This window comes from Myotis nattereri (assembly GCF_964212035.1).
Source record: "Myotis nattereri genome assembly, chromosome: 5".
Lineage (NCBI taxonomy): Eukaryota > Metazoa > Chordata > Mammalia > Chiroptera > Vespertilionidae > Myotis > Myotis nattereri.
In genome coordinates this window covers 44,270,066-44,342,154 of record NC_138080.1, presented here as the reverse complement: position 1 = coordinate 44,342,154, position 72,089 = coordinate 44,270,066, and the positions used below count along the sequence as shown (strand labels likewise).

The following is a 72,089-nucleotide window of genomic DNA, read 5'->3' as shown; positions in this document are numbered from 1 at the left end:
ACCTCTGGGTGATGTGTTTTTAGTGTAGGTTCATCAATTGTAGCAAATGTAACAGCACTGTGGTGAGGAATGTTAATAATGGGGAGTTTATGTATGTGTGAGAGCCAGGGAGTATATAGGAAATACATATTTATATATGTATTTATTATACACACACACACTTTTGACTAGTGTGTGTGTGTGTGTGTGTGTGTGTGTGTGCATAATAAACACATACATATATATGTAATACAGACTATATCCCCATCTCTTATAAAAGCATAATAGGTTTCAAAATTTTTATTTACGTCATTCCTCACCTGTAAAGTGAAGCTAATAATAGCAAGTACCTTAAAGGATTGCAGGAACGATTGAATGAGTTAAGTTTGGAGGACAGTGCCTGGCTGGCACGCGAAAAGTGCCACATAAGTGTTAGCTACTGTAATTAATAAATGATAGTTATACTTTGTGCTGTTGGAAAAGTAAGCTCAACACCAAATTGGTAATAGGACTGATGTAAATTTGTAATTACTATGGAAAGTTATATCACTGCACAAATAAAATGCAAAACCAAAATTATGCCTTTTACCGCTATAATTGGGTAGTAGCTGCCACATCAGTGCTTGTATATTGAAACGCCCACTGGAAGGTTGTGCAAGTTAGTTTAAACTAAGCAGTAAAATAATGTTTTGGAATCATTTTATACAAAAATAGTACAATATTTTTCAAATAAAGTTCTAGATTTCACTGCAAAAAAAAAATAATAATAAGAGCAAGCTAATAGAAATTAAATCCAAACAACACATCATGTGGTGATATGTCACAATTTCTCAGTCGTTTTCTGGTGAGACTTCTTCATTTAATTTCAAAATTCTGAACAGATGACGTGCTCTTATCTTTGAGAAGGTGGAAGAAAAGAGAGGTGTGACCAACTTCCTTTGATAAAACATGGTGACACCTCCACAAAGAAAGGCAGAAACTTGACCCTTTAACCCTTTTTTATAACTTACACAGGACAACATCTAATTATAACTTATCCTATTTTCTTGAGGCATTTACTTACAATCTTCTATTTTCAAAAAAGTCTTAATAAGTAATTACATGCAGGGGAAAAAAATTCTCAGATTATCTCAAACTTCTATTTCCTTACCTTATAAATTGGACATACTTTCTTAATGGAATATAACCTCAAGGCCTTGTACACCAAGCCAAGAAACAACGGTGAGAGTCTTCCAAATCCATCTTTCCCAAATGAAACAAATATTGTCATGTGGTAAATATTCAAGAGTCTTGGTGTACAAGGCAGATTTATTCAAAGAGCTCCTGGATTAGTGAGCCAAATGTCTCCCAAATCCACCCACACTCATACCTTTAGTATTTCACAATTTCTACCAAATGGTCATTCTCTCCTCCTACCAAACTTAAGCTTCTTTGGGAAGTCTTACAGAATGGTTTTATTTCTCACATTCAACATTTCTATGTCTAAGATATACTTCATCTTCCAATCATGTTCATGTGCAGCAAAAACAAAAGTTTAATAGTCTCTGAATTCCCATAAAATAGATTCTTGACTGATTATGTGATAAATGCTTTAAGAGTTGTCTTTTTTATGTTCATTTTCACTAGCTCTTTTACCCAAGAAAACACTGGATTTGCAAACCTCATCAGACCACAAGATCTATTTTATATCTGAGTGGAATGAATAGGTTTGGTCACAGCCCACACACAGAATCACATTAACCCTAGGAAGAGAGGCTGACAGATAAGGGTACCCAGTTGAAAGACATACCAGTAATGAAACTGAGTGTGATCACAACTCTACCATTATCCCACTTATAAAAATTTTAAAAATTAACACATAATTTAATTCAAATATAGAACTAAGCAATATGATCTCTCAACCATCATGAAATAATAAGGAACCAACTTTGAAGTCCAAAAACTGAAATTATTCTTATCTTTTTCAATACAAAAGATATTTGTCTTTCATTCGTTCTGTACACTTACTCAGAGATTATTCTGTCCCTGGTAGTACTCTGGGCCCTTGGGATTGAAATAAAAAATAAAGGAAAAGAATTTCTTTCTTGGTTGGGGATGAGAGGTGGAGAGACAATTAACAATAAATCTAAAAATTAAATTATGTAGTATGTTCAAAGATGAAACTCTTATTCAGAATACCACAAGAGGAATGAGTTGGGGGTGTAGGGAAGTGTCTATTTGTAATTTGAGATAAGATGATCAAGGCAAACTTTGTTGGAAGATAATAATTGATTAACGACAAAATGGAAGAAAGGAAGCAAGCCATGAGGACACATGGAGGAAAGGTATTTCAGAAAGAGATAATGGCCAGTGCAGGGAATCTAAGGAAGCAAAGTGCTTGGCATCGTCAGGAGATGCAGAGGCCAGCATGCTGGAGCAGGTGAGTGAGAGAGGTCCTGTGGGAGAGAGGACACTTAGGAAGCTGTTGCAGTGGTAGTCCAGGGGAGACGTGACAGTAGCCTGGCAGCCCTGGAAAAGGTGAAACCTGGCCAGATTTTGAAAGTAGAGTCAGTAGAATTTCTTAGCAAAAATTAATTCAATATTCATCATCCATAGGTCATCACTGAGAAAGGAAAAAGAGAAAGAGAATGTGCCATCTCCTGGATCTCTACTAGTGAGCCAGGAGCTGTGCTAAGTTCTGTCCTCAATACCGCAGCAGCGAGCTGCGAGCTGATAGTAAAATGATGGCGCCCTCAACATGGACTCGGAATTCATAAGGAATTTCCAAGTCTCCTCTTTAATATTCTGCTGCCTCAACTTCTTTTTTTTTCAATAATGAAAATATAAAGGGTGCCAAATGTATGAATGCTAAAGAGCAAAAAGTAGCACTGTAGTGTTGCCAGCTTTTGAACTTGCTTCTAAAATCTTGGTTGCCAGAGAATCCTAAAAGGAGCGAAAACAAAACAAAACAAAAACACCTGTACAGTTAGAAACCTTTGACAGAGAAAACATTAAGCAAAGAGACTCAGAAGTGGACATGAACCCGGTGGCGGGGAGGGGGAAGGGGGGGGGGGAATCTTCAAAATAGAAAATTCCTGGGAAAAGCAAACATGCCAAATACAATCCTTATTTGTAGCACAGAAGGGGAAGCAGTGAAGTGTTATTTAGACTTGGAAGTCAGAATTACACAGAAAGTCCTCCAATCTCATTTTCACATAACCTTGGTTACCCCAGTCCCCGGATCATCTGTCTTCCTCTGCTGAACACAGGAAACTGGCCGGACAGGAATGGTTAGTACTCAGCTCTCTCTAGGGTAGCAGCTGGTTTAAAACAAATGTTACAGGTAATGCTTGTGTCCCATGTTGCATAGCCAGTTAGGACTGAACCCAGATTCTGATACAGAAGAGTGTAAGTAGGTTTTTGGCCACTTCTCTGAAAAATGTTGGTTTCTGTGTAAGAGCCAGGTCACTGCCCTGCAAGGGTTACAAAATCGATCTGTTGTCCCTTAATATTTTTTTCTCAGTTGTGCATAGGTCAGAAATTTAGTTCCAAACAACTTTCCTCACTATTCCCAAAGTGTTTTCCTTTGTTCACCATGCCACCTAACACATGCCCACACCTTGCCAATAAGCCTTGATTCAACCTCCAAATGGATTCCCTCTTGTTACTGCCTACTTCGAATTCACTTGCCATGACTTGCCATCTCCTTCACACCTTCCCTGATCATTCTGGCTCATGTAGCCTTTTTCCTAAACGGCCTATTTCTACATTGCTGATACCGAGGACTAATCATACCACTTGTGAGGCTGTTAAAGTGTCATAACTGTAGCTGGGATGATGGTGATGTGCACAATTTATTTTTTTTAAATATATTTTATTGATTTTTTTACAGAGAGGAAGGGAGAGGAATAGAGAGTTAGAAGCATCGATGAGAGAGAAACATCGATCAGCTGCCTCCTTCACACCCTCTACTGGGGATGTGCCCGCAACAAAGGTACATGCCCTTGACCAGAATCGAACCTGGGACCCTCCAGTCCACAGGCAGACACTCTATCCACTGAGCCAAACCGGTTAGGGCCACAATTTAGATGTAAAAAGACGCATTGATAATTTTCTGCAACTGAACACTGCACTGCTCATGATTTTCCATTTCTTCTCAATAGCAAAACAAGACTTTTTTTAATCTTGCAAATTTAGAAACCTGTCAATTCCAGATTTAAAAATTCAGTTTTTTCTTTAACTCTTAGTAGTCAGTTCCAGATTATTTTTCTTCCCCTTCCCTCCTCTTCTTTCTGGGTAACATCAAGTTTGGGGAGGGGCTCAGATAGTACCACAGATATAAGGCAGAAGAGGGGAGGTGAGGAGAGGGCCTCCTTAGCTCTGGGGTCCCCATCTGCTCCCACAGGTTCCCACAGCGACGTGATGGGGCAGCCGATTCTGCTCTTGGCCTTTTTCATCACTGCATGGGGAGCTGACACTCACAGTCCTTTGCTTTTAGCTGACATACTTGGGTCCTCCTTGTTAAAATGGCAGAGACTTGCTCAGTTCTCTGGCTCTCTCACCCTGGGCCCTCCTTGGGAGCATCAGAAACTTTTGAAAACTCTTACAAAGCCTGAAGAAGGCCATCTCAGGCTCCTTTCTCCCCTTGTCCCGCCTTACCTCGCTTGCTAATCCACACTCCAACTCCACGCTCAGCTCCTCTGAGAGGATGCAGTGACCTTAGACCATGTTCTGAGAGAAAAGACACAAATCCTCTATGCTCTGGGCTCCCCTAAATGTCTGCTGTTCTCTCATTTCCCCACAGGACATAGAATGTGGCCTAAGAAGAGGATAGAAGGACACATTTCTCATTAAGCTCTAAATTTTTTCCCCTTTCTCGTCACCAAGCTCCAGTCCTAGCCCCCACTTCTTTAAAAATATGGTATTTTCTGTTAATGTGGGAAGAATAAAAATGTCTTACTTTGTCCTATGTTCTTTTCCATTCTCTAGTTTATTGATTAAAACGTACCCTCTGAATCAGACTTTAATCTTGCCGATCAATGCTAAGACTTTCAAGTTCAAAGTTAAGCGTGATTCTCTTATATTATTCTTTGTATATGAAGAAACAAACCTACACTGAAGACAGTGCCATTAACCAATCTGAATGATAAGGAATGGGGCAGTCATGAAAGGCATTGAAAATCACATGATTTAAAATAAAAATTATATTCCACTAATATGTCATTTTTTTGCTCACTAAATATAAGCTCTCCATTGTCATCTACTTATACATCTTACATATTCCCAAAGCTAGGCATTTCATAGGATTCTTAACTTGTTAAGTGAATAAATAGAGCCAAATCAAGAAAAGTAGATATTCAGAAATGTATAAAAATGCCTTCATGCATTGGGAAAAGGAAGATTAATGCTAATAGTTATAATAACAATCAATGACTTTTCTGGCTATGTAACAGATGCTGTTGTAGTGCTTTACATGTATTTACAAATTTAATCCTTGAAATCTTCTGCATGGTGGGTACACTGCTGACGCGCACAGAGGTAAAACCATTTTCCTAGTGTCAAATATCTGAATTTCACCTCGGGCAATCTGATTCCATTGTTTGAATGCTTAGCAATTCTGCCAGTGCTGCCTCTCAGTAGGATCCTTTTTATAGATATGCCAATTAAAACATGCAAATTCATGCCAAACCATTCAATGTATCTCATTTCTGCCTTCAACCACTTTGAACTTGAAATTATATTTGAGATTTTGCCTGAAAAGCTTCCTCTAAAAATATTAGACGTTCAGATAGGCTTTTTCTTATTTTTGCATATGGTTTTCTCCTTTTCCTAATTACACTGAAATTTCAGTGTGTGTGTGTGTGTGTGTGTGTGTGTGTGTGTGTGTTTAATGAATACTCCTATTCTCATTTTTTAGATTCTGACTTAGAGAATTCATCTTTCTACCTTCATGTCAATTATTATTATTACTATCTGTGCATTTAAAATTCTGTTTAATTTTCTTCTCTCAGAGCATTTTGTAGATTAATTTTCCAGGCCGTCCTACCAACTGAGGCAAAGCTCTTTTCTACTCTACTGATGACCTGTAATCATGTGTCCTTTAAGTCAGGTTAATGTTTTTGTTATCTGCTGCATAGATTTTTCTCTTCTATAGCCTAACATTTCGCCCAAGCTATGCTTTTCACATCTGAAATGACTTAAACATTTTTTTCTACATCTGCTAAAGTCCTACTTTCCATGAATCAAAACCACTGTATGTACAATTTCTTAATAGGAAAGAGTTTGGCAAAGCCTAACAAACAAATCCAGCATCCCTGCCCCCACCATATGCTGTGTATTTGTTCTTATCCTATGTGCTACATTTCCTTAATGCAGTTCAAAGGCTCTCCAGGGACCAGGACCAGGACTGCTCAAACTTAAGCCGATATTATATATCACATGGATGCTCAGTAAACAATAACCAAAGACAATGATGATGATGGCACATTGGTTCCAATTGGCCCTAAATTAATATTATAACTTGGAGATTCCCTCGTATAATTAGATTCCCTCGTATGTTTTTCATAATGCAAAATTTTGAACAGCAACCTAATTCTTACTAGTGCTCCCCAGTTTTCAATTGTTTACAATCTAGTGATTATTTATAAAAAAACTCTCAATAGGATATGTATAGTCATAAGCACCACGCCCTAATTTTTTGCTTTGTCAAACAAAATATGCTTGTTAGTTTTACTGTTAACATCTTGATCATGCTGACTCCACCATTCAGTTCATGGTTGTCTCCATGTGAGTGAAAAATTGAGCCTTGGAGGTACATGCCATTAGTAACAAGAATAGGAACCAAAAGGTCGCAGAAATTAGCTGAGTCGTGATAACATAGGGTATTAGGGTATGGATTGGCCAACTCCAGTTAAGAGAGTGTCTTAGGTCAGTTTCCTAGAAACAGGTGTGACACAACTTTATGAGCAAGATATTTATCTATGGCATGTTGTGGGTTTGGTTCCAGACCACCACAATAAAGCGAATATCATAATGAAGCAAGTCACCAAGATTTTTGGCTTCCCAGTGCATATCGAAGTTCTGTTTGTACTATTTTTTAGTCTATTAAGAGCACAAAAGTATTATGTCTAATAAAATAATGTAAGTACCTTAATTTTAAAATATTTTCTTACTGAGAAATGTTAATCATTGTCTGAGCCTTCACAGAGCATAACCTTTCAGCTGATAGTGTCCTGCCTCAATGTAGATGGTTGCTGACTGGTAAGGGAGGTGGTTGTGAAGGTTGGTGGTGGCTGAGGCAGTTCTTACAACAAGACTACAAGAAAAGTTTGCTGCACCTATTGACTCCCAGGTAAATGATTGGAGCATTTTATTGTTAGTTGCAGGTTTCCCAAATTATATTGCTGGCACACTAAGACACTACGTGTAGCGTTAGCAAGCCCCACATATGCCTAAATTTCTATCAGCTCTGTAGCTCTTCACTTTTGAACGAAGCAAACCACTAATTCTAAACATTTGAAGAATTCTCCAATCTGAAAGGAATAAAACACCACACACACACACACACACACACACACACACAGTAGAGAAAATAACAACAGACCCAGAATGCATTAAAAAAGGACCACATAAAAATACCAATTAATGGTTTCTCAGAGAAATGGAAAGATACTTCACTAAAATAAATAGATGTAGTGGAAATAAGCAGAAACAAAGCTTGGCTGGCAGGAAGAGAGATTTTAGAAAATCTTTTTTTTTTTTAAGTGTTTTTAGAAAATCTTTTAAAAATGAAACAGAAAAGCAAGTAACAGGAAACTGATAGGAGGGGGAGGGTGGGAGGAAGAGCTGAAAGATCAATCTATGGTATCCAACTTCTAAAAAAGAAAGATCCTAGAAAGAAAAAATGAGAGATGAAAGACAGAAATTAGCAAAAGCATAATTAAAGATAGGTCTTCAAATCTGAAGGACATGAACCTTGTTTGAAAGGTGAAATTTCAAGACAAAAAAGAAAATTATATGCACCCCAATGCATATCACTATAAACTTTAGAGTATCAGAAATAAGGCCATCATTCCTAAAATGTTTTTCAGGAAAAAAAGTTACATTTCTCAGTAGCAAGATCAGATAATAGAAGACATAAATACAATTCCTCCAAATATGTAAATGTTTATTTAAAACTCATAGTGTAAGCTTATTTTATTGAATTGTGAAACTTTTTTATTTACCAGGGCAAATAATATTTACACCATACACCTCCTTTTAAGAAATCTTGGAGGTAATATTAGCAAGATGACAGAATAGAAGTCCTATATTATCCTTCCTCCTATGGACATACCAATTCAACAGCATTACACAGATCAATTTCTTTTCTGATAAATTCAAAAATTAGGTGAGAGGCTCTTGCATCCCAGGCAGATGCAAAACCATCCACATCAAAACTGGTAGGAAAATTAGAGACATCCTCTCATCATAATCCTTACCTCTGACAGTGAGCCAGATGATCAGGAGGAAACCTCTAGCTCTTAGCTTATTCCTCAAGGAGAGAGAGTTAGATCGCATATCCAACTTAACTTTTCCAGGTGCTACCTGAAGGACTGGGCTTTTGTCTTGCCTGTCTAGGAGCATTGGCTGGGCCTGGCATACAGTAAGCCCCTGGGACTGCAGAGAATAAAGGTTGTGGTTAAAACTAGTGCATGCACTCACTACAGTTTGTTTCCCTGGCTCAATGCAGAGTGAATGAGCATTAACAAAACAAAACAAAAAATGTTCCAGCCCAGCCGGCATGGCTCAGTGGTTGAGCATCGGCCTATGAAGCAGGAAGTCCCAGTTTGATTCCCAGTCAGGGGACATGCCCGGGTTGCAGGCTCGATCTCCAGTGTAGGGTGTGCAGGAGACAGATGATCAATGATTCTCTCTCCTCATTGATGTTTCTATCTCTCTCTCTCAAACCAATAAAAATATATTTTAAAAAAATGTTTTAGCTTCTCCCTGAGGAAGGAAAGACTTGGCCCACATGTCAAATGTTCTTTTTCAGGAGTTGCCCAAGGAACAGGATTCTGTCTCACCTTGCTTGGCACATTGATGGGACTGGTCATATTTTAGACATCTACGAGCTTCAAAGAAGGAAGACAGCAGTTTACACTCCCATGAAGGTTGGAAAGGCCCACAGAAGCTCTGGCCAAGGTGATTGGTGAGAGTCTTATCCTGTATGAGGCCAATACACGAATGTTCACAGCAGTTTTATTCATAATTGCCCAAACTCGGAAGCTATTATGATGTCCTTCACTGGGTAAATGGATAAGTAAACGATGGCATATGCAGACAATGGAATATTGTCTTATGCGGAAAAGAAATAAGCTATCAAACCATGAGAAGATATAGAGAAACCTTAACTGTATATTACTAAGTGAAATAAACCAATCTAAAAAGGCTGAATATTATATGATTCCAACTACTTGACATTCTGGAAAAGGCTTAGAATACATGTGTAAAACATTGTACAAAACAGAAGCAGAATATACTTTCATCTCAGGAACACATGGAATAGTTTCCAGGATAGATTACATGTTAGGTCAAAAACAAGTCTTAATAAATTTAAGAAGTTTGAAGTACTTTTCCAAGCACAATGGAAGGAAACTACAAGTCAATAGCAAAAGAAAAGCAGAATAACTCAGTCTCAGGGTTAGTCTCTTGAAGTAGAGAGAGGCAAGCATTCTCTGTTGGGTACTGTCCCAATTTCTGACTCAGAATCCATGAGTATAAACAACAGTTGCTTTTCATCACTAAATGTTAAGAGGGTTAAGTTGCCAATTATATTAACTAGATCGGGTAAGTGACAAAATCTCTCTGTGCTTTTGATTCCTCATCTATAAAATGGGCATAATAATACCTCATAGGCATGGTAAGAATTTCAAAGTACATAGAAAGAATTTAGAGAAGGCCTGGAAATTCTAAACTCTTTATTATAATGGTAGCTGTTGTTGTTATTGTTATTATTAATATTATTCATCTTCTGAAAAAACCTTTAGCTAGGAAGCAACAGAAGTATCTGAAGTGCTGCCTATAACAATATGCTGCTAAGGGATACTGTATTATAAATATTAGCAGAAATGACATAAATCTTACTGGTGACCTTGTTGCCATACTGAGCAAACAAGCCAATTTTATGTCTTCTCTCTTTTGGCTTCAGATTATATAACATATGTGTTTCTACAAAAAGAGAGAGAGATGGGGAAGGGGGAGAGAGAGAGAGAGAGAGAGAGAGAGAGAGAGAGAGAGAGAGAGAGAGAGAGGTTGATTTGGTTTTTGTTGTTTTATTTATTTCTTTTTTTAATTTAAAGAAAAGCAGTTGAATAATCAAAAATTAATACAATTACATATTGGTGGCAGCATGTGAGTAAGCTAAATCATGTCTGTTACATGAGGAATTAGATAGAAAATGTTTTAAAACTATAAATCAAAGTATAGTAGTTGAGTTATATTTTTAGAGATGATATTTTATAAAATCGTTACAAATAAACCCTCAGTTAATGTTTGTTGACTTTAGAAGTACTGGGTGAACACTGGTGGTTTGGGAGAACAAGGGAACCATTTTATTTTATTAAAAGCTCTTCAGTACCATTTTATTGTTATATTATACATTAGTTACTTTGACTTAAAAGTTAAAGTTCTTTTTAAAATAAAAATATTTCCAAGAGCAGAAGTCCTTTTGCTTCAGGCTAAAATTACCAGAATTTTTATAGAGAAGAGTAAATGTCTAAACAGTTAGTCAGTAAAATAAAGTGGCTTTCTCTGACAATATGAAAGGCTGCCCACAGTAATACATGAAGGGCTATCCAGAAATCATAGCAATATCCAAATAAAAATATCAAAATCTCTTAAAAGTACCTCCAATATCCATGCTAAAGTTCTAAATGGAATCCTATATTAAAAGAATGGAGATTTTAACATTTGCTTCTACAAGCATGCATGTTTGGAATAGATGCAAAATCCTTAGAGATGCTCACATCTTCAGATTCTCACCATCCTCCAGAAAAAATGGTTTAAAATAAAAGACAAAAATATTCTGAATTAAATTTTCAGGGACATATAGTAGGAAATATCCAAAAATATGTATGTCATTCTTAATCTTGAAGGCAGCCAGCGAAAGCAATGGAAAGAAGATTAAATTGAATGCGTGGGATTCAAATTATGGGAATGCAAATTGGACATACTTGAATAACTCTAAGTATAACAAGCTAATTTGGTGTTCCTTATGTAAATAAACTTAAACAAATTGCAGACTTGCAAAGAAATCAAGCTTCATAGCTGCAAAATCTCACATCAAAACCACAAATATTTTAGGTAGATTTGCCCAATAGCATCCAAGAAGATAAAATCTTCAATGCTTATGTAATCATAAACTCTACACTATAAAGAACTGCTTGCCTAAATGGAAGTTAGAAGTATGCATTAATAAAAAAATGTTATTAGAAAATTTGTCTACTTCTAAGAGCTTCTTATTTTATTTTCTCATATGGCATAATAAGAAGAGCTTTTCCAAAACTTTTAATTTTTGCCTGGTATACCACTACTTTTTGCCTTGCCTTTTAGTTAACATCTATTATAATTACTTTTATTATAAAAAAATTCCTCTTGGATACTGCTTTTTAAGACTCTGAATTCATAAGGTATTCAACATTTAATAACATAGTAAAGTAAAGGTATGTTTTTGTTGTTTTGTTTTTAGTAGAAGCTATTTTATTAAAAAAAAGTATTTATGTAAGCATGCTACAAGATATTTGGGATGTAAATTCTTCCCAGAATGATCATGCTGACTCCATCATTCAGATCATAGTTGTTTCCGTGGAAGTGAAAAGTTGAGCCTTGGAGATACATGCCATTAGTAGCAAGAATGGGAGCTAAAAGGTCACAGAAACTAGCTGAGTCGTGATAACATAGGGCATTAGGGTATGGATTGGCCAACTCCAGTTAAGACAGTGTCTTAGGTCAGTTTCCCTAGAAGCAGATTGTGACACAACTTCATGAACAAGATATTTATCTATGACATGTTGTGTGTTTGGTTCCAGATCACCACAATAAAGCAAATACTGTAATAAAGCAAGCCACCAAGTTTTTTTGGTTTCCCAGTGCATATCTAGAAGTTATATTTATACTATTCTGTAGTTTATTAAGAATGCAAAAGTTTGATATATAAGAAAATAATGTAAATATCTTAATTTTAAAATATTTTCTCTACTGAGAAATGTTAACTAATGTCTGAGCTTCACTAAGTATAACCTTTTAGTTGATAGAGTGTCCTGCCTCAATGTAGATGGTTGCTGACTGATAAGGCTGGTAGTTGTTGAGGGTTGGGTAACTGAGGTAGTTCTTACAGTAAGACAATAATAAAATTTGATCCACCCATTGGCTCTTCCTTTCGCAAATGATTTTTTCTGTAGCATGTGATGCTGTTTGATAGTTTTTTAGCCACAGTAGAACTTCTGTCAAAGTTGAAATCAATCCTCACAAATCCTGCCACTGCTTTATCAACTAAATTTATGTAATATTCTAAACCTTTTGTTGCCATTTCAATAATCCTAATAGCACCCTCACCAGGATTAGATTCTGTCTCAAGAAACTACTTTTTTTTTTGCTCATCCATAAGAAGCAACTCCTTATCCATTTAGGTTTTATCATGAGACTGCAGCAATTCAGTCACATCTTCAGACTCCACTTCCAATTCTAGTTCTCTTCCTATTCCTACCACATCTGCAGTTACTTAAATAATTCCACTGAATTCTTACATAATAAGACTTGAAAGCAGATGCTATGTTAGCTGGTATTGAAACAAAATTAGTCTTGTTGTCCATATCCATCGGAGCTCTTGGGTAGCCAGATGCATTGTCAATGAACAGTCATATTTTAATAGGAATCTTTTGTTTTCTCAACTAAATATTTACTTAAAGAATTCAGTAAACCATGTTGTGAACAGATATGCTGTCATCTAGGTTTTGTTTTTTTTGTTTATTTATTTAGCACAGGCAGAGTAGATTTAGCATAATTCTTAATGGCCATAGAATTTTCAGAATAGTAAATGAGCATTGGCTTCACCTTAAAGTCATCAGCTGCATTAGCCCCTAACAAGAGAGTCAGCCTGTCCTTTGAAGCCAGACACTGACTCCTCCTCTCTTGCTATGAAAGTTTTAGATGGCATCTTCGTCCAAGATAAGGCTGTATTCCAGTAATGGTAGACAGATTCAGTATTATGGTTTGAGGAAAACTAGTTTTCAGGTTTCATACTAACCTAGGAGATTTTTTTTTTTTTTTTGTCCAGGCTCTCAATTCTAAAAGAGCAGTCTATATTCACCACCCCAGGAAAATAGCAAAATCACCTTTCATTACACCTGGTTAGAAAGGCAACTATGAGTATGCATAAATTAAAAATCCTAATGGTACTTTCTAGAAACAACTTGTATGAACACATGCCACATGCACATATGTACTTGTTAAATTTCAGGATAATATAAAAGTAAAAAATAGTAGTCTGGATGATTACATAGAACTGAAAAAGTTTTCTGTAGATTGAAAGATCGAAAAAGATGCCCTCAACCAGACAATGCTATTTAACACATTAAAATGTCAAATTCTACATTTAGGTTCAAAGAATCTTTTGAATCACATAGAAAAGTCACCGCATTTGGTTAATTACAAGTTCACAACATGAACCAAGAATGGAACAACCCATCTCCTAGGAAGATGATAACCTTAGCTGAGACTGGGTTAGCAGTGTTCAGACCTTAAAAGGGATTGTTCCTTTGCACAGGTTAAATCATATCTAGGTCATTCTATCAATCTTTGTACACAAAGATTTTGAAGGACAAAATGAAAATATAGTGTTCAGTAAAGAACAACTAGAATGGCAATTCTTTTTTAAACTATAAGAAATAGCCTCGTCTGTGTGGCTGCTCAGTGGTTGAGTATCCACCTATGAACCAGGAGGTCATGGTTTGATTCCTGGGCAGGGTACATGCCCAGGTTGCAGCCCCAGTGTGGGGCACACAGGAGGCAACCAATCAATGATTCTCTCTCGTCATTGATGTCCCTATCTCTCTCCCATTCTCTCTGAAATTAATAAAAGTACATTTTAAAAAATACAAAATCTATACTATCTATAACTTAATATGCATCACTGATTTTTATCTAATACCTACCAAACCCAGACACACATGACTCCAAAACTCATAGCAAATAACAAAAACAGAAACCAGATTCACTTACAGTTAATAGGGGAAAATGTCTTTATCTAACACATGTAATATTGGCTTCTTAAGGGGAAAATTTGTTTAAAAAATAAAAATAAATAAGCAAAAATATTTGTGGGCTTTAGTTATAGAAGGAAGAGAGACATTGTAATATATAATGCAGGAAAAAGTTTGTATCAGATTTTACAGGGTATATTCCTTACTCGTTCTTCCTAACAGAAAAACAATCAGTCAGCTCTGGGTTGCATGAACATGCTGTTAGAAAACGAAAAGGTGACATTTGAATCCAGGCCAAGATATAATAGATTCACCGTAGATATTTACTCAGGATTTACAAAAGTTTATTTTAAGGTTAAGAAACTTGCATAACCAAGTTTATATCAAAGTTTACTTAACTTTGATAATACATATACATAAAATACCAAAAATTAAACCCATGATTGGACAAATATAGTACCTTTAAAGTTACATAAAAAAATTTAGTAATGCCTTAGCATTAATCATAGCCCATTTTAAACACAAAGAGCTTCAATTTATGTTAGTTTTAGTTCCTGTGACCTAATGGATTTCCTTAAGAGAACTATATTGAATAGTTTCTTCCTAATGCTAAAAATAATAGCTATATAATTAAGAAAACTTGAAAAGTTTTATTTTTACCTACAGAACATCTTCCAGTTATATTTAAATAACTCATCCTTCCTTTAACCCTCAATATTCCGTTAAAAACTAAAAAAATATTTGTTTATATTTTTATTTGACATTTCATTTTTTATTTGTACCAATATATGAAATTATATTTAAAGGAGACAATAAATAGACTTGCACAGGAAAAAGCAAGCAAAAAATTAGCAAACAAAATTGCAACCTATAAAGGTTCAATAAGAGTGGCTGAATAATGAATACATTTAGGTGAACACTTTTCTTATGATGTACATTGGAGTGTGTGCTGTAAAAACTTTTCTGGAAGGCATTTTGACAATAAGTATAAAGAGAGTTCATATGTATATACTCAATGATTCCACCCCTAGGATTTTATCCAAAATAAATAAGTATGCCACAACGTTTATTCAAACCTTCTCATAAAAACTGAAACAAGTTAAAGGGACATGAGCATTGTTTTTTTAAATATACATAATCATATAACCAAAGAATTATGCATAATTCAGCTGTTGGTTAACATGAAAAGGATATTTAAGTGAAAAAAAACCTGGTTATAGAAGAACAGATATAACGTGAATATTTTTATATGCTCAGGAAAGATAGTATGGAAAAGAATCCTAACTATTAGCAATGATCATGGCTGAGTTTGGGAGTAGGGAATGGACTCGCAGGTAAGCAGCTTCCATAGTCTTTCAAAAATATTTATAAAAAATATTTATTGTTACATTAAACTACTAATTTTCTAACTTTATAATATAAAGATAAAGCTGATGATTTTAAAAGTTCTATGAAATTGTTTCTAAAGTAGTTTATTTTAAAATGTATTTTTAAATCACTGTAAGCCAGCGGTTTTCAACCTGTGGGTCGTGACCCCTTTGGGGGGGTCGAACGACCCTTTCACAGGGGTCGCCTAAATACATCCTGCATATCAGATATTTACATTACGATTCATAACAGTAGCAACATTACAGTTATGAAGTAGCAACGCAAATAATTTTATGGTTGGGGGTCCCCACAACATGAGGAACTGTATTAAAGGGTCGCGGCATTAGGAAGGTTGAGAACCACTGAGTCTAAGCAAAGTAAAATATCCCCAAAATATTAATGAGTATGTTCCTGCCATATAGTCCCAAAGGTGCTAAATCTTTTGCTGCCATCTGCTGGAATGAGGTTACTAATGCATGTTGTGAGATTTCCTTCCCTCTGGGAAAAAAACTTTCCAAAGGATGATGATAATGATAATCTACACTAATAAAAGAGAAAAATGGTAATTGGCGTACGGCAATACCGTTTTCATTGGCTAATCAGGGCTATATGCAATTTAACTGCCAACTAAGATTGGCAGTTAACTGCCAACAAGATGGCGGCTAATTTGCATATGTAGGCACAATGCAGGGAGGCGAAAGGGAAAGCAGGAAGAAGCCCCCTGCCACTGACAGTGATCGGAAACACAGGGGGGAGCTAAGAGCTGGGGGGCAGGGCAAAGGCGGCCCCAGCCATGATCAGAGAATCAGGTGCCTTTGCCGCCCTGGCCAGTGATAGCAGGAAGTAGGGGTGGAGCCAGCGATGGGAGCTGGGCAAGGTCGAAGCTGGCAGTCCCAGGAGCTAGGGGTCCCTTGCCTGGGTCTAAAGCGAAGCCCACGATCGCGGGGCCGCTGCAGCTGTGGGTCCCCGCTGCCCGGGCCAGACGCCTAGGCCAGAGGCGTTAGGCCTGGGCAGGGGCGGAGCCTGCAACCGCGGGGAGCTAGGGGTCCCCTGCCCAGGCCTGACACCTCTGCTGGAGGCCTCAGGCCTGGTCAAGGGGCCGATCCGGTGATTGGTGATCAGAGGGTGATGAGGGTCAACTCCTCTGGTTGAGGCATCAGGCCTGGGTGGGGGGCAGAGCCGGGGACTGGGGGGATATGATGGTCCCCTTGCCCAGGCCTGAAGCCTGGGTCAGAGGCGTCAGGCTTGGGCAGGGGGTGGAGCAAGCGATCAGAGGGAGATGGGGGTCCCCTGCCCAGGCATGATTCCTGGGCCAGAGGCCTCAGGCCTGGGCGGGGGCCAGAGCCAGTGATCGGGGGGAGATGGGGGTCCACTGTCCAAACCTGACACCTCTGGCGGAGGCGTCAGACCTGGGCAAGGGGATGATCAGGCGATCGGAGGGTGATGAGGGTCAACGCCTGAGGGCTCCCAGTATGTGAGAGGGGGCAGGCTGGGCTGAGGGACACTCTCCACCCCCCCCCCCCCCACACACACACCCAGTGCATGAATTTCGTGCACGGTGCCCCTAGTAATAATAATAATGATGATGATGATAATGATGGAATTCGAACATGAGTGCAACGCAAAATAAAAATTAGTTTTTGTGAATAGTGTTGCAATTTTGTTTTATTCTTGTCATCTACCATTGGATTCTGGCCCTTCTTCCCTTGAAAATCCTGAAATAAATGACCTTTACAAGGAAATTTCCTACTAAGTGATGCCTGGGCTTTCTTCAATACTAGATTTAATTCCACAAAAACTCATAAAGTTTTTGTGCCAAAACATGTAAATTAGTGATTTTTCTTTTCTATCTCGAAACCAGATTGGTCTTAAAAGGAATGAGCACAAAGCAGGAAGGGGCCAAGCAATCTTAAACAGATGAATGAAAGGGGGAGATTAACATGGGATAAATGACACATAAAAATACCTTTTGCAGCGTGTGCTACTGATCAGGGAAGAAATAAAATACTAGATCAACTCCCTAAGTAAGAACAATGTGGTTTTTGTATATACAAAACATGATTAAAAACAAAGATTTCTTAAAACCACAATAATATAAGAGTCTATGTAACAAATGAGTCTTGTCTGGGACATTTCACAGGTGAACATAATATATTTTCAAACTTACCGGAATCTCAAGATGTTATCATATCTCCTTTTTTTAAAATGTAAAATCTATATACATAAAAGGCTAATATGCTAAGTGTCCCTCTGACCTTCCCACTGGTCGCTATGACGAGCACTGACCACCAGGGGGAGACGCCCAGTGCAGGAGCTGCCAAGCTGCAGTGACTTGGCAGTGGAGGTTCTCGGGTGACCCACCCTGAAAACAGAGAGGAGGAACCCCAGTTCCTCATGGGGCCACATGATTCCACCTTTGTGGGTTAAGTTGTTGCTGGGGCACTGTTAGCCTTGAATCTGGTTTACTGCACATTTGTGTTTGCATTCTACACCCTGTACAACAGCAACTTTGCAGAGTGCCCTCTCATACTCCAGGACCCCTCAGGGGATGTCAGAGAGCTGGTTTCAGTCCCATCCCAGCAGGCCAGGCCGAGGGACTCCACCTGCCAGAGGGACTCCACTCACTCCACAGATACCTTTTGAGCCGCAGTGCCACCCCAGGTGTGCTGGCCGGGGAGGGGCCACGGGAGGTTGGCTCCAGGGCATGTTGGGCTCGTCCCCCCCATTCCCACCTCATTGGCCACCTTCTAATTAATTTCCTTTCAATGTGCACGAATCCATGCACTGGGTCACTCGTGTAGATATAAAAAGCAGAAATTTTACAGAGTTTAGGAAAGACTGAAACACATGATATGAGTAAAGTATGCAGAATTATACTAGGCACAAGACAGCAATATACAGGGTGTAGAGATAGTATCCGTTCAGATCATGCATCTTTGTCTAGAACAATATCTGTAGAGAGCATTGAACTAAAGATACTACCCTGGTAACAAAAATAATTTGTTTAGAATGAGAAGTTCTGAGTTTGAATCATGTTTCTCTTGCTATATAGTAATTCATGTGTCTCTACATGACAATATAAAAGAATACATACTGGTATATTTGACTAACAATAGCCAGCTTCCATCACTCACCAGATGCTGATGAACACATTTAAACAGAGTAGTTGGTCAGAGTTGTCTTTCCTCAAGATACTGATACTTCCCTTCTATGAGTCTTCTCCTGATCCCACAAATAAAAACTAACACTTGGAATGAGTTTTCAGCAGTGTGGACAAGGGATGACTTCTGTCTAGGTGCTTTGTGGCTGAGTTGCATAAAGAGTGTATCTGATATTGACTGAATTCAATCCCAGGCACTCTTGCAAGTATTCCACCTGCATTATTTCATGTATACACACAGCAAAGCATTAAGGTGGCCAATCTTATTATCTCCCCCTTTTTTCTTTTCAGACGAGGAAACTGGGGCATAGACATGTTAACTTTTACGACTTCACAGGGGCATAGGGAAGGGGCGCCAAGATTCAAACCTGCAGTGAGACTCCGGAGTCTGCAAACGTCACCGTCGTGCTATTCTGTCCCATTTGTCCGTACACTATTCTGTCAGCCGAGTCAAAGGCTTCATGTTCTATTTGTGGCAAAACGAAGAATACGCTTTGGCTCACGCAGCAGGTGCGGATGGAGGCCCTCGTTCCACTGGCTCAAGGCTCTGGGCGCCCGAGTGGGAGCGGGACGGGTCCTGTCTCCTAGGCAACAACGGAAGCCCAGGCGGCCGAGGCACACCCCTCTCCCAGGACCCAGAGGGCTGACGTCATTTCCTCCGTCTGGACGGTTGCCCCAGCGACGCGTGGGGCCCTTAGGAGGTGTCGGGTACCCGAGAGACCTGGCAGTAGGGAAGTCACTTCCTTCCGGAGACGCTGTTTCCTAGCAACCGCCAACCACCTCCGTTTTTAGCCCCGCCCCCGCGCTCATTCCAGTTCCCCGTCACGGAGGCGCCCGGCCCAGGCCTGGGGGAGAGGCGCCTCCCCGCGTCCAGTCGCTGTCCTCGGGGTCGCGGAGAGTCCTCGGCAGGAGTGGGTACAGGACGTGGGACCTGGGAGTGGGGGGTGGGGGGTCGCGGAGGAAGGGGCGGAGACAGCGATCCCGTGTGCAGGGGCCGGCGGGTGTGCGGCGCTGGCGGGGGCGCTGAGTGCGGCGGCCGGGCACCTGCGCGCCACCTGGCCGCCCTGCGCGGGCCCCGGGCGCGGCTGCGGGTGCCCCGGACCGGCCTCCGCTCCGAGGGTGAGAAACGCTCACGGGCCCATTTGTGCACGCACTTGAATTCAGCCCACCGCGGGGCTCCCTTTTTTCTAACCCTATTAACACTTTGTAAGAGGGAACAGTGGCTTGAGGAAAATGTCGCTATTTGCAGGCTGGCATTATGACCTTTCTCTTTCCCTAGCACTGTGCAAGCTTTTCTTTTTCTCTCCTTTCGGTGGTGTTAGTATCTTTTTTCATGCAGGTAATCCTCTCGGTAGCCTTTTAAATAAGTATGACTGTTTTGTTGGCAATGTAATAATTTCTGAATGCAGGAGAGGTGAGAAATAAAATTTGTAGTTTTAGTTGGCAACATTTTATCCTATTAATCTACCAGAGGCCCAATTCCTGTGCTGGGGGGCGGTTGGGGGGGGGGGGCAGTTAGGGGAGTTGCCCGTCAGCCTGGCCTGTGCCCTCTCACAGTCCGGGAGCCCTAGGGGGATGTCCGACTGATGTCTTAGGCTTGGGGAGCGGGCCTAAGCTGGCAGTGTTGGACATCCCTAGCGCTGCCCCAAATGCCGAAGAGGCTCCCCCCACCACACTGCCCTCGCCATCCATGGCTCAGGGGTGCTCCCCCTGTGGGAGCGCACTGACCACCAGGGGGCAGCTCCTGCGTTGAGCGTCTGCACCCTGGTCGTCAGTGTGCGTCACAGACCGGTTGTTCCACCGGTTGGTCAATTTGCATATTAGCCTTTTATTATATAAGACTGTATTCATATATTGGTTTGTCCTTAAAAATATTGTGGCAAAATTATTTTAAGATAACTTCAATTTGAATTTTTTTTACAAACAAACTTGTTATGAAGATTTAATTCATCTTTACAAGCACTCTACGTTAAGTGTACCTGTACCTCAATGTTTACATGGTGCTTTTCTTGTTTTTGTTTGGCTTTGGGGGGCACTGAGTGTAATATTAGAAACTCTCAAACATGCAAAAATGTCTAATTTGGTTGTTTATTTGTTTTTGATATTTCAGCCACCATCAGAGGTTGAAGTATTACTGTTGTTTATTAAACATTTTATAAAGGTAACGAGTAAAAAAAGAGATCCCATACACTATGTCTGGTGAAGTTTTTAGCACAACTTTGGCATATACAAAGAGTCCAAAAGTCACCAAAAGAACTACTTTCCAGGTAAACTATTTGAAATGCTTTTATAAGTAAACACTGTGTTAGGAACATTTGATTTGAACTAATTTTTGGAAGAATCCTACATAAAGCGGAGTAAGACTTACATTCCTTTTAAAATGTTGCAGATAGTTGTGTTTGGCCTGTGGTATTCCAAACCATTCTGTGTGTTTAAGATAACCAAACTAGCCTGAATGATAGGTTCTTACTAACTTAAAAGTTAAGTTAGCTTTTCAAAGTTGAATAGCAACTTTAAATTAGTATTTTCATGTAAATGTTTTATGGTTTTTCCCTATTGTAACATAACAACATTGAAGTTTTCTCTGTCCAGTCACCACAGTTTTTAACTCAGCCTCTAAATTTGCAGTGTTGATTACATCCATTACTGCAATCTCCAGGAACAAACGATCTTTAAAAGTACCAGTTTCTTCCAAGATGCCAGTTTAAGATAAATCCTGCCTGAGTCTCAATGACCTTATTTGATAGTCTATCTCAGTGGTCGGCAAACTCATTAGTGAACAGAGCCAAATCAACAGTACAAGGATTGAAATTTCTTTTGAGAGCCAAATTTTTTAAACTTAAACTATATAGGTAGGTACATTGTTATTAACTTAATTAGGGTACTCCTAAGGCTTAGGAAGAGCCACACTCAAGGGGCCAAAGAGCCGCATGTGGCTCGCGAGCCGCAGTTTGCCGACCATGGGTCTATCTCCTTCAATTTGACTGTAAGCTCCATGAGGAGAGGAACCTTATCTGTAATGTTCTGCATTGAGTCTGGGGACTTGGGTTCCTGGCATAGTTTGGCTTTCAGTGAATATTATTAAATGAATAAAACCTGAGTTTGAAAGCAATCATTAAGCAAGCACTATTTTTTTAAATAATTAATTCTAAATATGATACCTAATATTTGGGTGGAAATTGATTTTAATTCTTTTATTTCAGGATGAGCTAATAAAAGCAATTACAGCTCGCTCAGCCAGACAGAGGAGCTCTGAATACTCAGATGACTTTGACAGTGATGAGATTGGTATGTGAGAATATGGAACAATAAACCACTTTTCTTCTTTTTGTTTTCTTAGTTATAGTTAGCTCATTCCGCAAAAAAAATTACTATGCTAAAATTATATTTATGAATTCGCTAGGTTTAGATTTGCAACTTTATATCAAGTAAAAAGTCACTTTTAATTTTCAAGAAGTTGTATGATTATCCTTGGTTGTTTCTGAATGTGAACGTGAAAATATAAATTAACTGGCAGTAGGTTTGCAGTAAAAGGATGCTTGTCAGTGGTAAACTAAGTTCATCTTTAAGATCAACTCTATGAACCTCTACAGTGAACTAATAACTAGGGGCCATAGAACTAAACTTCATGCACATCCAAATCACTTTTATAATGCTTTTTATAAATCAGATTTTTTTGGGGCTGTAATACGGGGCTCAGTTTTCAGTACTGGTATGATTTAATTTGCTTTTGATTATATTAAAATATTAACATTTAGATGTAAATATACAGAATTTTAAACTTGAAATTCAGTGTTTTATGCTTTAAGGTTCAGTGAAAAATGCTTATGATTAAATGAATCATTCATTTCATCATTGCCATATAGTTAACATTTTGTATTATTATTCTCATAGTAAAATCTAATGAAGTTGTTTATATATAAACGTTTTACAGTTCAAAATCTAAATATCTCATGGCCAACTGTTATTTTGAGTAAACTTTGGATGATTTTTCTTAGGCAAGGACAATGCTTGGCACCACTGTTCACACTTGATAAGTATGCTTTGAATAAATTAGTGAAATTAAAATTTGTATTTTATAAGTGCCAATAAAAACTGCCTAAGTTTATTTATAATCTTTAAGGCAATCTTTTGACTAATGTAACCTTCCAAACTTTAAGATATACTACTGAAGACACTTTTTTCTTTTGTTTTTCAGTTTCGTTAGGTGATTTTTCTGACACCTCTATAGATGAAAATTCACTTAAGAAAACAATAAATGATTTCCAGATATCAGATGATGAAGAAAATAATTCTCCTAAACTATCTTTTTTGAAAACCAAGAAATCAAATAGTGACTCAATAGAAGAGGAGCCAGGCTTCTCTAATAAAAAAGACGAGGAAATGGCGCCTGGGAATTGTGAAGACAGGGTTGTAAATCCCTTATCTGAGTCTCAAAATGAAGACCAGGAAACTGAAAAAGAGAAACTCCAAATGAAACCTAAACCCAGAATTCTTCCAATCAAAAACACAGCTTCAGGTAAATTGTTAGATCACTATAACTGCATTTCTTGAAAAGTTATTTTAAGATAACCAGGCACAAAATGCTTTCATATTTAAGAGGGGGGAAATAATCAGACTTAACTTTTCAATTTTACAGACATAAGTCAAAATAATAGAACCATGGAGGAAATCCATAATTTGGATAGTGGTATATTTAGTGTAGCATCTTTGCTGGTGCCTGATAGAAGGCTGAAGTACCTTCGGGCATCCACCGCTGTGCCTCCGGACACTCCTGTGTCCAGCCTTGCCTCAGTCTATGAGCTTTAATTTTGTTTTTAGGGATGAAACTGCAATGGAATCCTTTCTAATCCATCTCATACTCCAGAGATTAAAGTTATAGCAGCACTGGAACTAGTCCTTAAAAATCATTTCTATGCCACCATTTGCCAGAATATTGTTTGGCATTTATATAGTTGAAGGAAGAGAGTTTTGTTGTTTTTGCTGTTAAGCCTCTAGACTTGCTGTTAGAAAGAGGATTCTCCATTTAGTTTCTCTATTCCCTAGGAAGAATCCCCTGAAACTGTTCTGAGAGTAAATTCCTGGTGTGATCTGGAATTATAGTAGTTTCTCCGTAATTCCACTGAGCTCTAGGCATAGTGGACCAAAGATGGAGTAAGCAGGAACCAACCCCTCTGAGGTCCCCTGGGCCACCACACGGAAACATGGGCATGGAAGGTTAAGGGTTTTGTGTCCTAGTCTTCTTTCTTTTCTGTTTTACAGGAAAAATAGTACTTGATGTTAACTGCCATATAATTCTTTCCTTTCTGTCAACCTTAAATATTGTACTGGTAGATTACATTTTTTACAGAGTAGATATCACTGATAACATTAGTTTGACATGCTTGACATGTATTAGGGAGCCACTTCTTATTTCCCCCCCACAATTCTATTAAGAATTGTGCTTGGATATGGGGGAACAGAGAGAACAATCTAGGATGACTCTTGGAATTTGGATTGAACATTTAGGATGTAGCTAAAATTGGCAATGAAACATTAACATTGGTATCAACTGGTATGGTTGTAGAATCTTCTAGCAGCATTCATAAGTCCATTTATAGGCAGAAAGGAGGAAGGTGTTAATTAGTCTGGTTTTGAAATTTTGTCAGAAGACTGCATTGGTAGAACAATGGAAAAATGAATATATGAACAGGTAAAATTTAGGCAAAAATTAATATAAAAACTATGTTTTGAGGGCTGAAAGTATACGGGCATTAGATTATTATTTTAAACCTAATAGTAATTGCTCGAGAAGTTTCATGAACTCAAAGAACAACTCAAATCATCAAGTCCTTTTTTTTAAAATATATTTCTATTGATTTCGGAGAGGAAGGGAGAGGGAGAGAGAGATAGAAACATTAATGATGAGAGAGAATCATTGATTGATTGCCTCCTGCATGCCCCCTACTGGGGATCGAACCCGCAACCCAAGCATATGCCTTTGACTGGAATCCATTCTGGCACCTTTCATTCTGCAGGCTGACATTCTATCCACTGACCCAAACCAGCTAGGACTCAAATCATAAAGTTCTTCATTGCTTCCTCCCATGAGAGCGAGCACGCCCAGCCCCTGTACCGACGTAGCCTCCATACCTGTAACAGCTCTCACCTTTGTCTTGTAATTTATTTCTTTAGGATCCACCCCTTTCCCAGCCTGTAAAGTCCTTGGACAGGACCGTCATAGTCCTGATTATGAGGTCCAGGGATGTGGTAACATGTACAGGGCCTAGAAGCAGAGGCTCAGTTAAGGTTTGATAGAGATGAGTCCCATTGTTGTATAGGCCATGGCTTTATTTTATTGTTTTTAGTATTTTTTTAATGCAATGAGAATTCATAACGTTGAGGAGCTAACTTCTCACAAAACTAAAGTTACTTCCAGGGTGGCAGCCATTTTTAAAAATTTGGATTATGAACTGTCGCTTCTCCGTGCTCACTGGAGCTCTGTGTAGTGGGCACAGGGGGAAGCATGGTGGCACCTTGGGGTGCTGTTGAAGCCATGGTTAGGTTTTGTACACCCACCTTAAAATATTTCATTTTTCAGCAGAAAACAGCAGCAGCCTTGAAGCAGAAAACCACTTCACACCTTCACCTCGGCCAAGGAGCATGTTGAAAAAGCACAGGCTCCAGGAAGAAAAAGATGGGCTGGGAGAAGAGAGAGAAACTGCCCTCCGGGAAGAACTAGAGGCACACCCTGCACCTTCATCCCTCCCAGAGCTGAAGGAGAGACAGCCAGAAGCTGAGGAAAAAACATTCTCTGAAGACCTTGACCCTGAGGTTAGTATTCCTGCTGAACTGCCGAGCTGTGTTCTCCCATTCAGGCCTTGGCATCTAATCATGAGAGAGAGAAAATTTCTATGCATGTATGTGTGTGTGTTCCATGTTTTCTTCAGCAATTGATATGGACATAATTTTATGTTTTTTTTTAATATACTATATTTCATTGAGTCTGAAATGCCATCAATTGTAAGATGTAACAAATATACAGCATTATATCGTGTACTGCCATGAGAGAATAAAATTCTGCCAATTAAGCCATAACACAACAGCAATTATAATATGCATCCAATTTCAAAGAAAGTAGAATGTAAAAAAAAAAAAATGTCCTTTTGAATCTATGTAGTATTGTATAACTTTAATTGTAAAACTTTATTTTTTTATTTATGTATTTTTGCATTATATAATTTGCAGTGTCGGTATAGGAAATGGCCAAACCTGTAGAGAATTTTTATGAGTTTGTTTGAGCCAAACTGACAACAGTGGCCACAAAGCAAAATCTCAACAAATGGAGAACATTTTCTGGAAAATGACAGTTTTGCAGCTTATTTTATACATTAGAATCAAAGGAGGAGTCTCAGGAGGGATACATGAAATCATTGGTGGTATAATGATTAGGGAGTAGGGGAAAGCAAAGCAGGGAAATCTCTGGGACTGGATAAAAAGTAAAATGGAGAGACACATACTTTTTTACATTGCTGGGTACGGGGTAGCTAACAGTGAACATTTACAGCACATAGAGAGGGTATTCAGGAAACAGGTAACAATGAGGGGTTCTGTGGCCTCTTGCATTGGTGAGGTGGGTGTGCCCTGAGGATTGACATTTCCAAGGTATGTATCTTAGATGCAAAAAGATAATAGGCTCACCTACGGCAAAGATTGACCTTTGTCAAGGAAGCCATAGGCTTAGGATGTGACTACCTGCCATGACCTGCTTTTAGTTAGGAATTTTTATGTTCAGACCATCCTATGCAGTTACTTTTGGTCTCTGAGTTTATAGGGCCCACCTCCTCTGAGTTTGTAAGGTTTGGTATGTGACCCTTTATTATCCATGCCAACTAAGGACATAGCCAGTGTCAGTGTTCTCATTTGGTTTTATTTATTGAATGTTGATGGCACTGTCCTATACTTTCAGAGACACTAAAAAATGGAAGTCAGTGTGATCTTTCAGGATTTCATCAGAAAGTTTATTATGTATCATCATTAGGGGAGAACATGTGGCCCCGTCTTTACACTTCACTATCATTAGCAAACTTCCACCTCACATTTTAGAGGGGTTGAGTATGGGAAGGTTTCCTCCTCCATAATGTGCTTTAGCAGATCAGGGAAATGGAACTATATGGTGCCTGGCTAACTTCCATTAAGAAATTTGTGTTATCATGGCATTCTATCTTTTATTTCAAATATAGAATTTATAATTTCTATTATTCTTGTTAAATCTTAATAGGCATTGCTCAGTTTTATTAAACTTTTCAAAGAACCAACTTTGGCTTTGTTAATTTTCTCTATAGTTTATTTACAGTTTCACTGATTTTCACTCTTTATTATTTCTTTCCTTGTGTTTAATTTCCTTACCTTTAAAATGTGTCCACTGATTTTAAAAGCCTTTTGCATCCTTCCTAATGAAACCATCGAAAGCTATAAATTTCCCTCTGTGCACTGCTTTAGCAGCACCCAATTTTTTTGATGCCATTTATTTTCATTTTCATTTCTTTAAATCTATTTTCTAATTTCCCTTATGATCACTTTTTCTGACCAATTGGTTATTTTGTGCCTAATGATTTTATTTCCAAATATTTGGACCTTCTCTAGATAAATTATAATACAAAAGATTTTATTGTAATTTTATCGTGATAAAAGAATATATCTTATATGATTTCACATTTTAAGAAATTAAGATATTTTTATGGCCCAACTTAAGTGTATCTTGTGAAAGTTCCATTTGCTTTTTCAAAAAAAAATGTGTTCTGCAGGTGTTAGATATAATGGTCTATAATTGTATTTTGCTCAAGGTGCCTGGCAGTATCATTCATGTCCTCTCCATTCTCACTGACTTTTATCTAGTTGATTCTCCTAGTAGCATCTAACAGTGTTAAAATCTCCAGTTATGCTTGCAAATTTGTCTATACTTCCTTTCAGTTTGCCAGTATTTTATGACTCTGTTATTAGACACATCATACACTTATGTCTTGACCCTATTTCACATTATGAAATATTTCTATCTGGTGATACTCCTTATTTTGCAGTTTGTTTTGTGTGATGTGTCAACTTTTTAGTGACTGTTTGCATGGTAAATATTTTTTTTTTAATCATTTTTCTTTCAAACTATTTGTGTCTCTTTAAGTGACTCTTTTGTAATAAGTTTGATGTCATGTTTTTATCAAGTCTGACAATCTCCTTTTAGTGGTAGTCCATTTATTTATGAGCCCATTATAGCATTCATAAGTAGTCTGTGTATTTTTAAATATTTTATTTTATTTTAGTCTATTTACTTTTAATGTAAGTACATATAGGGCCAGTTTGTTACTGTTTGCTTTGTATTTATTTTACCCGTTGTTTTTTTAATTGATATTGTTCTTACTGTTCCTCTATAAATCCTTTACTGCCTTTTTATGAGTCAGTCACATATTTTTTGTTTTTCACTGTAATTCCTCTGTTGCCTTTTTGCCTGTACCTATTTGCATTATATTTTAGTGGTTGCTCCATGGATTGGATTGCTGTTCTATAAAAAGATGTTTACCTTAGGAACACAAATATAATGATTTCATTTAGTGTAATCTTTAGAATTTTGAAGAAAACTGAGGTGCATAAAATCTTAGATGTTTGTAAGTAGCTATGTACTTGGTTTTATAATTGCTTTCCTTTGGATGCCTAGTGATATTTGTTTTAAAGTAAGGATTTTTACCTACTGTCATCTTTATGCTTAGAATGGAGAATTAGAGAAATAGATATCAAATCTTTACCTTAAATATTTAGGAGATTTGATTTTAGAGTAGCAGAAATTCTAAAAATTGCTAAAAATAAATGTAGAGATATCTGTTAAAGAACTAGAATAGCTCTGTAGTTACCCCTTTTTTGTGTGTATGTGTTTTTGGTTTTTTGTTAATCCTCACCCAAGGATATTTTTTTCATTGACTTTTAGGGAGAAGGAAGAGAGAGGGAAAGAGAGAGAGAGAAACATCAATGTGAGAGAAACACATTGATTGGTTGCCTCCTGCACAATCCCTGACCAGGGCCCGGGCTGGGGAGGAGCTCGCAATCAAAATACGTGTCCTTTACCAGAATCGAACCTGAGACCTTTTGGTCCGCAGGCCAACGCTCCATCCGCTGAGCCAAACCGGCTAAGGCTGTAGTGACCCCTTTTAATGATCAAGACATGGAGGCTTGAAAATAAAGCATCTTAGCCTCCACTAGCTTAATAAGCTTTTGGTGTTGCATCAGCAAACTCCTAAAAATGCAGATGTCAGACTTATGAAATAGTCTTAATAATGCTATTGTCCTCCATAAATCTTGAGAACTGACCTAACTTAATAAATACTTCGTTTTTATCTTTTATTTTAAGCAGGATCCATGGTTAACAAGTTTGTCATCATCATCCCTTAAAGAAAGTTTTGGAGATTCCCTTTCACCAGGATCTGGGGAAAAAACATCTATAAAAGGTGATTATATCAAATTATTGTATCTTATTTTATCTGTGAACTCAATTGCTTGTATTTGTAAAAGAAATAACGCACAGGTGGGCAAAAGTACATTTACAGTTTTAATATATCTACACTAATAAAAGAGAAAAATGGTAATTGGCGTACGCCGATACCGTTTTCATTGGCTAATCAGGGCTATATGCAAATTAACTGCCAACTAAGATCGGCAGTTAACTGCCAACTAAGATGGCAGCTAATTTGCATATGTAGGCACAATGCAGGGAGGCGAAAGGGAAAGCAGGAAGAAGCCCCCTGCCACTGACAGTGATCTGAAACCCAGGGGGGAGCTAAGAGCTGGGGGGCAGGGCAAAGGCGGCCCTGGGGCCGCCTTTGCCCTGCCCCCCAGCCATGATCGGAGAATCAGGCGCCTTTGCTGCCCTGGCCAGTGATAGCAGGAAGTAGGGGTGGAGCCAGCGATGGGAGCTGGGCACGGTCGAAGCTGGCAGTCCCGGGAGCTAGGGGTCCCTTGCCTGGGCCTAAAGCGAAGCCCACGATCGCGGCGCCCCCCGCTGCCACTGCAGGTCCCCGCTGCCTGGGCCGGACGCCTAGGCCAGAGGCGTTAGGCCTGGGCAGGGGCGGAGCCTGCAACCGCGGGGAGCTGGGGGTCCCCTGCCCAGGCCTGACACCTCTGCTGGAGGCCTCAGGCCTGGTCAAGGGGCCGATCCGGTGATTGGTGATCAGAGTGTGATGAGTGTCAACTCCTCTGGCTTAGGCATCAGGCCTGGGTGGGGGGCGGAGCCGGGGATTGGGGGGATATGATGGTCCCCTTGCCCAGGCCTGAAGCCTGGGTCAGAGGCGTCAGGCTTGGGCGGGGGGTGGAGCCAGTGATCGGAGGGAGATGGGGGTCCCCTGCCCAGGCATGATTCCTGGGCCAGAGGCCTCAGGCCTGGGCGGGGGCCAGAGCCAGTGATCGGGGGGAGATGGGGGTCCCCTGTCCAAGCCTGACACCTCTGGCGGAGGCGTCAGGCCTGGGCAAGGGGCCGATCAGGCGATCGGAGGGTGATGGGGGTCAACGCCTGAGGGCTCCCAGTATGTGAGAGGGGGCAGGCTGGGCTGAGGGACACTCCCCCCCCCCCACACCCAGTGCACGAATTTTGTGCACCGGGCCCCTAGTACACTAATAAAAGAGAAACATGCAAATTGGTGTCACTCTGCTACGCCCACCAGCCAATCGGATGAATATGCAAATTAACCCAACAAAGATGGTGGTTAATTTGCATACACAGGCACGGTATGAAGACGGAAGGCTGAAGAGGCTTGGCTTCTCCGCTGAGGCTGGAGCCAGCGGCCGAAGCGAAGGCCTGGATCCCGGGTGCTGGAGGAAAACCGGTGCCTGCAGCCAGGGGAAGGGGAGGCCTATTGCATGAATCTCTTCATGCAATGGGCCTCTAGTAAATAAATAATATAATAATAAATAATAATGCAAAAATAAACTGCCTTTAGTGCCCCCTTGGTATCAGAGGCAACACTGCATCTTAGTGGGAATAAAACTCTTTGCAGTGGTTCTCAACCTTCTGGCCCTTTAAATACAGTTCCTCATGTTATGACCCAACCATAAAAATTATTTTTATTGCTACTTCATAACTGTAATGTTGCTACTGTTATGAATCATAATGTAAATATCTGATATGCAGGATGGTCTTAGGCGACCCCTGTGAAAGGGTCGTTCGACTGCCAAAGGGGTCGCGACCCACAGGTTGAGAACCGCTGCTTTGGAGGGTGGCTTTACTCTCTGTGGTGGACTATACTAGAGTGACATGCATTCCTGGTTCTCCCTGCACCCATACAATTTTACATCTGCACTACTGAGAACTGTACTAGCATAGATATGTGTGTCTCCTACTTATAAAGCCACTTGTTACAGCTAAGAAACAGGCTTTTGAAGACAATTGATATTGCCATCTGACTTACTTGGTTTATAGATCAACAAGTGCTTTTGGTGTGTCTTCGGTGTAGGGTAGTTATTCCAGTCTGTTTACTAATTTTCTAAGCATTTGGTACATCGATGTTTTAGTAGGTTGAGTAACAATTTTCTCTTTTTTAGATCACTGGAATAAAAGTTTATTCAAGTTGAATTTAATAGTTTCTGCATATTTTATTTTGCAAGAAAAAGGGATTCATGACATCTAGTGGAAAGCAAATGAATCTCTTACCCACCTTGTTAATTTACAATGGAGTTTTAGTGCTATTACTCTGTCTCAAAATAGATCAGAATGAAGAATTCACTGAAAACCATCATTCCTTGAAATCAGACAAAAATGAAGATAATTCATTTTTGATAGACTTTGTTACTTCTGCACTTGAGAAATCCAAGGAAGGGCAAGTGACTTCTGATGACCTTGAAGAAAACAAGGAGAAAGCTAAATTGGAAATGAATGATGACTTAACTGTTGATCCACCACTATCTCAGCAGAATTTAAGATCTACCAGTGCAACTGAATCTGCAAAGGTATTAATATAAACTTATACCTTTTATATATTAAAGCTCAAAATACAACTTTATTTTGTCTTCCATGTTTGATACTTCTTAATTATCGTGGAAAACTCATCTTTGATTGTGGTATTATCAAGTGGTTCTTAATTAGTTAAATAGAATTTTAACTTCAGGGAAGGTTTCAGTGAATATAATAAAACTTATTTTTTTAATTAAAATTATCAGAAGTATATGGTAATATACTTTTAAATATATCAGAAATATGTACACATAAGTGGATAGGTTTCTATAGGTCTTCATTTAAAAATGCAGCCATCTGGAACAATTGCCCAGGTTTTAATTAGTGAAGGTTATTTCTTTGGATATCATCTTTAAACATTTTACAAATTTTAATGAAAATCTTTAAGAAGAAATGTTTATCAACATCCATGCATGTTAAAATGGATGGACAGGGTCATTATCAGAAACATTTTATTATAACCTTGAGGACCAAATCTGTGGTTTGTAGGATTATTTGTCCCTATGCTGCATTGCACCAGAGTGCTGTACTGTTAAAATTTATGGCATAGCAATTTTAGTCTGCATTTCTCCTGAATTTAGTCTTTATCACTTATAGCTGCAGTTGACTGGTGGCTATGTATATTTGTTATTGGGAAAGATTACAGTGCTAGCTGAAAACTTGTGCTTGAATAGGACTTTATTATAATACAGACTATTAGCTTTTTATTAAAATGTATAGAGAAGGTTCATTAAGCCTTGTTTCAGATATATTGTCCTTAACCACGTACCTTAGGAAAAAAGAGAATGCCAAATTAGGGATATGTTTACATCTGTAATGCTAGCAACTCATCTGTCTGTGTAGAGTAAAAAAGTTATTCCTAAAAACGAAAGAAGAGTATTCTGAAATTTATAGACAGAATCTTAGAAATGTCTAACAGAGGTCATTCTAAATGAAAACAGGTAATTTACGTATGACAAGATCATAGCATATTTCTTTTAATTGAATCTATCCTTGGCTTTATTACTTGCTACTGAGTGATCTTTCTTATGTGGGAATTAAATTGCTCTCCTGCTAAGGTCTCTGTTGGATTCTCATCATGAGAATAAATGTGAACTTCTCACTATTCCCTAAAGATTTCCAGGGATTCTTCTTGGACCACATATTCCTCCTCTCTCTGCATTGTCCACTGGGCTTCAGCAGCATTCATCTCTCTCTGTTTCTCAAAATTACCAAGCTCTTTCCCTTCTCAGGCTTTTGGCACTTAACTGGTCCTTCTTTTCGCCTTCTTTCAGGTGGCTCCTTTCTACTGTTCATTTTTCTTAGCTCTGATGCCAAGCGCTAGTGGCCTGGTGCACGGATTTGTGCACATTGAAAGGAAATTAATTAGAAGAAAGATTTGTGTGGTAATTACATTACTGCAAAAAATTCCATGCCAAAAATAGTATATATAATATAGTATTATAAAATTAAAATACAAAATATTTTAATATCACTATTCACTCTTTATAATAGAAGTCTCAGAGATGAAAGAAAATTAGTAAAATGTTTATGAAAATAATATATAAATTAATAATTAAATAATATGATGTGATATAAAAATAACAAATCATGATATAAAAACAACAAAAATGTGATATAAAAACATCGATAAAAACAATGACTGATAAATTGATTACACATATTCTAATATCTCCTTGTACACCACATTAAGAGTAAAAACACTTTCAGAGTGCTTGACTAATTTCCCTTGTGATGAAGTATTTACAACTTTGACTTTAACATCAACGCTCTTCGAACTCGAGAGAAAGCAACATATAACTGACCATGTCTGAAAACGGGTTCAGGTAGGAATATTCCTACTCTGTCTAGAGTTTGTCCTTGTGATTTATTGATAGTCATTGCAAATGCTGGCATCATAGGAAATTCTTTGAATTAATTTAAATGGGAGGCCAGTGTCAGATGGGGACAAATCAATTCTTGAAATCAGAACAACTTCTCCTTCTGCAGATCCTATTAATACTTTAGCCTCGATTATGTTAGGTCATAATCTTGTGATAATAAATCTAGTACCATTACAAAGATCCCATTTACTATTAAGATTTCTCAGTAGCATGATGATTGCACCTACTTTCAATTTTTAATTTATGACATGGCATTCCTGAGGGAGTAATACTATTAAGAAATTCTATGGGAAAATTTTCCTTTTTGGCATCATCCGTTGAATCAATGGAATCATCACTCAAATAGGTGTGAAAATCTCCATCGAGTATTTCCAAAATTTCTTCATTTAATTTATGAATGTGCGCATTTTTAGGACAAAGAACCTCACAATTAGGTATATTTTTAATATTATTTATAGATACACTATTTCCAAAGGTAGATTCAATAATAGATCCATTACAGATCATTTCATGGGGATTTCAATAACATCCATTCCTAAATGAAAACTGCTATCAAGTTTGTCATCTCCAAGTTTTACTAACCATTTGCTATAAGTGGAATACTCAGATATCATATTAGTTTTCAGAGACAACTATCTGAAACATCCCCAAACACCACAGTACTTTAAACTCGTTCGTACTATGGCCAATCGCATAGCATGCGGCACAACACTGAGACATTGTCGAAAATCCCCTCCGAGGAAGAGAACTTTCTCACCAAATGTCACATTCAAATTCATAATTTCTCTTAATAATCTGTCTATGGCATTTATAGCATGACTGGATACCATGGTGCATTCATCAATAATGAGAAGTTGGGAATATGTATCACGCATGCATGAGTCAACGTTTATTTTTAAACTGCCAGTGTGCATCATAGGTACTGGACGGTAGGATGTTTGGACAGACATACGGTCAGTCATTTAGCCTTTTATATAGATAGTCTGTCAACTCTCTCTAAAATGTAACATCCTTTGTTTCCAGTGAATACTGTACTTGAACACTCTGTAGAAATTTAAGAAACATTTGTTTACTACTGACAGTTTGACTTCCAAGCCTCACTGTGATAGTTATGGGAAGTAATCCATCTATGGCCTTTTCTGTTTATTAGAAAACAACTGAAGATAGAAATAAGAAGAATAAACAGTCAGCAAATAATAGAGCATCCAGTGCCTCCGGCAGGTAATCGAGTTCTCATCATCTCTGATTTATGGGTTTACATTACACAAAGCTAGTTTTAATTGAACTTCTATAAATTGCATTTGTTGTTACTTGATTTTCTCTTAATTCCCATCTCATGAGTTAAATGGAGTAGTTTCTTCATGATATAAACCCTAAGTTGATTAGGATCCTCCATACTCCACATTCCTTCTGGGATAGAGTTTCTCCTGATTGTCCTGAGACAGTAGATATAAAGTGGTAATAAAGCTGAGGTCCAGCATTATATTTCTCTATTAAGTGTTTTTTACTAACACATGAAAAATTATACTCAAAGCCTTGAGGTTCTATGGACTAAGTTGTTAAACGCTGATGATGGTGATAATGAACATTAACTCATAAATGCTAATCAAACCTTCGGAATCTTTTAGATTATCATTGATCAACTAGAACAGGGTCAGCACACTGTCTCTGTAAGTTGCCACTTGGTACAATTGTTGTGCTTTGTAGACCGTCCAGCCTGGTCAGTTCTGCTGCGGAGGCCAGGAAGCAGCCACAGACAGTATGTAGCTGTTACTTGGTCACCTTCTTTACCAAAACAGAGGATGAGCCAGATTTTCCCACCAACCCCTGAAATAGAGGATACTAGTCTAACTTTATATTTAGAATAGTTTATGTAACAGAGTAACACAAGAAACTGTTAAAACTTACTTTATTAATATTGGATGTTTTTTTTCAGGTAACTTATGATACAGTCCTTGCTTGTTAAAAATGTTCTCATTGCAAATACCTCAAAAGAACAGTCACTTTGAAGTTATATAACTGGAAGTTACAAAATTTAAAATATCTCGAATGGGTCTCTGTATACTAAGAAAAGACTATACATGATATTCAAAGCAATTATAATTTATTAAGTTAGAATGTAGTTTTCAAATGTATTAGTTGCAAATTCTTACAGATGTTTTTCAATGAAGTCCAATTTTAATACTTTATCTTGATTTATTTGTTGCTGTTTTTTTCAGAATAATGACCTCTGAGTTTTTAAAGAATTCTAGTTCTATAAGGAGAACTCCATCGAAAACTACCTCTTCTCACTATTTAGGGACTTTGAAAGTCTTGGATCAAAAGTCCTCACACAAACAGAACAAAGAACCTGACAAAGCAGATAACATAAGGGCAGCTGTTTATCAGGTAAAAAGTAATAACAATAATAATAATTGTAAGAACTAATCACATAAGGTTACCTGTTTATCAAGGAATAAATTACCCCATCAGAAATGATAATTTAATACTTAATTTATTGGGAAATATATTTTTTATAATACCCCAGCAATCTTTATATATTAGAACTAGGGTCCCAGTGCACGAATTCATGCACCTCAAAAGGAATTGTGGGCCACCAGGCTGAAGTAGGCACAGGGGTGGGTCTCAGCCTATCCTCCATGTCCCCGTGCGGCCCCTGGTCCTCTGCCGACACCCTGTTCCCACCACCGCTGCTCCCACATGCTGACAGTGCTGGCCCCGCTCGCACTTCCTGACAGCATGGATTGACTCGGGCTGGCGCCAGTAGTGGGTGCAAGCAGGACTGGCACCATCAGCTGGTGTGAGTGATGGCTGTTGCCCCGATCCTCCTTCAGGAGCAGGGGGATGTGGAGAAATCCTCAGAGGCAATCAGGGCCGGCAGCCTCCACTCAAACCCTCTGATGGTGCCAAGCGATTGGGACTGGAACCGGGCACCAGCAGCAGGTGTGAGGGGCGGCTCCGGAGCTGGCTGTGGGTGCGAGCAGCAGCTCTGACGCTGGCAGTGGGTGCAAGCGCCAGGCGGGACCGTGGCGCGCGGAAACAAAAAATTTTTAGTAACCACCAGAGGCTTGCCCTGATGACAGCAACTGGCGCCTGCCTTGGTCTGGTGCCCCCACTCATCTGCTTCACCATCCCACCGCAGCTGACGCCCACCATGTTCTGCACACACCCCCTGGTGGCCAGTGCACGTCATAGTGACCGATTATTCAGTTGTTCCGGTTGTTCTGCTGTTCAGTCTATTTGTATATTAGCCTTTTATTATATAGGATATTATCAGAAAAAGAAAAATAATATAGAATTTATAAAATCTATTTCGATTTCTACAGTTTTTAATATAATATTTCAGAAATATATAAGAACTCAAATTCATTTTGGAAACTTTGAATATCATAGCTTTATTCTTGTTCTCACAGGAGTGGTTAGAGAAGAAAAATGTAAAAATACATGAAAAGCACAGAATTAAAAGGATTGAAAGTGAAAATTCAAGGATCCAAAATGAACAGGTATTCTGAAACATTAAAGTAAACAGTATTCTAGATTTTTAAGTCAGTAAAACATCTCAGTATTAAATATTTCTAAATCAACTTTTTTAAATGGCGGAATAACTTGTATATAAAAGAATTGATTTCTGATTTTCTCTGGAGCTTTATACATTTTTAGCTTGATATAAATATGTTATAACTATTTTATATGAAAAACGGATGCACAGATTTTTATTTTTTATATGTATGAAATAGCTTTAGCACCACTGATTATGAACTTAATTATTGCTTGTGACTACTTACCTACTTCACTCTTAAAAATTGATTTATATTCTTACAACTTAGCCAAGAATATAAAGGGCCATTAACATTAATCTTCAGTTTTCCTTTTTCTAACTTGGATTTCATATGTATCTTTAAGACCAGCCCCCACCTGCGCCCTTGACCCACATCCTTCCCATTGACTGGAGCTGAACTCTTGTTTGCTTCTCTCCTGTGCTTCAACCTCTGCCTCTTACTCCTACTTGATAGCCTAGCATGCTGAGTTCTTTCCCATCTTCTAAAATAAAAGCCCTGAGAAAAAACAACAACAAAAAAAACAACCTAGCAACAACAAAAATTTTCATTATGCTGTATAGTACTTAAGTAGGTTTAGAAAGAAATTTCCCAAACACAGTACTGTGTGGAGCAGCCCTGAAGGGGGCGTGTCTGTACACCTGTCACCATGTTTGTAGCATCTTAGTGCTGTGGTCAGTGCCAGACACTTCTCAGTTGATCTTCACAACTCAGTGAATTAGGTAGTCCTTCTACTTCTAAATTATGTTATCTCCATAATAAGGCTTTATATCACTTAATGTTAACCAGTATTAAGGCAAGCATGGGATATAATGGGATTAGATGGAAGCAAGTAAAGTAATAACATTCACCTACATATTTTCCAGTCTGCCACATGTTCACCATTTGGACTATGTTTACGGAGTAAGAATTTATTCTTTGATGTCAATCAAAACTCTGTTCAAAGCAAAGATATGTAGCTTACTGTGTGATGTGGTCAAATTCCCTTACTCAGAATTTCTTTATAAGCCTAGTACTTTGCTGTTTTTCTTTTACTTAAATATTTTATTATGAACATTTTACAGTACCACTGAGCCTATTACAGATTATATTGCTGATGTTTGTATACACTTTGAAAAAAAAGTTGATTTCCTTCCCATGGATAGTAATAGATCAATAGCTGATAAAATGTATTTTTGTAAAGGACATTTTAAAATGCAGTGAATAATTCAGAATATATTTTTCATAAATTAATTTGTACAAACCATTCTAAATAAATTATCTGCTTTGAAACATAATTTATATATATGATGCATATCAAGGAAATTAAAGCTAAATATATTTGGGGGTATATTTATATTTGTCTAGCTATTTGTACATACATATATAACTATCTACTTTTTCTCCAAAATAGAAAAGAGCTGCTAAGAGAGAAGAAGCCTTAGCATCATTTGAGGCCTGGAAGGCTATGAAGGAAAAGGAAGCTAAGAAAATAGCTGCAAAAAAAAGGCTTGAGGCCAAAAACAAGAAGAAAACTGAAGAAGAAAATGCTGTGAGGAAAGAAGAAGCACAACATGTATCTGACAGCTTTGAATATTTTAATTCATTTTAAAAATCTGAATTAGTGATTGACTGTATTTTTACTGACTTTACAGTATTCATAATAAATCAGAAAATCATTCTGAACTTTTTCAGGCTTTTGAAAGATGGAAAGAAAAAAAGATAGAATATCTTAAAGAGAAAAATAAAAAGGAAAAAGAATATGAAAGAGCAAAGAAACAGAAGGAGGAGGAAACTATTGCTGAGAAAAAGAAAGACAACCAAACTGCTGTGGAAAAATGGTAATCCAAAATAATCAATATTTTGATAGATTTTAAATTGGTGGTACTCTAGGATTTGTAAAAATTATTTACTTGAAATTTACTAATGCATCTCAATTTCCTTGTTTCAAAGATATATTAGGAAATGTTTATTATATGTTCTCCTTTAACTTTCCAGTGTTTTATACTATCCTACATAGGAATGAAAAAAAGGAAGCTTTTTTGAAAGAAAAGGGGAAAGAGAAAATCAATGAAAAAAGGAAAGAAGAACTGAAAAGAGCTGAGAAAAAAGATAAAGATAAACAAGCTATTGATGAATATGAAAAATGGCTGGTAGGTTTTGTTTGCTAATGCACTTATATATTTTCAATGTATTTTTTATGTGATGTTTTTGTCCCTAATTTAAGTTCTCTTTGTCCCTGCCTACTGACCATTTCTATCTGGAAGCTACCCTATTGAATTCATTCTCTCATTTCTCACTTCTCTGTCTTCCTTCTCAGTGTCACTTGTTGACTTCTTTTTTCCATCGGTGTTCTGTTTCCATGGCATGCAAGGTCTCATAATCTTTTTCATCTATCTTTTATTAATGACTGGTACCCCTCTCCTATCTTCCACCAGCTTTTATCCGCACTGGGTCTCTTGTTTCTGCTCACATCCACAGTTTCCCCCTCTTGTCAGAGCTCCCACACCTGTTCTTTTTCCTTGAAATGCTCTCTCTTCTTTGCATCATGAGTGGCTTCTCTTATCCATCATGTTTCACTTTCAAATGACTGTTCCTGGATCCACTTATCTTTGAAAGTGCTCCCTTTTGTTCTTTAACAAGCTTAGCAGTTTGTTTATATGTTTTATAAAAATTCACATAATTTGGATTGTCTGTTCTTTAATTGTTTATTAACATACATTTTACAAGTGGCCTGAGGGAGAAGGGTCATATCAGTGTGTTTGGATTTTATAATCACTTAATGCATGGTACCCTGAGTAGGATTTCAGTGCTTAACAGTTGAACGAATAAATACAAATTGAAGAGAATAGTATCAGTACCAGTAGAATAATAGACCCACAGGACACCGCAGAACCTATTACAAGTAAGGATGTACTATCTATCTATATATATAAAAGCCGAAGTGACCGAACGACCGGTCACTATGACGCGCACTGACCACCAGGGGGCAGACACTCAATGCAGGAGCTACCCCCTGGTGGTCAGTGCACTTCCACAAGGGGAGCACCGCTCAGCTGACTGACAGGTGCCAGAGGCAGGGCTCACAGCTGGCAACCGCCACTATGGCGGTGCAAGCCTCTCCCAATGAGGACTGACTGGGCGCAAGCCCACAGCAGGTGCAGCAGGGATGAGATGAGCGGGAGCAGCAGGCAGGAGCCGTAGGTGGTGTTGGACTGCTGGTTTCGGCCCAACCCCCACAGGCCACGCCAAGGGACCCCACCAGTGCATGAATCTGTGCACCGGGCCTCTAGTAGGTATATAAAAGCCCAGTGACCAAATGGCAGAACGATCAGAATGACTGGTCGACCGGTTGCTATGATGCACACCACCAGGGGGCAGATGCTCAATGCAGGAGCTGCACCCTGGTGGTCAGTGTGCTCCCACAGTGGGAGCACTGCTTAGCTGACCAGGATGAGCAGCACTCCCACAGCAGGCTGATCCCCGCAGGCCACGCCCCCACCAGTGCACGAATCCATGCACTGCGCCTCTAGTATGTATAATAAAGTAACATGAATTAATGAATGCAAGAAAATAACAATTGGGATTATTTGTGTGACAGTTGGACATAAATCAGTTCTCAGAACAACTGGTCGACCGGTTGCTATGATGCACACCACCAGGGGGCAGATGCTCAATGCAGGAGCTGCTCCCGGTGGTCAGTGTGCTTCCATAAGGGGAGCACCCTCAGCCAGCAGCCAGGCTCATGACTGGTGAGCGCAGCAGCAGTGATGGGAGCCTCTCCTGCCTCCGGCAGCACTAAGGAACAGCGAGCCAAAAGGTAAGGAGCAAGGGATCCTGGACTGCGAGAGGGTGCAGGCCGGGCTGAGGGACCCCCAACCCCCAAGTTCAAGAATTTTGTGCACCGAGCTTCTAGTTAAATATAAAATGCCAGAGAGTAGAACCAAAAGAAAACAAAATGTAATATCTATCAAATCGCATGGTAATAAGATCCTTTTAAAAATCTAAAAGTGTTATAAGAAATAACAAAACATTCAATTTAAAATCATTAATGTATCAAAATAAAAAGCATAGGTGTTGGTTGGAGGGTTAATTCTTACAGCCTCTTTGGAGAATAAATTTCCCAGCAGAGTTGAACATATTCATACCCTAAAAATGAGCAATTTCACTCCTGCACATGTACATGGAGAGAAAATCTTGTATTATAAACACAAGGAATAAACAGGTTTGTTTATAGTATCATTGTCTGTGTGGAGGGAGAAAAGAGAGTATGTCTTCAACAAAAGAATTGATTCATAAATTGTTATATGTTGATGCACATCAGGGAACTAGAGCTACAGCTCTTTGTAGATGAGTCTTAGAAATATGATGAATTAAAAAGGAAGTGACAACAGAAAATATAGCACATTACCTTTCAGTATAAATTCTAGAAACCTGCAAAACAAAATTATGTATTATTCTGACATAAATACATCTATACTAATAAAAGAGCAAATTCGTGTCACTCTGCTATGCCCACCAACCAATCAGCAAATATGCAAATTAACCCAAAAAAGATGGTGATTAATTTGCATACACAGGCACGGAGCGAAGACTGAAGAGGCTTGCAGCTGCAGTGGAGAAGCCAAGCCTTGCTGCAGCTGGAGGGGAAAAGCCTAGCCTCGAGGTTTGGCTTCTCCGCTGTGGCCAGACCAAAGGCCTGGGTCCCGGGTGCCTGAGGAAAACCAGTGCCAGCAGCCAGGGGAAGGAAGGCCTATTGCGCGAATTTTTGTGCAATGGGCTTCCAGTATATAATAAAAGTATTAAGAGATGCAATGATAGGCCTCAAGGTCATAGTAATGGTTACTTCATTGTGGTGGAGAGAAAGGAAGGTGAGATGAGGGAGTGCACGAAAGTATTAATCATGTTTTATTTCATAAGGCTACACAGGTTTTGATTATATCACTCTTTAAACTGTTGTCTATTCCTAAAATATTTATCTTATATTTTTGTAAAAATCAAGGACTAAAAGTAATGGTAGATAAAATGTCTGCTATAAAGCTAATATTTATTAAATGATATGTAACTTGCTAAAAATTAAAAACTCTGATATACTCATACAGTTAAGATGAACCAAATAATTGAGCAAAATCTCATAAAAGGGCTAAAGAAATGATGTGCTCAAGCTCAAAAATAAGCAAAGAAACATGAGGCTCAATTTTCAACTATTTGTAAAAGATCTGAAATATTCCTTGCTGCCATGATCTGTTCAACCTTTGTACCTAATAAACTTACTTCTGAGAACCTGGTCTCAGAAAATGATCACTAACTTAGACCAATTATTATCTTCGAGTTATGGAGGTATAGGTCTTTTTTCCTGGTTTACATAATTCTTTTTAAAAATCACTTTAAATATTTAAAAAATTAAGTGCTGCATTAATACCTATTTTTCTTATAAAGTAGCAATATTCCCTAGCTGCTATTTCTTTTTAACCAATTAAACTAGGAAATGACATTTAAATATCTTATAATGGACTAGAGGCCCGGTGCACAAAAATTTGTGCACTTGGGAGGGTCCCTCAGCCCGGCCTGTGTCCTCTCGCAGTCTGGGACCCCTCAGGGGATGTCCACCTGCTGGCTTAAGCCCGCTCCCTGGGGGATCGGGCCTAAGCTGGCAGTCAGACATCCCTCTTGCAACCCGGGAGCCCTCGGCGGATGTCCACTTGCCAGTGGGGAGCAGGCCTAAGCTGTAGTTGGACATCCTTAGCACTGCTGAGGTGGGAGAGGCTCCCGCCACCACCACTGTGCTGGCAGCCGTCAGCCTGGCTTGTGGCTGAGCAGAGCCCCCACTGTGGGAGTGCACTGACCACCAGGGGCAGCTTCTGCATTAAGCGTCTGCCCCCTGGTGGTCAGTGTGTGTCATAGTGACCAGTCATTACTAGTCGTTCTGCTGGTAGGGTCAATTTTCATATTACCCTTTTATTATATAGAATAGAGGCCTGGTGCACGGGTAGGGGCTGGCTGGTTTTCCCTGAAGGGTGTCCTAGATCAGGGTGGGGTCCTGCTGGGGTGCCTGGCCAGCCTGGGTGAGGGGTTGAGGGCTGTTTTCAGGCTGGCCACACCCCTTTCAGGGTGAGGGTCCCCACTGGGGTGCCTGGCCAGCCTGGGGGAGGGGCTGATGGCTGTTTTCAGGCTGGCCACACCCCCCAGTGACCCAAGCTCCCAGCCTTTCCTTTTTTTCTTTTTTTTCCTGGGATTTATTTATCTTCTATAATTAAAACTCTGTAGCCTTGAGCGGAGCTGAGGGCCGGCCAGGGCAGGCGGGACCCAAGCCTCCTGCTCGCTCCAGCTCCGTGATCACCACCATCTTAGTTGGGTTAATTTACATACTCGCTCCTGATTGGCTGGTGGGAGTGGCTGGTGGGCATGGCTTGACCATAGCAGAGGGATGGTTAATTTGCACATTTCTCTTTTATTATATAGGATTATTTTGGTCTGTTTATACATGTATATAAATTTATAGTTTCCTCTTTTCTTTTTAGGAAAAGAAAGAAAGGCAGGAAAGAATGGAACGAAAAGTAAAGAAACGTCATTCCTTTCTTGAAAATGAGGCACTTCCTCCATGGAGTCCTCCAAGCAGAACTGTGTTCTCAAAGTGATTTGATAATTCTACTTCTTACATTATTTAGTTATTAATTCAGTGATGTTAGCCATAGTTTTAAAACTACGTATCCAGTTATTTATAGTTAGAATATTTATTTTAAATTAAATGCCAGCCACTTCTGCTGATCATGAAAAGGATGCTTTGGAGCTTAACCATTGAAAACATTGAAAGTGGTTTTTGAGCTGTAGATAAACCGCCTCAAATGAAAAGCTCTAATCGTCAGAATGCTCTTACCTTTAAAATACCCTTTATCATATGCTGAGGATTCTTACAATCAGGTGATCACTGATCACTTTCTCTCCGCTGTTCAGGTTATTTAAGTATGTTTATTCCCAATAGTAAAAAGGAAACCATTTAGGTACAATAACTATAGAAATAATTGAATTTATATATGATTATACATCTAGATTCAGGTTTTTAAATGAATGGTTGCTGGGGAGTATGAATATATTATTCTAAAATTGATCTTTAGCTCGAAGCAGTTGCATTTGCACTTTGCAAGCTAGAATTTTGGTCAACTGAGGGAGTAGTTCAGTAGAATGCTAATCATTGAGGCATTTTATTTAAGAATTCTGTCTTATGTTTTAATTTGAATGAGCTTTACCTGTTCTAGGCTTATGTGACAATCACAGGCACTTTGTCATGGGGAGACCTCTGAAATTTGTCTTTTTAAATTCTATCTCACTTTATTGTTTCAGTAATACTAAAAAGATATCCATTCCATGGTAGTGATATACTTACACATTAGTTAAGGAAATGCCACAAGAATTCAAGGCCATTATCACTATTATTATTTTCCAGACTGAAGCCATAAAATTGATAAAAGCAATTTTTGTCCTTTTAACTAATCCAGACTCTTCTAGCTTGTATTTGGAAGACAGCTGTATGTATGAGAAGGTAACTTGTAGAAAATGTCCAATCAGTTTTTATTTATTAGATCTCTGCATATCCTTCTATTTATTGGACTCATACTTGAATTGGTCAGCTAGTTTATCAGACCAAGTGAACGCTCTCGGAGTTGAAATGCTACTTTAGCCAACGTGCAATGCAATAATGGATAAGAATAAGCAGTTACTATTTATTAAGCACCTATTTTATTCTCTCTGCTGAGTCTTTACAAATGTTATTTCCATCTTTACAACAACTCATCAGAGTAGGTATTATTAGTCTCATTTTGCAGATAAAATACTGAGACTCAGAGAAATCAAGCAAGTTGACACACTCTTAGCATGTGACTGAGTTGGGATTAGCTAGACCTGATTAAGTGGGTCACCCTCCAGAAGCCACATGCCCATTTCATGCTCTCACGTGGCCTCTGAGAATTTTCTCAAGCCCTTTGTGTTATATCAAACTTAAAACACATTTTACCTCTCAGATCCTACAATCACGTATTATTATCCAGAGATTATCTTTCCCTTAAGAAATAGCTGTAGACATCTATAAAGTAGAAACAGAATTCATAATATTTAAGGATTTAGTCAAATGCTTTGTATCTAGTATTAGAATGTTAGAAAAACCAGCAGGTTATGGAATATAGGCGTTGAGATAGTCACTGAGGAGTTTCACACTCTGAGAATTAATCTTGATACAGTGAATATGCAAGGTAAGAAAGATGTCATGGGTCCCTTTGTAAGGTCACATCAGTGCTACTGACAAATAAACAACATTTTTATATAGCCTGAACTAGGAGAATACTTAATCATTACCAGCAACATGTCTTATCAGCATGGAATTTAGGGCCTCTTACTCATCTGTGTCCCCCCCCCATAGTACCAACCACAGTGCCTACCAGAATAGATCGTTCAGTGCTAATTGCATCTAACTAGCTGTTCAAAGCTAAAAATATACTTGCAAATTCCAGGAAGTAAAAGGAAAAATAGAGAAAAGGATAGCTACTTTTATGGCTGTGAAATCTTAAATGTGTCATAGATTTCCCATTAATATTTATTTCAACTTCCTGATCATTTTCTTCTACATTATCACATTTAGTGGGTTACCATTATCACCTCTAAGTTGTCAGAATTGAATGAAATTAATTAATGTAAACATATGGCACATATGGTTTATTGATGTTCATTTTTTTTATTATTGACTACCATGAGCCCTATATTTCCCTATTTCGTATGCATGAGAAGGTTAACATAGATGGGGTTGATAATGGCTATTTGACATATATAAGAAGAAATCTTTGCTTTCCCGGTCAGTCTAGGTCAGTGGTTAGCAAACTGCAGCTCGCGAGCCACATGCGGCTCTTTGTCCCCTTGAGTGTGGCTCTTCCACAAAATACCACGTGTGGGCACACATGTACAGTGCGAATGAAACTTCGTGGCCCATGCGCAGAAGTCGGTATTTTGTGGAAGAGCCACACTCAAGGGGCCAAAGACCCGCATGTGGCTCTCGAGCTGCAGTTTGCCGACCACTGGCTAGGTCATAGCACTCAAAAGAGTATATGGAGGTGACCTCTACTTAGGGACCTCCTAAAAAGAAATCTAATTTCTTAGTGTTGCTTGTGAGGTAGGATGAAAAGAGAAATTGAAATGTTCGCAAAGACCGAACAAGCAATTTCCTTCAAAAGAATACTTTTGTCTTACTTTGATTAAAATATATATGTGTATAATTTCCTGTTTATATAGCAACCAGTGCTGATTGAATTATCTAGTTGAATGAAGTCAACTCTTCTCCTGTAGCAGAAATAAAGCTGACTTTTGGAAGGTAGGTGAAAATATAGTACTCTTTACCTTCTGAGATTTCAAGGGGAGGATCAAGCCTAATAATAGTCTCTTGAATATATTCATCTATTTAAAAGATATAGTTTCCCCATATTTCCTTTAAAAGTCTCAAATATCAATGTACATCAGTGATTTTTAACTGGTGTGCCACAAGAATTTTTAAAACATGCACTACCTGACTAGTCAGGAACACTGACCTCTTTTCCCTTAGATTGTCAAATAATAAAATGACACTATGATAGCCATCCAGTGTGAATAAGTTAAAAACAATTTTTTTTATCAGGTTGGCAAAACATATTTTTTTTTGGTGTACTGCAGAATTTTAGTAATTAGTTTATGTGTGCCATGAGATGAAAATAGCTGATGTAGAAATTTGCTGATTAAGTTTTCAATAATTTATAAAATAAGGAAATTTTAATTCAAATTAACATAGGGTAAGCCTATAGATTTCAGATTATTAAATTGTATTATCACTTAAAAAATGCTGACACTTCAAAGAAAATAGAAATGTAATGAATATTTTAAAACATTACCAAAAAAACATTTCCCTAGAAATTTAAGTATTAGTAATAAAAAGTAATTTTTATGCAGAATTTAAGTTTCAATAATCAAGAAAATAGTGTTACATAAGTAAACAAACAACAGCATTTTAGATCAGAAGGAGGTTAAAGTTTTCTAAGTGAAAGAAATTAACTATTCAGGGATAACAATATTCTAGTGGTTTATAGAGCATCACATTTTTCAAGTGACAGTAGTGCACTTACTCTTTTAAATAGTATTGAAACGGATATTTTTCACTGTTGCCGAAGCAGTATCTGGTAGTAGCTAGGTGTCCACAGTAATATGCAACTTACTAGGTGTACCGGTTAATAAAAGGAATGTTAATAATTTAATAACCGTGACCCAAACTTTTTTTCTAAATTGAAGAAACTGATTCCCAAAGACTTTGTCTTGCCCAAGCTCACAAAACTACTGTAAGAAATCTGGATTAGAACTCAGGTATCAGGCTTCCCAGTTGTACTCTGCCCACCATTTACAATTTTGATAATCTGGTAAAACGTTCACACTAATTTTTGTGACTGGTCATTATTGGTTGAATTTTATCCTCTCAGATGTGCCTTTATTTTTCCACTATCTCCATAACTATCCACCAGATCAAAGCTGCTCACCTACCCTACCACTTATAGTGTGAAGAAATACTAAAGTTTAAGTCCTGGGTCATGGGCAGGAGAGAAAAGGAATTTCACAAAATAGGAAAAATTGCATGCTAGTCAAAATAATTCCCAAGAGTAAACTAGTACAGGAAACATATTTTCCTCATTTAATCTTGGCTCTGATTTCAGGAGTGCTACATTTAAAAGTAATTAAACCCATATGCTTTCATTCTACACAAGGCAAACTTATCATTTTTCCTGCCTCCTAAGTACATTGGCTCACAGAATAATAAATGCTTAACTCTCAGAGACCTCTGAATTCTCTTACTTTAAAATTCCAGGTGATTTGATTATTTTAAAGTATATATGTTGCAAGTAATCGTAGAATGTTAACTTGGGTGAACACAATTCTTGGTTGTTGACCTTGGGATGTTAAGAATTATTTGAGGAGATGTATTTAATGTCTGCTTTTTTATCTAGCATATTTTCATGTAATGCTTAATTAAAGTGAACCATTCAAGATTTATTTTATTGGGTGATATTATTTATTGACTCTGCCAAAATTTAATTTCATAATATTAGGAAATGTGGTATGAATTTTATTTGTGAACTAAAGATGAAATAATGATGTTATGTTGATGTACCTTTTATTAGAAATGACTGAAAATTTGGATATAAAACTTTTTTTTTTTTTACTTAAGACATTACACAAACTACAAAGATAATGTAAGATTATATAATTATCAAATAATTGGAAAATAGAAATAGTAAAAGTTACCTACACTCCCACCCCCTAAAGACAATCATAATTAATATATTACTCCTCCAGTTTTTAGGTACCAGTGCATTTTCCTGTACTGAAATTAAGCTGAATGTGAAGGTAGATAAGATTTTCTCTCTCTATTTTTCTCCCTGTCTCTCTCTTTCTGTGTCACTCTCCATGCTACCTATATGTGTGTATGTATAATACAGAACACATACACACACAGGCATATACTCAAACATAACATTTTTAATTCTTTAACAGAAATTAAACTATACAATTGGTAACCAGGTTTTTCTACTCAACAATATATAATAAACATATTTCCACACTATCATAGCTTTTTAATAGCAGGGTTTTAGGTTGCAGTGGAATAATCTTTGATGCTGTAACTAATTTATTTAACATTTTGGGGCAATTTGTTTTCTGACAAATGTTTACTATAATAAGTAACAATACAGTAAATATCCTTGTATTCAATATCCTTATTATTGAATATAAGAGATGGTAGACCTTATTAAATCTATAAAATGAATAAGGAACTTATAATATTTAAGGAGTTACTCAAACATCTTATAACTAGTGCTAGAATATCAGAAAACCTAGCAGATGATGGAACACAGGCTTTGAGGTAGTTACTCAAGAGTGTCACAGTCTGAGAATTAACTTTCTCGCTGCAGTGTGTATGCAAGGATGTCATGGGTCACTCTGTAAGGTCATATCAGCACTATGGGTAAATTAAACAAATTTCATAAATAAAGTTAGAAACCTTTTTATACTTCCAGAACTCCAAGACATGGAATGGGAGTTAGTTAATGGGCATAGGATTTCAGCTCTGCAAGATGGAAAGATTTCTGGAGATTCATAGCAAAATCATGTACATGTGTTTAACACTATGAACTGTAAACTTAAGAATGGTTACGATGGTAAATTTTACCCCAATTTTAAAAAAATTGCACAGCAAAACAAACAAGTGAACAACAAAAAAGCTTACCCGTTCATTCATAGGAAAAATATAGAGAAAACTTCACCCCTTATTATAGAATATGTCTTTTATGGTCTGATCAACTTTCTCATACCAGATGACCCATCACTGATTGAATTACAGTTGCCAGGGGAATGTCATATGCTGATGGGCTTAGACCTAGATTGACTGCTGAGGAACAAAGCAACAATTCACCTAAACCATCTAATAACTTTCAGACTTTTTTCTTGGATATATTTTTCACTTAAATTTTTTGAGATAAGCTTCAGGTTCTTTTTAAGCTTTGAAAACAAAATTATGATTTTTGGTAGAATCACAGTAACCATGCATAATAATAAAATTTTTTGGTTTAAAAAGATAGGATCAAACCAGCCCCTTTCCAGAGAATAATTAATGTTCACTTGTATTTTGTATGTATATCCATTTATCTTTTAAAAATAATTAACCTTTGATGTTCATGGAAAAAAATAGCAGTTGTAAGATACAGGAATGATTTCCACAATATTCTGTATAATATGAAAGCCCAGTAATTGGACTGGCTATGCCAAGTGTTAATCTATGTAGTGAGTATAACTGTATGGATAAAGCCAAGTTCCTGCCCTTTGTGGTTAGTATTCTAGTTGGGAAAAGAAACATTGAACAAACAAGTACATACTGTAAACTCCATCAGTTCTAAATGCAATCAATACAGTCACCTATTACCAGGGTAAGGTAGAGAAATAGAGGCTAAAGTGTAGGGTTATCAGAGCTCTGTCTGAAGAGAATAATTCTAAGAAAAACCTAAAAGGAGTGAATGACAAACCATTTGAGTACCTGGAAGAACAGCACTGGGACCTATAGAGCTTCATGGGGCATGATACAGACTTTGATTTCATTCTTATACATATATATATATATATATATATATATATATATATATATATATATATAATTTATATATATAATTTATATATATAATGCAAATTGTCCCCTTGGGAATTCCATTGGGAGACCGGGAGTTCATTTGCTCACTATGACGTGTGCTGACCACCAGGGAGCAGCGGGAATGAAAGGAGGCCCCAGCTGGCCCTGATCACCGGTCAGGCCTAAGGACCCAACCTGTGCATGAATTTCATGCACCAGTCCTGTAGTCATAATATAAAATTTAGAATTAAAAGTAACCTCACATATTCTTAATATAGAAAGTTTTCATAGACAGTTGGGTGGACTTTAGGGAGCATGAATGAGGTATTGGGAAGCCTTTGCAATTGTTCAGGAGAAAAATGATAGTGGTTGAAGGAGGTGTATGTCATCGAATTCCAGTTGTGTTTTAAGGAAGAAGCTGTAGGATTTACTGATGGGTTAGATGAAAGTATAGGGGGAAAAAAGAATCAAGGATGGGCTGAGCGACTGAATAGTGCTGTTATTTATTAAACTAGGAACACTGGGAAGTTTGGGAGGGAAATAAAGAGTTCTTTTTTGTAAATATTAATTGCCAAAAGACATGTAGCAACTTTGAATATTAAAATCAAAGGAGAAAAGCTCTAGATTTATAAATTTGGGCATCACCAACATACAGATGGTATGGTATAAAGTGATGGGATTAGATGAGATTACCTAGAGAGTGAGTATAGTAGAGAAGAAAAGAGGATCCCAGACAAAATACTAGTGATACCAAGCAAGTGGTTTTGGCTGCGTGCCGCAAATTGAGACAGGTGCTGATGCAAAAGGAAAGACGTTTATTCAGGTGCAGACATGGGAGAATGGTGGACTCAGAGATGTCTCAAAGACCATCTCCTCTTCCTGCTCATCAAGTCTGTGGTTCTTATAGGGATAAGTATGGGAGGGCTTTTTTTTTTTTGTCCTATCCAGTTATCTTGCTGGGTAGGGGCCCTACCCATTCATCTTTCTAGCCCTTGGTGCCCTCAGTGCAACGCCTTCCCCCATGCCATCTTGGCCAATGGGGAGACTTCCCTGTCTCCCTGATTGTGTAGGTATCAGGGTCAGTGGGGAGTGGAGGAGGGCCTGCAGGACACTTCAGGAAGTCTGAAGATACTACAGCCTTCATCCTGCCTTCCCATGCTGGAAATAGCACCCACACATCCAAGGGAGCTGTTGGATCCCGGCGCACCTGCACCCTCTACACAGCCCAACAGCCTGCCCCTCTGACTCTCTGTGGTACCACTAGGGTGACCCAACATTTAGAGGTGAGAAAGAGGAAAAGACAGAACACATGAGACTGAGAAATATGATCCAGAATGGTAAGAATAAATTCTGAAGAGGTGGATTCCATAGAAGTCAATGGAATAAAGTGTTTCAAGAAGGAGAATGATGCACAGTGTCAAATCTTTCTTACAGATCACGTGATCAGGAGCTTAACCATTGACCTATTTGGTAAAACAGAAGTCAATGTAACCTATAATTATGATTTCAACAGGGAGATGGGATGACGACCTGATTAGAGTGTTGTAAAGAAAGGGGAAACAGGAAATTGATTTAGAAGTATTAACATTATATATATATATATAATGTTTTGCTGTAATTGGGAACAGAAAATTGGGAGGGGTTATAGCTGAAGGGAGGTAGGGTCAAGGTTGAGATTATTTGTTTGTTTTTAGTTCCCATAATAGTCTTCATTATTTTTTATTTTTTTATTAAGTTATTACATGTGTCCTTATCCCCACGTTATCCCCTATTCCCATCACTCATGCCCTAACCCCACTGTTGTCCATGTCCATTGGTTAGGCCTATATGCTTGCATATAAGTCCTTTGGTTGATCTCTCCCCCTTATTCCCACCCTCCCCTACCAAGATGAAGTATTTATAGCTTATTTGCAATATTTAACAAAAATGAAAGATATGCTTCATGTGCTTTTAAAGGCAATTCCTATTATAGAAATAAACTAATTTAGATGAAAATTATCTATGGCATTCTGACAATAATGTTAGGATTTTCCCCCTCAGCAAGAACAACTTAATAAGAAAAAATACTGAGTAATAAATTAAAAGGCAATGCCTGTATATCATGAAAAGTTGATGCCTGTCAAGGATCTTTCACGTTAAGGATACACATTTCTGGCTCTGCACACAAAAAAAGTATTATATTAACCCACCATAAAACTAAGCAATAATACATGTTTGTTTGGAATTTTATGCACAGAAAAAATTTTTATTTACAGACAAAAATGCAAGGCTTTTGAAAAAATTTCCTAAGTAACAAATATGTTTATTTGGAAATTCATTTAAATAATCATAATTCACTATATATTAACATGTAATTTCAGAAAATGGTTTAAATAAATACATCCACACATATTATTTTTATGTTGAAGGAAACATTTACAAAGAAAGTAGAATATATAAACACTATGGATTTATGCCATCCAAATTGTTATTACTGGCTGAATGTCTTAGCTTAAACTACCCCCACATCAAAAAAGAAATAAAATGTCAACTTTCAATGAATGATAATTATTATCATCCATGAGACAGGATAGTAAGTGAAATCTGTCATAAATGTAATAAAGGTAGCTTCCAGATGTTCTTGATTGTATAAAAACATATGTTTTATTTATACAGGAGAGTTGCCTGATTAGAAACCACTAGTAACATAAATAATAAAGAAGCTAATATCTTATTTTTTACCATTACACTTTCATTTACTTTGACTCCCAACTTCTTCCTTGTAAAATTCACACATTTCTATGAGCTACTTCAAATCCTTTGTAAAAGAAGGCTTGGTATAAAGAGAAGAATTATCTAGTGTATTTCTTAGAGAGCAGAGGTGAATATAGCTCTTTTTTATGAATTTGGAAACCAGGTGATTAGAAATATGCTTTAATATAGCTTTATGGCTACATTTCCTCAAGCAATACCGTCCAAATCCATCAGAAATGGACTCTATTTGGAGAATATTGTTTTCCTCTGACAGTATATCTGGTTTCTTGTAGGTCCAATTTTATTTTACTCAGGTATCAATGGTATTGTTACAGTTTTAAAAAAACAAATTGTAGGAAACAAACCTTTCCAATTAAAAAAAAAATCCTTGTATTTGCTCAGAGATTACAGCTATAGTACAGAAAAGAAGGTGCAATGTGGAGAGGAAGTAATGTTTTAAAACATGGCATGCTTGGGAGGACTTTTCTGTAGCACAAGTCACACTATTTGTCAATGCCATTTAAAAATCAAATTATTAAGCTCCTTAGGAAGGAAATTATTTTGATCTAACTCAATTAAATTAGAATGCCCACTAAAAGTATGCATAGCTCAAATTACAGGACCTGTCCTGGAATTTAATACTTTACCCAGAAATAAACAACCTTGTCTTTCCAAATTAAACTGAAGGCCACAGATGGGCTTCTCTTCCCTTCTTTTTATCTTTCTTATTGAACTTCATTTTCCATTTCCCAGAATTCTGTAGAAGATGCTCTGGCAGCTTGCAGTATTTTTAGTTGATTTAAAGATGATATTGGTGACATGCTGAACTACTATGTTCATACTTTTCTGACTTGGCAAATGAATTAGGATACATGAAGGAAATGTGTTTATTCTATTTAAAAATCTCCTTTTAAAGGGACCATGTTAAATGACATATTTCAAAAGCACTCATAAGCAATTGCCCATGCTGCCTATTATTTTCTGCTCATAGAATTTCTCTTAGGGCCTATAAAAATTATATCTCTTGCACATAATAGCCGAGTGTTCATCTTTTCTCTTTTTTTTCAAATGTTCATCCTTAAAAATTTTATCCTGCAGACTAAATTCTCTCACCCTTTTAAAATTTTAACATTTGTTTAAAATTTGTTTTGAAATTTGTGGACTGAGAGGTTTCTCCGAGACAGCAGATGGCAGGCAGGGCCAGACTGGGTATTTCCCTCACACTCTGCTTGGGGATATTAAGCTGGCACAGAGCTTACACATAGTTTTTAATAAGTACATATTAACATTAATATTGTTCAGGGTTCAAGTCTTTAAAAACTGTTTTGAGGTTTTTAAAAACTGTTGCTTCACAAAGCATAGTGCATTTTGCACATGTTTGCTACTGTATTGATGTGTGAGACAACTGAATAAAGTAAAATATTTGAAATGTTATTCTCATCTGTTTGCCGGCCCATAAATCTATGTGAACAGCGATTACAATTACAATTCAGCATTATATTACATGTATTTTTGAAATGAGTTTGGTGTCTATTTCTTCCCTGGGAGTTAGAGACATGGTTTTAATCCAGGGCAAGACCCATTCTCTAATATGAAGTTATGCACCCTGGCAGATGTCAATAGTAAGCAAGTCATAGATGCTCCCAATTGTCAAGCACTAAGTCAATGAATATAGTTTATCTAATTATTTTTAGATGCAAAGTTATGCTTGGCCAAATAACCAGCAAAGAGCCATTTCTCAGCAGACCAGTTGCATAAAAACTACTGGGGTGGCAGAGTTCTGCAGCACATCCCCTCTGTTCCATTTCTGGCACAGCTCCTTGGTGAGGAATTGCTAGGATTTTTTTCTATTAGTAATAGTTTGTAAGAACATGGTGGATAGCCACACCTAACTGTCATTTCTTCCAAACAAAACAAAATGTATAAGAAAGATGCCAGGGCTATTATGAGAGTCTGTCAAGTTAGTTCTACAGAATTTATTTGACTCTCTTTTCCCTGTTCCCAAAGAGGAGAAAACCCACACAGTCTGTGTTAGAGCCGATTCCATTCACGGTAGTTTGATTTAGGTCCTCCCTCCATGATTGTGGCACATGTTCCTTTCTTGCTTCAGAGAAAATAAGCTTAAAAATCCTCAGAATACACATAGCTATCTATGACTCTTTGAAAAAGTGCTTTGGAGGAGTTATTCAAAGATATTTTAAGGATCAGACCACCTTGCAAGGCACAGTTTTTAGCATTTACCGGTATATAACTGGACCCTTTGGAAGGAATTCAACATGATCACCTTACAACATATATTTCTCTGGTACTTCTTGATTCCTGTGCAGACTACACTTCTTTTAGATGAACATATGTCTAAAAGTAAGGATGCATGTACTTAATAATGATGCTCTGTGGTTCCTTGGATATTAAAACAAGTTTGATATTGGAGAATACAAGTAATAAAAGCCAAAAGCCTGGCAGAAGGAGACATCTTCTATGCATTTGTGCCACTTTGGTTAAAGAAGTCTTGTTAATTCATGAGCAGAAGTAAGAGGCAGAAAGAGCTAAAGCTAGTCAGGCTTGAGTTAGGTTAATGGGATGGGTAGGGAAGACTGACAATTCAGAAAAACAGCCAATGTTTTTGCCTTGGCCTCATGCTTCCCTCCCTCCCTCCCTCCCCCGTCCCTCCTTTCCCTTCCTCCCTCCCTTCCTTCCTCCCTCCCTCCCTCCCCCGTCCCTCCTTTCCCTTCCTCCCTCCCTTCCTTCCTCCCTCCCTCCCTCCCTCCCCCATCCCTCCTTTCCCTCCTTCCCTCCCTCCCTCCTTCCTTCCTTCCTTCCTTCCTTCCTTCCTTCCTTCCTTCCTTCCTTCCTTCCTTCCTTCCTTCCTTCCTTCCTTTCCCTTCTTTCTCTGTAACTGAGCAAAACAAAACTAATAGACAAGTAAGAAAAAAGCAAGTCTATATTTTATTTGGGGATTTTGGGTGACAGTTGGCAATTATAAACTCAAGGAGTAAATAGAATACTACCTTCTCTACATTAAGAATATAGCTCATAGCCTGGCTTTTGACCTATAAACCAGGAGGTCATGGTTCGATTCCCAGCCAGGAAATATATATATACTTAAAAAGAATATGGCTAACTGAAATCTTTTTGTTGGAAGTTGTGTTTGAGGGCAAAATCTCCAAAAAAAATAGAGATTTGTGAATATGACATTAGGGATTCTGGATACCCTCATCAGTGGCATCACACAGTTTACATTCTAAGGAAAAGGGAGTCAACATCATTTTAGTTTGTAAGGACACTCTGCACTCTTCTCCAACCATAAATATAAAAGTCAAAAAATAATTTTAAAATTGATCAAGTTTTTGGAGAAAATATTAAAAGTCACAAAAATTAATTTCTAAGACTTGAATAATGCTACACTTGATTTGAACAACCAAATTTGAAGTGCACTGTATTTATTTATTTATAAGGGAAATAAGGATGCTTATTTAAACATTATTGGTTGGTTGACTTTGCAGGCTTGAATTAAAATAAATGAAGAAAAAAAATAAGTTATCCAAGCATACCCTCAAAAGTATAACAATGCAACATTTGTTTATTCTGAAGAAAACAGGAAATGGGCCCATGATATTAATAACACCCATAAAATCAGAAGCAGATAGAATGAATGACCTTTCCCTGAAGCCACTGTTACTATTGGGTGGTGTATTTTTTGGAAATTTTATAAAATATATGAACAAATAGTAGAAGGGTGTGCAAACTGTGTGGGAACGAGGAAGCTGTTGCATGAAATGTTTTGGACTGGGATCATCTGTGCCCGTCTGTTCCTACTACTTAGAAGAAAGAGATATTCTCAAGCTCTTTAAGGTTAAATGAGATCAGAAAACTGTTACATTATGTTAGAGTTATTGGTTCCTAGAGGCAATATCACATTATTTCCCTTATCGTCTCCTTGGGTTTGCTACCTCCTCCCATTTCATTCTCATGTTACCAAGATGCCTGAGGGCTAAGGCCACCAGATCATCACTGGGAAAAGTGATGAGATGAAAATTAGGTTTCCAGCTACCCACTGGCTTTCGTGCTATGCTAACAATCAGGTAGTAATAGAAGGATTCTTTCAACCTATAAAAACCTAAGTTACAACATCTATTATACACAGCACTAGTTTTAAGACCTGGCATTTATTGAAAAGGAAAACATGGAATTGTACTCGCTTGAGATTTTACTCAGTTACATCCCTTGTATTCACCAAAATCCTTAATGAAAAATAAAACAATATAAAACAGATTTTTGCTTGTATTATTATTTAATTTAAGAACTACTGCCCTAACCAGTTTGGCTCAGTGGATAGAGCGTCAGCCTGTGGACTCAAGGGTACCAGGTTCAATTCCGGTCAAGGGCATGTACCTTGGTTGCGGGCACATCCCCAGTAGGGAGTGTGCAGGAGGCAGCTGATCGATGTTTCTCTCTCATCGATGTTGCTAACTCTCTATCCCTCTCCCTTCCTCTCTGTAAAAAATAAATAAAATAAAAAATTTTTAAGAAAAAAAAGAACTACTTTGAGTTAGGGTGGGTGGTTTGTTGAGCTCCTTCCTTTCATGTTTCTATAAACAACTCAAGAATAATAGAACTAATTTGTACTCTGTCATTGAATCATGAGTTTTTAACTTACTGTGGGGGAGCACAGGAAACTTAGTTGGAAAGTTTGTAAGGAGGAAATTCTGAAAAGGAGAGTTGGCTGAAGGTGGTTGCCCCTGTTTCTCAGAATTCCAACTTAGGGGAGTTGACTGAAGGCAGCCCTCCTAATTGTTCCTTGACCCTTCCAAAGAAGTCTGTGTACATGTGGACCCTTGGGTGTTTACCGAAACCTTTACGTTTAATCTTCAGGTATCCTTGCTTAAAGGATACTGCAGACACGTGTGTCCTCCCAAGATTACTTACCCTACTGATTGTATCTAAAAGATAAACTCTAACTCAAACTGCTGTTACAATAAAAGCCTGAAGAGGCAGGCGAACGAGGCTGTCTGGTTCCTCTAGCCAGGCAGTCCCTTAGCTCTCTCTTTCACAGCAATCCTGTGTCAGAGTAATCAATCATCCATTACTCAGGGTCTGCTGGACAGCCCCGGCAAGTGGTTCCCTGTGTGAAGACCAAGGAACGCAATGAGGGGTGGCAGAAACCTTGAAAAGAGTAAGGAAATGAAGACTGCACAGCAAGTCATTGGAGCCCGCTGGGGATTTTTACAGGGAGGGTCATTCACCAAAAGTGTAATTATAATTAAGAGGAGAAAGCCTGATAGAAAATATTTGTAATATAGAAAAAGAAAAGTTAGGTCAGCTGGTGTGGCTCAGTGGTTGAACACTGACTTATGAACCAGGAGGTCATGGTTTGATTCCTGGTCAGGGCACTGCCCTGGTTGTGGGCTTGATCCCCAGTGGGGGGCATTGAGGGGGCAACCAATCAATGATTCACTCTCATCATTGATGTATCTCTCTCCCTCTCCCTTCCTCTCTGAAATCAATAAAAATATATATAAAAAAGGAAAGTTAGTATGCATAGTACATTATGGGCTCCTCTAAATTAATAATAAAAATTAGATGTGCTTAATTTTAAAACAACAACCACCACCACACAGTAGATAAATCACCAGGGAGAAAGAACTACAACCACAAGGAGATACCATTTTTTACACATTACATTAGTAACAGTGTGGTAGTGACTTCTACTCACCCAGGACCACTGCTCCCTCCATCTTGGGATATGAAAGAATTACATTTCCCAACCCCTTTGCAATTAGAAGGAGTAGGTGATGAATGGCAGTTGGTGGCAAGAGGAAGTAATAGTATCACTATGGGAGCTAGATGTTGAAAAATAATCTCTCTTCTTCTGCAGCAACCTTTGAAAACATTGGTTCCAGATGGCATAGTTACAGTGTTAGAAGAGAAAATTTTGGTGATAGACAAATAAAACCTTGGTTGTAGTAAATCACTGGGATTAGAGTTATTGATTATTTAATTTTTGTGACACCATAACAATATTGTGACTGATAAGAAAAGTAAGACAGATTGATGACATCCAATGGGGGTAGTTGTGTGGAGAAGCAGAGTGTAATTTGGGACATTCTTTTTGGGGAGCAATTTAGCATTTTGTTTAAAAATTAAAATTTCATTCAGATTAACCAATGGTTTCACTTCTATGATTCTATCTAACAAAGATGTTTTCACAAGGTGAAAAAATATGCCTCTTGAAGAAAATCTTAAAACAAACTATTAAAAATGAGCTAAACACCCATAAGGAGGCAAAATGATTTTTCCAAAAATTATATACAAGTCTAAGTAATAAAGATTGTTTACATTTATTACTACAATAAAACACCTTTGATCTATTAGAATGGGGATGCAAGCTATAAAACAATATCACACTTTTATAGTTTTCTGCATTATACCCAATTATATGTAGAAGAGAATGCAATTTTTAAAAATAAACAAAAATGCTGTGATAAATAAATAGATGTGAGATACAGGAAAAAAAACTTGAAATATACTTACTAAGCTGTTGAACAGTGTTATCATGAATGGGCCAGGGAGGGGAAAGAACTTCGGTGTTTATTTTACGTATTTATAAGTTATTCAGATTTGTTATGACTATCATATAGGTTTTTGTACTTTGAAATCCCATCCATGATAAGTTACTTCTATTTTTTAAGATGTCTGAGGTGATTCACACCATAGCTTTTCATATTCATAGTAGGAATGTGACTATAGCCTTTAGTTTCATTGCTAAAAGATACAAAGTATTTGGTAGCTGTGACTAGAATTATTTCCTGGAATAAACAAAGCTAAATCATTCATTTGTAAAACCAAAACAAATAAAAACAGCTATCAAATGGACCATATTTATAGCTCAAAATGTTATGGGCATTTGGGCTTATATCTCGTCCACTTCCAAACTCCAGTGAAATGACTCAAAGGGTGAAAAAAAAGTAAAAAGCAATTTGGTATTAGTGTTAAAAATAGGATTGCTTTCTTTGCATAAGGCAGAAGTAGTAAGAGTATCTATTATGAGAAAAATATTTCAAAAAGGGTGTAAGAGGAAAGAGTGTTCGGAGGCACAAGAATAATGCTCCATGGAGCTGGGGGAGAAGAAGAGTGAGATAGTACGCAAAGCACAAATCTTGATCTGACCTGTGTCTCCAAAATACTGGTATACAAATTTCTCAAGACACCTCACTCGCAACTAGATATAAGGGGCGTGCCAAGTGCCGACTGGAGGCTGCTTGCACCGGCCCCTGGAAAGGAGAGTTCTGATTATTGAAGAGGGGTCCTCATTGCCACTTGTAGGGTTCCAGCCTGAGAGTCCCACGGTGACATGCCTTTGAAAACACCTGACTCCTGGAAAGCAAACCTAGTTTTTAATGAAAATCATGGTAATGGCTTCATGGCCAATACATTTTGCTAAATGATTGGTAATGCTGTTGCCAGGCAGATATACTATTAATTTATAAAGGGAAGTGTAGACAACACATCCGTCATCACAGCCTAATGCAGTACTTGCCTCTAGTTTTTAGATTCTGTGCAAAAATGGAAAACACCATGGCCTGGGACCAGTTCAGGCAAGAGAATCTGAGTAGGCATAACTCTGATCAGAATGGTTGGACAACTCTTTGTGTAATTTAAAAAGCAATTAGCATCACACTGAATTTTTCCCAGAAAATAAGAAAACAAAGTCAGCAATGACGAGTTGACCTTGATGTTTTACTCAAGAGCAATCTGTCTGAAGCTATTTACAGCATGAATATGTGCTCCTCCTTTGTCGGTTTGGCTCATGCATCTGTCTTGGGAATGAGCGATTAAACATGGATTTAATACTCGCCGCACTGTGTCAGTGTGTGGGCTGCGCACAAAGCTGCTGACACAACTTCACTCCACCCTACCAGGGTTTTTCAGTGTGAGGCCAGCTCCCAGGAGGAGAAATACACAAGTTCAAGGAAAATGAGGAGAGAAAAAAGAATATCTTTTATGTTTCAAAATCAAATCTAATTTTTAAATCTTATGCACCAACTCAACAACAAACACTTTCTTTCTTAAACTAAAACAGCATGGCCTTGGGAGCATGGGTTTTTTATCCATGTACATGAAAGGAATCTTCAATAAGGGATCTCAGAAATAAGTACGGCTTCCTTCACATGAACTCTGCAACAGGGGAGGTGCCTTTCAACTAAGGTGGAGTAAGTTTTAAATTCTTGCAAACATTTCAGAGAAGCACTCTGTATTTCTTTCATGTTTCTCCTATTCCCTCTGCACATGCAGACACTGCATATTACCCATAGATCTTGACTTCACATTTTGGAAGCTTAAGTTCATGGAATAGACATAATTTTCCATAGCTGTCTAAAGAGTTATGACATTCTGTTTTTTTTTTTTTCCACAGTCTCCATGAAAATGGTTTTTAATTTGTTCCTGTACACAGTATGAAACCTGAATATTATATATCTGACAACAGTTCAGTGCAATCTCTGGGAAAATGTATATATACTGTGAATTCATGGGTGATGTGTAAACTAATCACCAGTGATGGGGAAGTTTTCTCCCATTTTGGTGCAGATGACATTTTGGTATAAATTTCAGTGAAAATACTCATCTCCAGCTTCAGCCTTTGAAAAACAGCTGTCTTCTAAGTAATAAAAAATTGGGCATGTAATATTTATATGGTTTTGAAATACTTTCTGATGCTTCCCTTCTTATTTACAATATGCCTGCTTACATTAAAATCTATAAAGAAAGACTGAGAAAGTTTAAAAAGTGAGGAAAATCAGAGAGTCTCTGAAAAGTGAAGTGCTTTTAAAGTAGGATAATTTCCTGAGTGCAGTGCTAGAGAGAAGTGGGATCCAATGAGGACTGACCATTGGGGCTGGCCCAAAGAGACTGGAAAGACAGAAGGTGACATTGGGACTGGAAAAATAAGTAATTGGACTCTAATCAGAGTAGCTTCAATGGACTAGGCCAGTGGTCAGCAAACTGCGGATCGCGAGCCACATGTGGCTCTTCCACAAAATATTGACTTCTGAGCATGGGCCACCAAGTTTCACTCGCACTGTACCTGCACACCCACACGTGTTATTTTGTGGAAGAGCCACACTCAAGGGGCCAAAGAGCCGCATGTGGCTCCTGAGCCACAGTTTGCCAACCACTGGACTAGACTCCTGGGCACATAGGCCTTGCTAGAATGGCTGAAAGGAGATGGTAGGTCTTGTGCACAAAGAAGTGGGCCTTAGACAAGAGTAAGCTGAATGCATAATCTATACTAATAAAAGAGAAAGATGCAAATTGATAGTGTCTTTGTGATGCCCATCAGCCAATCAGAAGTGAGTATTCAAATTAACCCAACAAAGATGGTGGGTTAATTTGCATATGCAGGTGTGAAAGGCCGGGGGCAGGATGCTTGCGTCTTTGCCATGGTAACGACACAGGTGTCCCGCACTGCCCCAGCTGCTTCGGGCCTCTGGGCAGTGTGGGAAGGTGGAAAGGCGGCTCCAGGCTGGAGCAAAGGCAGAAAGGCGGCTCTAGGCCGGAGCAAGGGCAGTGCCGGCCATCAGGGGAAGGCAGGCCCATTCTTGCAAGAATCTTTGTGCATTGGGCCTCTAGTCCTATCTAATAAAAGAGTAATATGCAAATTAACCATCACTCCTCACTCTGTCAGTCCGTTACAAAGATGGCTGCAGCCATGGAACTGGAGCAAGCAGAAGGCTTGCGTTGCCCCTGGCGATGGAGGAAGCCAAGCTTCCTGCCTTCCCTGACCGGCCCTGAGCTCCGCTCAAGGCTACAAAGTTTCAATTACAGAAGATAAATAAATCCCAGATACCTGCTTCCAGCCAGCGTGCCCTTCGCTCAAGGAGGGGCTGGGAGCCTCGGTTGCCAGGGGCAACCTGACCTGGGCTCCACTTAAGGCTACAAAGTTTCAATTATAGAAGTTAAATAAATCCCAGATACCTGCTTCCAGCCCGTGGGCGTGTGGCCAGCCTGCAAACAGCCCTCAGCCCCTCACCCAGGCTGGCCAGGCACCTCAGTGCCTCCCCCACCCCCCGGAAGAGGCTGTGGCCAGCCTGCAAACAGCCATCAGCCCCTCACTCAGGCTGGCCAGGCACCCCAGTGGAGACCCTCACCCTGAAGAGGCTGTGGCCAGCCTGCAAACAGCCCTCAGCCCTTCATGCAGGTTGGCCACACCCACATGGGGTGAGGGTCCCCAATGGGGGGCTTGACCAGCCTGCAAACAGTAATCAGCCCCTCACCCAGGCTGACCAGGCACCCCAGTGGGGACCCCCACCCTGAAGGGGGTGTGGCCAGCCTGAAAATGGCCCTCAGCCTCTCACCCAGGCTGGCCAGGCACCCCAGCAGGACCCCTACCCTGATCCAGGACAGCCTTCAGGGTAAACCAGCCGGCCGCCACCCATGCACCAGGACTCTATCCTATATAACAAAAAGGTTATATGCAAATTGACCCTAAATGCAGAACGACTGGGAATGACTAGTCACTATGACACACACTGACCACCAGGGGGCAGATGCTTGATTCAGGAGCTGTCCCCTGGTCGTCAGTACACTCCCATAGGGGGAGCTCTGCTCAGCCACAAGCCAGGCTGCCAGTTGCCAGCACAGCGGTGGGGGCGTGAGACTCTCCTGCCTCCTCAGCAGCACTAAGGATGTACGACTGCAGCTTAGGCCTGCTCCCCGCTGGCAAGTGGACATCCCCCAAGGGCTCCCAGGCTGCCAGAGGGATGTCTGACTGCCAGCTTAGGCCTGATCACCAGGAGAGCGGGCCTAAGCCAGCAGGTGGCCATCCATCGAGGGGTTCCAGACTGCGAGAGGGCACAGGCCGGGCTGAGGGACCTGCCTGAGTGCACAAATTTTTGTGCACTGGGCCTCTTGTGTAGTTATAATAATCCAAAATTAAATGAACGAGTATAAATATAGGCCAGCTCATGTATGTAGTGGTAGGAAGATTCGGAAATTTATTCAAAGTGATTCTATTTTTGCAGGAAATAAGAGGCAAAGTCATCCTGTGAAAGAGAGAATGAAGAGTGGATGTTGAAGATTTGAAAAGAGGGGATAATAACCATCCGAAGAAGGGAAGGACGAATTGACTAGAGAAATGTAGTCCTGACTAGTGCTGAAGGTTGAGTAGAGATTCGGGGGGTTAGAAAGCAGAAAGGCAAAGTTAATGGGTTAGTGATGTTTGTGGGAAGGATCAAGGAGTTGCTCCAATGGATGAATAGAGCAAGTTCACTGGGAAGATAGGAGGTTATAGTTGGGAGACATGAAGAAATCAGTAGTAAGTCATTGAGTGGGATTGGAATTAATCTTTTACATGGTTATAGGAATCACCCAGAATGATGACATGAATGTTGATTGGTGAAGAGGAATATCAGAATCTAGTTCTGCAATGCATGAGGGATGGAGATAAGGAGATAGTTGACTTTAATGAGAGAGAGAGAGAGAGAGAGAGAGAGAGAGAGAGAGAGAAGAGAAGAGAAGAGAAAGAGAGAGAGAGAGAGAGAGAGAGAGAGAGAGAAGAGAAGAGAAGAGAAGAGAAGAGAAGAGAAAGAGAGAGAGAGAGAGAGAGAGAGAGAGAGAGAGAGAGATTGCCTATTGAATTGGGCTTCAAAAGTTATGCTGTTGAGGGAAAAGGGAAAGTTAATGTTCCAGAATATACACTAAAGTTCAATGAGGATATCTACTGTGTTGGGGAGGTATGGAAGTGAAGCAGGGGGTCCCTCGGGGGTGAGGATGATGGAGCCCCAACGCGCTAGGGCGTCTGCATGCACGACTCCAGGGACCAGGTTCAGTGACACAGATCCGTTTCATTGAGGAACTACAGGGGTATATATAGCATGAGGGGACCAATCAGAAGGAGACACATTGCTATAGGCGAGCAATGGCTGAAAGGCTGGGGTACTGTGCACATGGCTCTAGGAGTTAGTTCAGGCGGGTGTTGCTACTTCCTGGTGTGCCGAGGAAGCATGTCATGGTGGAGTGTGCTCACACCATTGCATCAGCCGCAGTGCTGAGACATACTTCCCGAGCTCTACTACATGGAAGCACAGAGATTAATATTTTGGGTTTGGAATCAAATTAACTTCTGCTACTTAGCAGATGTGGTGACCTTGGGTGAGCCAACTTAAGTTTTTGGGATCCTACTTTCCTCATCACTTGTTAGGAATGATAGTTGCTATCTCATAGAATTGTTTTAGGGATTAAGTGAGTTTAATAGATGTAAATGCCTAACACATGGTGATTAATCAGTGAGTTTGGATATTACTGACTTTTAGCCTGTGGTGAGAAGAGTATTAGAAGGGTAAACTGTGTCACATCTTGACAGTACCAGAGAGTAAATTATGCCCCTACAGAGTTACCTGATTTGGGGTAGGGCAGTAAGATGTTCAGAGAGTATGTTGAGGATGTGGAATATTTTGCTGATGACCAACTCAGAGCCCATAGAGTCCACTGGTAGTAAGTTTGGGTTCACGCTACATGAGGATAAGAATCCTATGGTAATGGGTGAAATGAAAGTCTTTCATTACTGTATGTGGTAAATAGCTTTATAACATGTTTGGGAATCAATCTATTATTTTCAGAAGTTCTAATTATGATTTAATTACAACCTCCTCAATTTGGCTTTTCAAGCAGTTGGTAGACATGAGGTAGACATAACATAAAATCATGAGCATTTAAAGTATAAACTGGCCTGAGAGAATGGGGAATTCAGCAACAGGAGCCTCTTACCTCTGCCAAAATACTGTGCACCGATTTTGATTCACCTGGAAAAAATTAAGAGAAGCCAAATATGATGAATGTACAACTATAAATAAACGTGGTACTGATTTACCTAAACAAATCCAACCATATAAAACATAGAACACTATGACTACTGAATTAGGTAGAGATCTGGTGCACTTTATTTAAATATGCATCCAAATTTGGGTTTTTCAGTTCACTTGTAAGTCTTCAGCTTTTTATCATTAGAACATTGCTTCTCTCTCCCAGAAATTATGAACATTCATGCTTACTATAATAGAAGTTATAATACAAAATAAAACACATCAAGTTTTAAGGAATTAGTAAAGCAGTCAGGTTGTATAATTCTTAGAGGAATGCACTAAGGAAGTACTTACAGAGACAAGTGGACATAATCACTGACAAGTGGAAGACGTAGAAGATTAGCAAATGAAGTACTGATACAGGCAGATACCGATTCAGCACAAACTTCCCAATCCCCCTGTTCTCTGAGGTTTTAGAGTTTTACCCTGGAGATCTTGTTAGTACATTTATGAATATTTTATCAGTTTTCTAAATTGCAAATTTTTTATAGGTTGTGCTTTTCAAGATCCATATGTTGCACATTTTGTAGAAAGGAAATGAATTGAAACAAGCAGAACCCCAAACTTACTAGTATGTGTTTTGAAAAATAAAATGTCAATAAAGAAAACACATGCTAGCCATTAAAGATGTTTGCACAAATTAGAAGCCCCACTGGTTTTATAAATTCTAGGTCATCAAAAGTGAAATATAATTTTAGGGATACTTTTCCACTGAGAAAACTTTGTACTAAAGAGCTGACCAATAAAGTATACTTTTTACCATAAGCCATTATTAAATATTTATGGATGATATGCCCGGTATGGCTCAGTTCATTGGGCATCATCCCATGTACTGAAGGATTGCTGGTTCAATTCCCAGTCCAGGTACATGCTCAGGTTGCCGGTTTGATCCCCAGTTTGGGGTGCGCAAGAGGCAGCCAATAGATGTTTTGCTATTGCATAATGTTTCTCTCTATCTCTCCCACTCCCTTCTTCTCTCTCCCTAAAAATCAATGAAATAGACTGGCCAGTGTGGCTCAGTGGTTGAGCGTCGACTTACGAACCAGGAGGTCACAGTTTGATTCCCAGTTAGGGCACATGCCGGGCTGCAGGCTGGATCCCCATTGTAGGGTGTGCAGGAGTTAGCTGATCAATGATTCTCTCTCATCATTGATGTTCTTATTTCTCTTCCCCTCTCCCTCTCTGAAAAAATATGTTTAAAAAATAAATAGCCGAAACCAGTTTGACTCAGTGGATGGAGCGTCGGCCTGCGGACTGAAACGTCCCAGGTTCGATTCTGGTCAAGGGCATGTACCTGGGTTGCGGGCACATCCCCAGTAGGAGATGTGCAGGAGGCACCTGATCGATGTTTCTCTCTCATCGATGTTTCTAACTCTCTATCTCTCTCCCTTCCTCTCTGTAAAAAATCAATAAAATATATTAAAAAATAAATAAATAATAAATAAAAATCAATGAAAAAATATATTTATGGATGTGTAGTACAGGGACTAGAACTGTGCAAAAACAGGTTTACTGATATATCATGTTATCATCAATATACTATTAAAATCACATTTCTAATCTTATTTATAAGTTTTTGTTTGTTTCTTTATCTTTTTCCTTTTGATGACAATTTTCTCACATTTACTTCTTTACCTCCTTTTTTTTTACACTTATGCCCTACAATGACATTTTCACAATGTAACAAATAAATATGAAAATGAAAAATTTCAATCATGTTCCAATTGCAGATGACTTAATAAAGGTGTTTTAAAAATGCCCCCCCCAAAAGCTTGACTTTTCCTAATATAAACAATTTTCTCCAAATTGATGGGAAGAGAATACAGAGAAGTAAGGAAAATTTCCATGTGTAATAACAGCTACACTGATGCTAATTAAGGACAGGCACATATGTTAGTAGATTCACAACTAGAAATGAGAGAAAATAGGAAACTTTTCAAGAGGAAATAAAATCTGAGCTTTCACACATTTATACAAAATTTGATCTTATGAAACTGCCTAAGACAAACCCTGTCAACCATCATTTAAACTTTGGATAGACAGTGGGATGAAGTAAAATTAAACAGTCAAACCAAGGAGGGTTTGGAGGGACAAAAGGAATGACCGCTGTTTAAAAAAATCTGGAAGAACCTGGTAAGAACACAGTGACATCGGCAGCATATTTTTGGATCTTCCTGAATGCCCATGTTAAGCTGTGTAGAGTCACTAGAGAGAAAAACCCAAATTTTACAAAAAAGCTAGATATCCCCTAAATACAAATGGGAGGGGAAGACCACTAACAGTTACAAGACCTTTATGTGTTCTTATCTGCTCAGGAGAAAGCAAAGGGAAGTGATCAGGCATCTGACAGATGATAATAAGTGGAGAATCCTTAATATCTAATGCAGTGATGGCGAACCTTTTGAGCTTGGCGTGTCAGCATTTTGAAAAACCCTAGCTTAACTCTGGTGCCGTGTCACATATAGAAATTTTTTGATCTTTGCAACCATAGTAAAACAAAGACTTATATTTTTGATATTTATTTTATATATTTAAATGCCATTTAACAAAGAAAAATCAACCAAAAAAAAAAAAATGAGTTCACGTGTCACCTCTGACACGCGTGTCATAGGTTCGCCATCACTGATCTAATGGATAGTCACTGCAATACAAGGGGTTCATTGTGCTAGTGGGTAAATGCCGGGCATATTAGCCATAGAGGGACAGGGGCAATCTAGCTTCCAGGAACTGGTGACACTGAGTCCCCAGACATGCCTTTCAGAGCAGGCCTCCACACTGAGAGAGGATGGGGACAACAGGCACAAAAGAAGCAGATGGTCCAGGTAAAGGTAGGAGCAGGTTACAGAGCTAGGGAATCCACAACACAATACTTTATATTTTTAAACACTTCATAGATACAACATAAGTGGATATTTGTGAAGCTGGAAAAGCTATGTGAGCCAAACTTCCTTCTCAAGTTCAGAAAAAAGAAACTCACATAAAGTAAACGACAGAGAATATAAAAACATCAAAGACAAAGCTCAATTTGAGTCACTGTAATAGAAAAGTTTTAAAAGGAGGATTACTTTCTTATAGCTTCAAAAAGGCAATCCCCCAAAAGAATTTCTAACAAGCTGAGCTGCTCAACAAAAATAGAAGATATGAAAGAACAACATAAATCTGAATTACAAAGTCAAAACTGAGATAATAAAACAAGAAAGAATTAGAAAAAAGCAAATTCATAAATTAAGAATACAGTAGAGAAACACAGAGCCAATCATATATGTTTTTAGAAATGGAAGATAAAAAAAACCTTTAAAATGTAGGATAAAGAAAAGCAAGTCATACAAAGAATTTATTTTTTATTTTATTTTTTTAAAATATATTTTATTGATTTTTTCCAGAGAGGAAGGGAGAGGGATAGAGAGTTAGAAACATCGATGAGAGAGAAACATTGATCAGCTGCCTCCTGCACGCCCAATACTGGGGATGTGCCCACAACCCAGGTACATGCCCTTGACCAGAATCGAGCCTGGGACCCTTCAGTCCTCAGGCCGATGCTCTATCCACTGACCCAAACCGGTCAGGGCAATACAAAGAATTTTAAAAAGTGGAAAGTATTAGTATTAGTCAAAGAAGATCTTAGATCTCTAAAGGAGAAAACAAAATAAAAATGAAACAAAACAAAAATCTAAAAATATTCATTAGGAGGACAAAATCTGTCCTGAAAAAAATGGGGTTGGCGGGGGGAGGATTTAAAGCAACATATGGAAAAACTAATACTAAAATTTAAGTTAGTGAAATTAGCAGACTTTAAAGAAAAAGCTAAAAACCCTTTGAGTGTCTAGGTAAAGAGAATATATGATTTATATTAAAAAATAAAATTATACAAGATTTTTCAACAATACTTTATTTATAAAAATGGCATAATATATTTAGGATTCTGAAGCAAAGAAAATGGGAACACAAATTTTATATGCAACACAGATGATCTCTATCTAGAAAATTTAGGAAGGGTCATTGAAATGCAGTAAATTCCAGTAGTGAACAACCTAGAATATTTTGCTACTGGGCCTTTTCTAAGGAATCTACTAGCAAATGAGCTTCCCATAATTAAAATGACCAAAGTCATCCAACTGTGATCAGTGGTTGTCATTGCTTTATTGTATAGTTACTTGTAGAATTAAGAATGAAAGAAGGGTAAAAGAGAGACAAAAGTTCATAACAGCAATACATCTAATGATGGAGATGTAAAATAAATACTGAAAAACTGAGATAGCATTTTAAAAAATTTAGCTGTTTTTATTCATCAAAATAGTGTTAGAATGCTGGGGTCCTGCCCCAGCAGGTCCAGGGGTTCCCAAAGGCGTAGACAGAGTCGGCGAAGAAGGAAGGACACGGAGACAGTGTTCAGTTGATCAGCAGCCTAGCCAGGATCTCCAGCCAGGATCTCCAGCCAAGTTCTGGTCTGGATCTCCAGAGAGGTTCTGCTTAGGATCTCCAGCCAGGTTCTGTGTCCACGTTCTCTTGCTAGGTTCTCCAGGTTCTCCAGCCAGGTTCTGTAGCCATGTTCCCTCGCTAGGTTCTCCAGCCAGGTACTGTCCAGGTTCTCCAGCCAGGTTCAGTCACCAGGTTCTAGTCAGGTTCTCTTGCCAATTTCTGTAGTCAGGTTCAGTCCAGGATCTTTTGCCATGTTCTCTCCAGCGAAGTTCTTCTGTCTCTAGGTTCTGTGTAGGTTCTGTCTTCTAAGTTCTGTCTTCTTAGTTCTGTCTTCTAAGTTCTGTGTTCTAAGTTCTGTGTCTTGCTGTCTTGTTACATCTGTATTTATACCAGTTGATTCAATCCTATCAATCTCTATTACAAAGGTTAGGGCGTTTCTTATCTCCATTCCAGGGAGTAAAGATTATGTAGCTTAAGCATGATTGTTCATAGTTAAAGTGATTAATTACCCGCCTGGCACTTAGTTGAGGGGTTTTATTCCCTCCCTAACTTCAGGGGGAAATCCCTACTTGGGGAAACAACCTTTCTCAGAGAGGAGACCTTGGTTAAAACATATAGTGCCAAGAAGGTGAGCAAACATATTAAGAACAGTATGCCATATATGCCAGGTCCCTTGAAACAGCAAGGATGGACCGGCTCCCGGCATTAGAATTTGTAAATCTGATATTGTTCTGTATGTATTGCAGCCTAAAGCAAATGAGTACATATGGAATATTCTAATTGCCACTTCACTTAGTAATAAGGATTCTTGGTGTAAAAAAGTGAAATGCAGATATAATACAGAAGATGTTAAGTAGTAGAAGATGTTATAGTACTAAATTTGAATTGGAAATGAGCATACTAGTATAGTCTCATGAGCTATCTTCTAACTCTGTCCACTGATAAGACCTACAAATAATGAGGCAACTGAGCAGTAATGAGCTTCCTTGTATGCAAATTATGGCCTTTAAATACTATCTCCCATTAAAAGAAACAAAGAATTTTGGAGAATGCTGATTCTGCTCCAATTTGTACAAGATGAACCTGGAACATCTGCAATACCAGAAAATAAGGGAGCCATTAGACTACTGAGGTCATCTCACAAAAAGTTATGGATCCTTTTGAAGATGGCCCCAAATGAGACAATGTAAGTTTCATTATAATAAAAATTGTAGTAAGAATGGAATACTTTTCTACTGTAAAATAAATACTGACCTTTGGGACAGCATGGATGGACCTGGAGAACATTATGGTAAGCGAAATAAGCCAGACAGAGAAAGACAAGTACCATATGATTTCACTCATATGTGGAATCTAATGAACAAACTGAACTAAGGAGCAAAATAAGGAGAGACTCATAGAGAGCAGGCTGACAGCTCGGTGGGGATGGGGCCAGGAGGGTGGAAGGATTGAGAAAAAAGAAAAAAAGAGAACTCATGGACATGAACAACAAACAGTGCGGTGATTGTGGGTGGAGGGATGGGGGTGGGTGGAGGTAGGAGAGGGCATGGAGGGATAAATGGTGATGGGAAAAATTGTAATGGATTGAAATAAAATATTTAAACCTATTAGTTCTGGTTCTGAAGTTTACCTCTGGGACACTCAAAGACATCTGATACCCACTGTAGATGTACACCTCAATAAAACCAGAGCTAGAGAAAAGAAATCTAGACACAGTTTTCTCTTTGAATCATATTAGTTTTTTGTATGTCTATCTAGAAATGTTTAAACTGAGTGAAGCAGATATGGCTG

The 72,089-nt window shown here is 38.5% G+C and overlaps 1 protein-coding gene across 1 annotated transcript; it reads left to right on the top strand.

Annotated features, from left to right (window-relative positions):
• The first annotated feature begins 19,550 nt into the window (after window positions 1-19,550).
• On the top strand, window positions 19,551-45,621 carry MAP9 (microtubule associated protein 9). Its single transcript, XM_081093453.1, has 14 exons — window positions 19,551-19,637; window positions 20,837-20,993; window positions 21,930-22,014; window positions 22,925-23,245; window positions 25,307-25,539; window positions 29,102-29,198; window positions 31,448-31,689; window positions 34,727-34,797; window positions 35,796-35,964; window positions 36,990-37,079; window positions 38,527-38,688; window positions 38,808-38,953; window positions 39,133-39,265; window positions 43,634-45,621. The coding sequence occupies exons 2-14, from the start codon at window positions 20,919-20,921 to the stop codon at window positions 43,748-43,750; spliced, it is 1,941 nt and encodes a 646-aa protein (XP_080949579.1). The 5' UTR covers window positions 19,551-19,637; window positions 20,837-20,918; the 3' UTR covers window positions 43,751-45,621.
• The last annotated feature ends 26,468 nt before the right edge of the window (window positions 45,622-72,089 follow it).

What these genes read in the sequence shown, in the direction of transcription:
- MAP9 (XM_081093453.1), top strand. Translation starts at nt 20,919, where the DNA reads ATGTCTGGTGAAGTTTTTAGCACAACTTTGGCATATACAAAGAGTCCA. An exon ending in GGAAAGAAGAAGCACAACAT is followed by an intron (nt 38,689 to 38,807) that starts GTATCTGACAGC and finishes GAACTTTTTCAG; the next exon opens with GCTTTTGAAAGATGGAAAGA. An exon ending in CAAACTGCTGTGGAAAAATG is followed by an intron (nt 38,954 to 39,132) that starts GTAATCCAAAAT and finishes TATCCTACATAG; the next exon opens with GAATGAAAAAAAGGAAGCTT.